The following is a 72,089-nucleotide window of genomic DNA, read 5'->3' on the forward strand; positions in this document are numbered from 1 at the left end:
ATTCATGGTTTTTGATAATTTGTCATTCCCCTCCTTCACACATGTTCTCTCACATGCTGCTGTCAGGGCCTGTAATTGGGAAATCTGTTGCCCAATCAACTAATCTTATCTACCCAATAGCCAATCACCTTTCTGCTCTCTCTTTCTAAATATGATTCTCTTCAGTTCTTAGTTCCCGCATGCTGCTGTTTCACAAGCCCCTCCTCTTGGAGTCGATATTTGCCCCTCTCCCTGAAGTGACTGGTAAAGTTTGGAAGTGAGAAATAAGTTATCAGCAGTTTTTTTTCTTTTGTTTATTTTCTTTTGACATAACGTTTTTTTTCCTCATGGCTGTCACTGAAGCAGGATTAGCAACAGACATACGTTTTCTGTTTAAGTATTGAACACGATTTAATGTTTATGCTGGTGTATGAATCCCTCCCTGCTCTTTGAGGAAGAAAGTGTTAAATGGTTTGCATATTTACATTACTCAGACATTTATTGGGACACTGGAACACACATCACACCGGGGCTGTGACGCATAACATTAAACCGGTACATCTGCTCACCTTTTGTAAGCTAACTAAAGCTAATAAATCAGAGTTGACAAAGTTTAGTCGTTACGTTGCAGCTAATAACTTGACAGAGATACAAATGGACATATTACCTCATCACTCTGCACCCTGATAAAAGCTGTCTGAACAAAGAAAAGTAGAATCAAAAAGATGGTGAATTCATTCATTCGATTCCACAGCAAATGCACGCTTTGGCAAGAGCCACATCTTTACCACAGTGGGTGACGGCGCTTATGGGAAATGGAGTCCTCACCCCAGATAAACACTCCAGATTATGTGGTCAGGACAATCAAAACAACATGAAAAGTCCTCACAGTGCCTTTAAACTGTTGTTACTAATGTCTGACCTCTGAGCCACCAAATCAGGAGAGGTGAAAGGTGCCAAATGGTTCCCCTGTTCTTTCTACGTAATTAGACTTAAAAACAGGTACGTCGGGTTTTGAAGGGTGAAAGAGGGAAACCCTGAGGCTCTTGAAAGAGTCCTGGTGGTCCATGAACCTGACTTTGAGAAACCACTATTTGTAACCAATGAAGTACAGTAATGGAGTGTAGTGGCCTGAAGTGTAGCTATGAAGTCTTCCCTAATGACTCTAACACATGTGTGTCTGGCTCTCAGCCCTCTCATTAACGTCACTGGACACTGTATACTCTGTGACTCTGTGTGCGCGCATACGTGTGTGTGTGTTCTCGTGTGTGTACAAAAGAGAGAGAGAGAGACGCTGCTGTTTGCCAATATAGCCAGGCTTAGAGCTGCGGTGATCTCATATCCGCTTAAGTTTGCTTGCCCTGTGGTTGTGCCTGTGTTTGAGTAAGTGTGTGTGTGTGTGTGTGCAGGTGTCTGTAGGTGTGTTTGTACACACACCTCACTATGTGCTTTATGTGAAAGAGAATACTTTGTATACAGGTGAGGAGAGTCCTTCAGTATCCAGACTATAATAGGTGCCACCTCCTTTGCTTCCTTGTTTCCTCACTTCTTCAGTGAGGAGTAAATGTTTAGTAAATATTTCGATTTAATTTTTTGTTTGTGTTTCAGATGTTTACTCTCTGGTTTATGAATATGTGAGACCTGTGTGTGTGTGTGTGTGTGTGTGTGTGTGTGTGTTTGTGTGTGTATGTGTTGAGGGGGGGGGGGGGGGGGGGGGGGGGTAAACAGGGTGGTTTGCTCAGTGGAAGGAGGAATTTCCCCCAGCAGTCCCCATCAGTAATAGTGCCTGTAATGAGCTGCAGCTGTCAGCGTGGTTTCCACACACACACACACGCACAAAAAACACACACATGTACACAGTGAGGAGGAAGCAGTGACTCACGCAGCAGTGTGCCGTCACACTGTATGCTGATAAACAGTGTAACTCATCAGACTTGCATCAGACACTAGACACAAACATTTCCTCAGAAATACCAACTCCTTCTAAAAATATCGGAGCTTGTGAGATTTACTTTACGCTTTGTGACTTCATATGTGACTGAAGAAAAAACAAACTGTTTGGTCGTCTCTCTCATAAGTGCATTAAAATGTAACGTTATCATAGCCGTCTGCTCTTATAGTATTTGAAATTTGGGTGCAAAAATTTAAAACTTCAACATTTCTATATAAATATTTGCAGAATTTCAATAGTTAATCAGGAATAATATAATTTTAAATTGAAGGTTTGAAAATTCCATTCTTTTCTAATTCAAAAACGTTTTAAGGTTCATAATAACAATATGCAGAAATCCTTAGCAGTGTCTCGATTTGAGAATCAAATCTTGACTTATAGATTTATTATTTTAATAAATGCTGCACAGTGCCGTCTGAAACCATGAGTTAGAGGGAATAGAAAGCTCCAAAGTGCTAATTCTATGAAATATGGGGTTCATTATTATTCTTTATTATTATTTTCTAAGTAGAACACTGTTACACATTAAGGCAAGGCAAGGCGAGGCAGCTTTATTTGTATAGCGCATTTCATACATGAGGGCAACTCAATGTGCTTTACATTAACACATTAAAAGCATTGGAGACATTCAAACAGAAAAGAAAAGGAAAATTAGAAATATATTAAAAATTACATTAAAATTTTAATTTAAAGTGGGTTAAAATAATCTAAGATAGGAAGGCAGTGGCAAATAAAAAAGTCTTAGTCTTTGATTTAAAAGAGGTGAGAGTTGGAGCAGACCTGCAGCTTTCAGGGAGTGTGTTCCAGATATGTGGTGCATAATGACTAAACACTGCTTCACCATGTTTCCTTCTGACTCTAGGGACTGAAAGCAGACCAGTACCTGATGACCTCAGAGGTCGAGGTGGTTCATAAAGTAGTAGCAGATCAGCAATGTATTTTGGGCCTAAACCATTCAGTGCTTTATAAACCATCAGCAGGATTTTAAAGTCTATTCTCTGACAGACAGGAAGCCAGTGTAGAGATCTAAGAACTAAATCAAATGCAGGAGTACATGCACAAAAAGTGCAATCAATTTCAATTCAGTGTGTCGTTATTTTGAGATAATTTTAATAACTAAATGACATCCAGGGATCCCTGGTTAATGCAACAGCATTTGCACCTTCAGGAGTTCCACTTTGATGTTTTTCTCACACGCTCCCAAACACTGCTCTAACTGCTTTTGTGATGCAGCTGCCCGCTGACATCAGTCTGTTTAGCTGCACCTGTATGCTTAGCTCTCAGGTGGTAGATAAAAGTACTTCAGTGGTATTCTCATGCTGTTTGACATGAAGTGCAGATTACTTTTGACTTTTCAACTGTGAGCAGGATGGGAGTTTCTTAAAGTGAAATGTGCCATTCAAAAGCACAGTGTTGGGATTTCTTTTTATCATGACGGCATGAGGAAGGCGCTCCAGCAGCTCAACTAGAAGACAAACGGCAAGTGATTAAAAAAAAATCAACATGTGAATATCTAACCTTATGGTGGCCACATGGCGATTAACTGGTTAATACTGACAGTCGCAGCAAAAAGGCATTCAGTATTTCTTTTTGTATTATTTTGTATGTCTCACTGTGCCATCAGGTTCATCCAATCAAACTGCACTTCAAGAAAACCCTTGACCTTTCCAGTGCTGAAGCAGGAGAAGCCATATCATCAGTCATGGATGTGAATATCAGCATAATAAAAAAAAAAGAACCTTTTTCTTCTTTCATTCTTGAACCTCTTAATTGAGATAAGGAGAGCTAAATTTTCTCTTGCTTTTATTATTTCATCGCATCTTTACAAAGTCCTGCAAACCTTGGATCAAAAGCTATAAATAGTTCAAACTTAATGTTTAATCAGCGTTAAGCTCATGTGCAGAGTTTTAGCAACACAACTGATGATTTCTATGTAGTTATATATCAGGTATCAGAGGGAGTGGTTTACAGCACACAGACCAGCCATGCCCTCACATTAGGACATATTAAAAGCACAGGACTCACCAGATGTGGTATGTTTGACGATTATAAGACAGCAGGAAAGTAATAATTATTACTATTATTATTTGTCCTTTTTTTGCCCACAGTGGTCACCAAGATCGACACTAAATACAAGTTCAGTATAATTTTTAAAACACTGCTTGGTAACATGATTTTGAATTTTTGCTTTAAAAAAGTTTTCTTGAGGATATAAAATATAACCCTGAGACTCCAACAGCTGTGAAAATGTTGAATATATTTTTGTATGCTTTGTGTACGTACGAGCAGTTTTTGTCTCTGAAATCACAAATAATAGCAGCTAACCTTGTATGACATAAAGTATTCACTTATTTGTTGTGATTCATCATTATGTCATATTCATTAAAATGTGGAGGCTCACTTTGTGTCAAATTAATTGTTACTGTTTGTAATTTTGAAACATATCGAGCTGCAAAGAATATATATATTTATTATAATTAGACAATGAATATAAAATGTTTCAATTTGAAATGATTGTTTTTATTTTTGCACATATGACAGAAGGGAAGTCATTTTAAATAGAAAATACAAAAGTTCATATTAACATTTTGCTTCTGATTCAATAAATGCTCAACCTTCCTGTGATTGAAGTGTTATTTGTATATTTCTTTGCAGCACTTGAGTTACATTAGGACTATAGTGCAAGTATGTATGTATGTATGTATGTGGACAAACATTTAGATTTTCTTCATAATATATTTAAGTTGTTGTTGTGAACCAAAGGTTGTTGAGTGTTTGAATAATTTGATTACTTTATCATCTGTACAAACAGAGGTACTGTTTTATATCATCCTATAAACTATAGTACAGTTTTATGTGAAGTGGTTACATGAAGTGCACATAAATCTATAGCTTCTAAAGCATCAGTCAGGATTACAGGCCTGTCCTACATGTTGGCACATATCCAACAGACTTCATTACAGATCATCCCCTAAATTTAAATTTCCCCCCCGAAAACAAAAACTCACAAACAGAGAAAACAGGAACTCTGGAGCAACATAATAAAAAGCAGCACCTCATACCGGCCCAGCTGAGTCACAGCTTTGTGTTGTGACCGGCCGGCCCTCGGTGACCTCTGCCAATTTTTTATCTCATTTCACTCCAACTTTGTAGATCAGACTTTAATTTTGAAGCGCGGACCACGGGACAGTGATGAATAGGCTACATCAAGCAGGGCTTAAATTACCCCTCTCCCTGGTGGCAACACTGACCGCAAGGAGAGGTGTGTGTGTGTGTGTGCGTGCGTGTGTGTATCTGTGTTTGGTTTGTGTGTCTGTGTGTATGTGTGTGTGTGTGTGTGTGTGTGTGTGTGTGTGTGTGTGTGTGTGTGTGTGTGTGTGTGTGTGTGTGTGTGTGTGGTGACCTAGTAACAGCAGACAGAGAAAGAAAGAGGGCTGGTCAGCACTTGCCCTCTCAACCCTGCTAGCTCCGCAGCACACCCAAGGAGGCAGGAAGGGGGAGGACACAGGGGAGAGTGTGTGAGAGAGAGAGAGAGAGAGAGGGAGAGAGAGAGAGAGAGAGAGAGAGAGAGAGAGCATCCACTCCATCTTTTTCAGCTCCTCTTGTCAATGCCTTGTCTTGTTTTTGGTGGGAGTTTGTAAGTTTTCAGGTTATTTGAGGAGAGTCTAACCCTGGCCTCCTTTTTCTTTCCTCTCTCCATGCAAATATGTGCCTGTTCTTTTTTAAGTGAACAGCCCCACCAGCGATTCTGTGTCGGTGAAAGCAACTTTTTGAGGTCATTCAGATATCGATGAAACCTTAACACCACATAATAAAACAGTCTGTCTTAAAGTGAGGTGGGGAAAGCAGGAGGGTTTTGGCCGACAGCCACAGGCAAGGCCTGAGGCTGAGAGGAGGAAAATCCAAAACAGAGTGACACAAAACAGATTTCTGTGAGGGGAAAAAAAAAAAGTTACACAACTAAAGGGATCTCGAAGGAGGCATGGGAACCCACCCAGTGGTCATTGCTTTCTTATTACCAAGTGGGAGAAATTGTCAAGTGGCACTTTTCCGGTGGAATTCATGAACATGTTTTGAGCTTTCGAGTTCTTCTGATGATGAGTTAAAAATACACTCAATATCAGAGTTAATGATTCTTTTCTATGAATACCTTTTATTAAAGCAAAATGTCACTAAAATATGCAAGCTTATTTGTTCATACACACACTACACACACTACATTATTATCTTGCATATATTTATCGGTCATTGTCCCACTTTTCCTCCTGAAGTGTTCAGTCATGCTGGGTACGGATAAAATGATGTGACATAGTTTAGGGTGAAGGAGACATAGAGCATATTATACTATTTCTGTTTTTTTATTATCTACTCCAGCTGCTCCGCGCACTGTCCCTCCCCCCTGGCTCTTTATCCAGTCTACTAGAAACCAGTGTGCCGTGAAGCCGGTGCGCCACGCTGCCTCTCCATGCCAGCGAGAGGACCAGAAAGCAGGAAGGAAGAGGTGGAAAAATGGAGTAAAAACGGGTAAATCATGGGTGGTGTAAATTGGTGGAGCTTAGAGATAAATCACAGTAGTTGTGCTCTAAGGTCCCCGTGTTTCCACTGAACCAAAGGCAAGTATTTGCGATTCGAGGAGAGGTCGGAAATTATCTTAAACCAATCTGGAGTGGGACAAAAAATGGTACATCAAAATCTACATAACTATGGACTATGGAAGTACGCATGCATATATTTTTATTTCATAAATATCGTGAATTTACCTATATTTATTTTCAAGATCATCAGCGAAGCATCTGAAAAGTTCTTTAAAAATATTATGTGACAACGTGCGACATGCCCCAAAAATGTCTCCAAGTTACTTCTGTTAGTTTCTACTTAACCTTTGCCTCTCCCTGATCCAAAATAACTACAATAAAACCAAAGGATTAACTTAGACTCACTCACTCCAACCGTGCCATGCGGTGCGTCCGTGGAGAGGCTTTTGAGCTCCGACTTGTGCGTAAAGGCAGCAGCGGCAGGAGGCAGAGGTTCGACTCCGCCACTGCACCCTTCCACCCTTTACCACACACACACACACACACACACACACACACACGCACGCACGCACACACGCACGCACGCGCACACATTATACGTCATGCTGAAGGGGACCGGCATAAATTACTGACCTTTATTTCGTGAAATAGATACAACACGCACACACCCCTCACCCCTCCCTAAAACACACACAACTCACACACGGATACCTTCCGTGTTAAGTGCGCAGGAGTTAATACTTGTAAGTGTGTGCGCGCGCTCATCTGAAGCTCTGAGCCCCCCCTAACTATTGTTGGAATCAGTGTTAGAATTGTTTATGGTTAACTTTATCACAGGCACACCCGTTTCCCCGCGTCTTTAAATAGAGTCTTTGGCTCAAACTCTCAAATATGAGTCACCCACGATGCTGTCATAATATTTCTATGAGAGTCTGCCTCTATATAGAGTCCGCTGACTGTAATTCTAGTGAACTTTAATATGTCGCCGCAGATTCATTTTCCTAGCTGTGAGATGCACAAGAGGGGAGAATAAATCAGTTCATCAGTAAAACGTGTGTCACACATGCGAGAGACCAAAGTTTAATATCAGAGGAAACATGAACGCAGCCTTATCTGTGATATTTATCCAACAGGCCCGATGGGAAGAATTGACAACATCTGAATTTAATACGTTATATATTTTACAAAGCAGTGGTTTCATTGCATGACACGAGCAGGAAACTAATTAGACATTTTTATATTAAATTAGAATCACAGGCATTTTCCAAAACAACTGGGAAAGGGGAAGCAAGAAAACACGGCGTCATGCGCAAAAAAGTTTTTGGCCAGACACGAACATTTTTGTTGTTTTTCCACAATAATCCCAAAATAATTGATGAATGATTAAGTTATTCATTAGGGTCAACACCCCTACCTACAGACGTAAAATAGCCTACCTCATAACTTAAATTCCAAACTGGTTGATGCACTGATGAGTTTGGAGCGAAAGAGTTATTTTTATTAAATGGCACACACCTCTAGAGTAAAAGAAGAACTTTTGAAAACACGTACCTGTGTTCTTCCTCGCTTTTTAAAGTGTATTTAGGTTTTAAATCCAAAGATCCTAAATGTTTCACTGTTTTTGTTAAGTTTTTTGTAAACGTGAATGAGAGATAGGTGATCGCTGTCCCCTTCTCTCTCACTCTCTCTCTCCCTCTCTCTTCCAGTCGCTCTCTTTCTCTCCCATAGACACACACTTTTGCAGACACGCACGCTGCGAGCTCCCACTTCATACACTCATACTGAGTAAAGGTATAGACTGAGTAAAGACAAATCAAATAACGATGAAGTTGGGAACGATATGCTACATAAGAAAGAAAGGAAAGAAGGATTGAAATATACTTTCATAAAATGCTCAAATGGTAAATGTGTTTTGTGAAATCATGCTGGTAGCTGAAAATATCAGACATTTAAATAAAGCAACTTATTTAGTCACAGGTCGCAAGACAAAAGCACAAACTGGTTTGGCGTCACATGAATCATTCACACTTCAGCGGAGAGTTTTCTTTCACACTTTGTCAGTTGAAAAAGAATAAAACTCCTCAAAGTCGGCATATATCTTAGTTACTCTTTTAGGTATCAAGTTCATCATATTGTATTCACACTCTCTGAACAAATCTGGCATACAACAAAACTTCCAGGTTTTCCACCTGAATCCAGTACTTGACCGGACTGCGGCATTATCTTCAGGGCATGCATCCTGTACATCCCAGAGTGTAACGGTCTACGCTTGAGCTGCTTTCTGTTTTAGGATTAAACGCATTAGAGCAGAGAAAGGCTTCGCTTTGTGTATGTGAGTTTTGTGTTTTAGCGTTTGTCGTCTGTTTAAATCAAAGCATCTTTCCCTCTTCCTCCCTCTCTCTCCAAAGAGTCCTGTGAGTTATGCGTAATGGCTCGTTTCTGTGAGTCTACATCCCCAGTACTCAAAACGGCCAACATGACAGAAGAGTTTAATTTTCAACACACAGGAAGACTAACAGTGCGTCTATCTGCGCTGCACCCAAAAAAAAAAGAGAAGAGGAAAAAAAACATCGAGAGCCAAAATCCAGTTATATTTCTCTACAATAAAAAGTAAATGATAACTTTAAGGATATGTTTTAGATTGAAGTTAACTTCAATCAAGAACATTTAGAACCACTTTTAAAAAAAATTCAACACTTGTAAAGTGACTTCGTAAATTTGAGTTTATAATCATATAAAAAAACTTAATAATAATAATATTAAAATGTTGCAAGATTAAATGCAACACAGACACGTTTGCTAGATCACCACACAATGTCTATTGATTGACCCATAATTAAGTACGGAGCAAACAAAGGTTTTAATCCGAGCGCAAAACACCGAAATCCTTGCAGTCTGGCATGAAGTATTTAAAAACGCGTTATGGTGATGAGGGGAAAGTATTTCCTCTAAAATGCTGCGACATGCGTTCTTGTATATAAATAATGTTGTTTATAAATATTTGGAAATAACAATAAAAAATGATGCCGCCCTGAGAAGCAGAGAACACTCCAACTCCTATCTGAGGGGGAAAATGCGAGACAGTAACGCAGCGCGCTCCCTGACGGGCGTTTCAGAGAGTGGACTGTGTCAATCAGACCGAGAGGAGAGCTCTCCATCGCCCGCGAGCGCGCGCGCGATGCGTGTGTTTGCGCGTGTGAATGAGAGTTATGTTTGAGTGTACGCTGCGGGTGGGAGGGGGTATTGTAGTATCACAAGGAATGTGCGCGCGGCAGCTGTGTGTGGATGTGTGTGTGTGTGACACTGATGGATGCGCCAATGGAAAGACGGACAGATGCTTGGGCGGATCTAACGGCATGCAGTGGAGGAGCGGCGCACACAGTCGCGGCGAGATTAGGAAGAAAACATCCTCGATCGGCGGAGGGTCACAAATCATCAATTCTTTCACCAAGCCCGGTGAAAGGCGGAAGAACGGAGAGACTCCCCGGTGTACCCGAGGAGCGACGTCGTTTGAGGAGATCTGATTCCCTCGGCGGATCCAGAGAAGAAAGCAGTTTCTCTGCTTATTGACGAGCGTGAGAGACGGGGCGCAGCAGCACCACATCTGGCGCAAAGGGAGTCAGGAGGAGAGAGAAAGACAGCCTTTGGCAACTCACCCTTATTGCTCTCCCTCGGTCCTCCTTCCAGAGTCTTATCCTTTGTTTTCGCCTGCTGTGAAGCCGCGCGTCCCAACCTGAGGATTGCCTGAAAATTACAGGAGAATAATTTTATACGTTTCAACAACTCAGCTGAGACAGAACAAACTTTTGCCCCCCACTTTAAAGGGAGGCGCTGCGAGAAGAAAAAGGAACATCGCCCTTTTCAGAAATAGAGAATATCCATCATCTTAACTAAGGAGGACTTTGAACTTACCTGCAAAAAGACAAGTACTTTATTCCATTTAGAGTGCCAATAAGAGGACAGCGCTTTGCGTCTCTCCAGTCGCTTGTAGCGCAGTAAGGAGATCGGAGCGCAGTGTGTGATTCGCTGCGTGGCTGATTTAAATAGTTCCTATCAGGCCACGTAGAGGGGAGAAAAGAACCATCAGCGGCCAACAAAGTGTTTGGCAGAAGGCGCTCGAGCTCGGCTGATCCGTGCGCTCCAGCCAGCCTGCATGCATGGGAGCAGCCTGAGCCCGTCCCTCCTCCTCCTCCTCCTCCTCCTCCTGCTGTACATTATTACAACAAGGGAGACCCAATCAAGCACGTATCTCATCGATTCACGCACACACACACACACACACGCGCAGTAACGGCAACACGCACGTGCGCACACACGCACATACTGAGTGTGTGACTTGCCCTCAACGGATTTTTCAAAGCACTCTCGGACAAATCTCGTAGCCGTGCCAGGCAGACAGGGCAGCGTGTGGGCGACCAGTCCTGGTCGTCACCTCCTTCTCCTCTTCCTCCTCCTCCTCCTCCTCCTCCTTCTCTTTCCTCCTTCGCTGTCGGTCCCAAGAATAACAAACTGAGAAAGCTGCATGTGTTTTTTCTTGCTCACCACTAACTGGACTTGCCAAGGGGCGATTGGATTTTTATGAGATGGTTTCGGGCACGTTTCAGCCGCTTCACCTCTTGGCTTTGAATCGTGCGTGATTAGCAGCAGGGAGAAGCGAAACCTCATGGATCGCGCGGCGGAGGATCACCCCGTAAAGTAAGTATTCATTTCCGTTCAGATCCCACTGTCAGCCTGCGCGTGCTTGTAAACGATACAGTATATGTGTGTATTTTTGTGAGGCTACCATGTGTCTGAAGGATCCATCCGCAACATGACTGACATTACGCACATTTCAAACCGTAACCAGAGCTCCTGATTAGCCCGCTCGTTTGGAATAAACGGCTCTAGAAAGAGGCAGTGAATGACAGAACGAGAGTGAGAGGGGTAAGAGAGGCAGAGAGAGGGGGAGACAGAGAGAGAGAGAGAAAGAGAGAGAGAGGGGGGAGAGAGAGAGAGACAGGGAGCTACGTGACGCCTATCAGCGGCGGAGAGGTTGAGCCGTAGAGGAGGCGCAGGGCTTCAGTTGTGTCAGCTCTTGATGTGTTGTCGCCTTGTTTGCGGACTTTTGACTGACGCGATCATTTGGTTTTATCCCTTCAAGCTTGCCTGTTGCAGCCTCCGACGCCGAGTAAAGAGGATCACACGGAGACACAAGGCGCTTTTCAACCTCCTTTCTGTGTTCTCGTACCGCGGAGCCCCCTCTGTTCCTGCTCCCACCGCGTCCATCCAAGCCGGAGCGGGCGAGACAGCGACCGACGGAGAGAGCAGCAAACCGGGGGTTTTACTCCCCCTTCCTTTTTATTTTATTTTTTTACCCTCCTCGCATCCACTGGCTCAGTCTCTTCTGAATCATTTTTGTGTTCGAAAACTGCACACCCTCCCCTGCTTACACCCACCCACCCCGATCTATGTGGGAGCCCTGAGAGCACACCCAGGGGGGGAAACAGTGTATCAAAGCTCCGAGGATCCCCCAGGCAACCTCGGATCACCGGGGCCAGAGAAGAACTCCCTGCCGGGCCCCCGCAGCCGACATGCCGCGGAGGAAGCAGCAAGCGCCTCGGCGCGCCTCAGGTACGAATTGGCTTTGGTTTACATGGAATTTACCTCTCCCACTCCTCTTCTCTCTTTCCCCCTCTCTCTGTTTGTGCCCCCTCCTCCCGACCTTCTTCATTCACTTACTTTTCATTGATATTTCTCTCACCCTCATTGAAACATTTATGTGACTACAACAGCTTTTGTACTGAGAGCAAACATGTAGCACTCTGTGTGCTTTGCACAGCTCCAGAGCTCCAAACACAACTTTTGTTATCTCATGGAAGTCACATCCTATAACGTGTGTCAAAATCATGCCTGTCATAAGCAGTGCTACAGCACACACCGTACTTCTGTTCTGTTATACCTCAACACTGGAGATGTTTAGAATTTAAAATAACTTTGCCACTTTGTCTTTTATTTGAATATGTCATACAGACACAACAAATTCATTTCTTCATTTTTGGAATCATCAGCAGAACTGAAATGATGAGTCGGTTAGCAGATTAGTCATCCTGATTTATCTGAGTGGATTTTTGAGCAGAATATAAAAAGTTTGCAGTTTTTTGCAGTTAACCATCCACTTTTGTAAATGCGTCTGTATCTCTGCTTTTCTCTGTTGTGTCTCGCTGCAAATTAAACCACTTAAGGGCTTATGTGAAACAACAAACATTAACGAACATGCCCTGAAGCTTTGAACATGTTATATTTTTGGTTTGGAGTTTTCAGGACATGTTTCACAATTTCTTATATTTTTTAGGGACTTCAATTTCTCATAATTCTTTGACAAAATAATTTATAAAGGCAACAATGCACAAATTAATCTGAACAGCAAATGACTGTCATTCCTTTTCACATACAGAAGCGGGTTTGTGTAGTTACAGGTGTAACTGGTTAAAGCAATCACCCCATTGCCTCTTAAAGGGGTCAGAGGTCAGCCGCTGTGCACCAGTGCATGCATCCCTGTAAGAACCCCCCATGAGTATGTTCAGTGTAAAAAAATATACCTTTTTAAATTTACCTCTTGCTGGCGTCAGAGAACTCGATCCTCCATTGGTCTCTCTCTACCTCTTTCCACTCGTTTACGGCGCCTCCTTCCTCCTTCCTCCTTCCATCTTCCTCTGCTGGTGGATATTGACTGTGGAATTAAGGATCTATATTGTGGAGGTTTGGGGGAGCCCTGGGGTCAGCTGTTGTCACAAAGGCCTCTGTTGGTCGCTGATTTCCATTTGAGAAGTCGGATTAACTCAAAAACATCCTGATGGATTAAAGGAACCTCACACTTTTAGCCACGTCAGTCTTAAAGTCATCAGTATCTCTTATTCCACTCTTGTATTTCAACATTTCCAGTACCTCTGCTAGTGTGTGCTTTATTTGCCTGCTTGGGATACAGTTACACTTTAATGTTGTTGATGTATCCTCTACATGAATTGAGAAGCTGTTTTGATACAAAATATTGGTTTTAGTGACCCCATGTTGTTGTCAGAGATATTTAATCCTCCATATTGCCCGTGCTATTCTACAAAAAAAAAACTATTCCTATAATTTCTTCCCCCATCTCACTGCTCATGTATTTCAGACTTTAACACAGAACCGTCTGACTATTTCCCCTTTACCATCTTTGTTTTGTATAAGTCCTCCATCTGTTTTCTTTCCCCTCTTCTTCCTCAGTTTCTGGGAAAGACTTTTCTCTTCTAGTCTAAAGATTATTTCACAGCCCGGGGAGGGAGTGTATACTGGAAGAGAGCTTTAATGGACAATTGCCATCTTTGATTTGATGCCTGATTGATCACCTGTCATCTGGCCGAGCCTTTGATCTGTTCATTCCCGATAAGTGTCAATAAATCACCCCCATCCCCCCCCCTCTCCCTCCCTCTCTCCCGCCTGTCTCTCGCTCATTCTTGTAGCACTGAGGGCCTGCTGAAGTCACGTCTGGCCTCACAAACTTTAAGCCATTAACACCATCATTTAACTGCATCTTTGTTGCTCCTTTTCCTCTCTTCTGTTGAGTTAGATTTCCTTCTTTTTCCATCTTCACCTCAGATGTGATGTAGTTACGAAACAGCTTTTATTTTATGTTCCTACTGAATTGGACGGAGAGTTTTGGTGTTCTCATCGCGCCATGAGACTGCTAACTTCAGTTTATTTTCAAGTAAAAAAAACCCCAGATCCTTTATGGATCTGAACTTTTTGCCACTTAATATATGTCTTGAAACACTAACTGTGTTAAGGTATACTGCTGTAAATTAAAATTTAAGTATTATGCATGACCTTTAAAATTGTATAGTCGACTGTTTGACAAGAGCGCACCCTCGTTTGCCACTTTCTCAAACTCTAGATGTAAAAGATGTAAAGATCTAAAAAGTCTCCAAACAGCCTACCAACACACATACACACACACAAACATACACACACACACACACACACACACACACACACACACACACACACACACACATAATTACATGTGTGCAGTGGTGCATGCACATGCCGCATGCTGCATTGACTTTACAGTTCATATAAACCAGCGTGCAATAGTTTTTTTTTTTATTCCACACAGTGCGGTATGAAAAATGTAACTATTAGCCTAATCGTGAGGCGGAAGACTGGTTTGCTCCATCAGAAGGAGCCGTCAGAGAGACTTTGTTTCATATTTGATTTAATTGTCTGCCCTCTGACAGCCACATTCATCAATGGCCCTAATGGTCAATCAGAGGCTGGCACACAGAGAGAGAGTCTTATGTGTTCTCAGCCCTGGGCCTTACTTGATCAAAATGTTTTAGCCCTAATGGACACAATGGGAGGGGGAAAGAACGGGGGGATGGATGGATGGATGGATGGACGGATGGACGGATGGATGGATGGATGGGCGGATGGATGGATGATAGATGCATAGCAGGATGACTGATAGCCTTTTTATTCAGCTGGAATGAGCGCGTGAGTGTGCTGGGAGAGAAAATTAGGCATTTATTTCTTTGATGAGAGAACGAGAACAAACACGAGGCAGGCAAAGGAGGAGTTTCATTTTAGACTATTGGCAGCTTCCGATTTTTTTCTTACCCCTCCTCCCTCCTTCTCCCTCCCTCCCTTGTTCACAGCTGCAACTTATAAAGCTGAGAAGAACTGCATGGCACACAAAGACTGATGACAAATTGATTGCGCTGTAGTGATGGCAAGAGTTATGGGAGGATGGCAAATGATAGGCCTTGATTAGGAACTTAGGGGGGAGCAGAATACCCCCAGCCCTATTTTTTTTTCTTAAATTTCCACAGTACAATGTCTTCTTCTCCTTTCTCCTTCTCCTGTCTTTTATCTGTCTGATTTAGTCCCTCTACTCTGCACCCAGAAAACAAGCCCCCCCCCCTGATGTGGTTACAAGCAGCAGGTCGTTCATACTGAGCTCCAGTGATTCATTCAACCATCAGATTTGTTCAGATGACATAAACCTGTAAATCTGGTTAAAGGTCAGAGTGTTTATGGAAAGGTTCATTTGGATCTGCTGATTTAGAACCTTTCATGTGTTTTTCATTAGTTATTACTGAAACAGAACACGTGTAGATCTAATTAAGTCCACTCTTCTGTGGAGTTCTGCACAAGCATGAAGAAGTAACCTTTACTTTTACTCAACATAAGGCCACAGTATCTCTGTCCTTTCGCTGATCCTACACACTCTTGTTCCTCCATCTTTCTCACAAACCTCTTCATCACACACACACACACACACACACACTTCAAGCCCAGCGACGGAGCGCACTCAGCTGTCTAAAAAGAGGAGTTGTTTTGCCAGCTTCATTAGCGTTCTCCTAATTAGCCGAGCATCTGATGGATCTCTGACAGGCCTAATGATTGGAGATGACAAGCTCCGCACACTGTCACGCTCGCCAATTAGGTCTGCAGCATAGTTGGATGTAATCAACTTGATCTTACACTGTCCTCATATGCCCCCCCACGCTCCCACCCATCGCTTTGGTTTCTACCCCTATCTTTGGTAGGCAAGTTGGACTGTGGTGGTTTAGTACGAGTAGGAACGGCCCAAGTTGAGTAGAGAGCTAACTGAGGTTGTGATGAATTTTCCTGGTGTATAATGAGTTGTTTCTGTTGCGTGTACCGTAAAAATCTCAGTGCTTATTCATGCACATATGTATACGTGCGCGCATACACCATTTTCCCAGCATGGGTATTTATTTTTGCAGCGCTCCTTCAGGACTTCAGGAAAAGACAAAGCTCAGGCGAGCGGCAGGCTTTTGTCCGTGGGCTTCAAAGCGAGGCTCGACCAAACAGATCATTGTTAAGAGAGAGGAAGCTCAAACATCAAACATCCAGTCTATTATTTTTACTACATGTTTTTATTTTTACGACCCCAAATTTTTCACAAGTGCACATGCACGACTTAAACTCTATTGTTTCAAAGCTCTGCATGTAAGAAAGAAGGATGTTCAGCAGTAAGTAGCAGCTGCATGGGGTTATCATAGCATTGTGTGGATGCGTGCGCTTTTGTGTGTGTTTGTGTGCATGTGTGTGTGTGTGTGCCTTCTTCCTATGAGCCTGCCACAGATTGATGACGTTGACACTGGTCATTATTAGCTACTCAATGACACTTTCCCAGAGTGGAAACACCTATCATCAGCATGGTGTCCAAAGAGGCTAAGCATGATTTATGTAAATATTAACATCAAGACAGATCTGGTTCTGTCCGACAGGAGATAGATGGCAGCCGAGGAGGAAAAGCAGCTGATTTCTGTGATTTCTCTGCCTCCGCCTGTGAGTGTGTGTGTGTGATTGATTGTAGATGAGAGCGAGAGATTAATCATGCTTGATGTGTGTTAACGTTGCACTCGCGGTGGATCTAAGTCGAGATGCAGTGGCCCACTTAGATATACTCACTCACTCACACACACGCACACACACACACACACACTCACTCACAGGAAGGAGTGGGTACACAAACACACACACATAACCACAAAACAGATACACAGGTTTTAAACAAGGATTTGCATGCATAAAAAAACAGGACATTTTCTGAGAAAAGATCTCTGTGTTCTAGCTTATGTTGATCTTGTTAAAAATAAAACATTATAATGCACTCTCTTTTGTTTCATGGCCTATTGTACCGTGCAGCGCATGGCAATAGCATCTAATGAAACATGTCAATATAATGAGGTTAATTAACCTTGTTTAAAAAGAGGCTTGATGATTCTGTTAATGATTTCACAAACAGCACCTTTTCACACAGCCCTTTACTCCACACATTATTAGCTACAGTAACAAAGAAACACCCTTGTTCAGTCGACTAAGGCAGCTGTTGTCAAGAATGGTATAGGTATTGTTGAAGTGCTAATAAAGTGCTTTTAATAAGCACCTGTGACCTGCTAATTGTACCTTTTGCACACATGTTTAGCATTGTGCAGCTATTCGTCTGCAGCTGGGATGATATACAAATCCTATTTTTGTATATATATATTTTAAAATGGCTTTTGGATCAAGTATACCATCTTTGCCTGGCCATTTTTTCATGCACATGCCACCTTTCTTTTTCATCTCTTGCACTCGTGTCCCTCCTCAACGTTTCAAAGCTTTCAGTCTTGAAATGACCTGTAAGACTTTCTCAAAGAATTACTCAAGTCCTTGGCTGGAAGAGGAAACACAGACGTTACTCATCCCTGAAGTCAGAGTAGTCCACTCAAATTTCGAATGAAGTGGATTTATTTGAATATCCGCCCTGAGCTGAGAGTTTGTCATCTGCAGTCCATTCACCTCAAACGTGGTGCATTCATACTTTTAATGCTGCGCTTAAAACCAAAACTAAAGCAGATTAATTGCAATGCTCTGATTAAATGTGGGATGATTCTCAGATGTGACTAAAAACTGCAAAGCGATCAGAGTGAGGAGGAGTTTTCTTTACATTTATGCGTGAGCATTAGAACAAAGTTTCCTGAGCATGAACAGTGTTTTTGTTTTCATGATATGTTATGAAGTGTATTTTGTTGTCCCTTAGAAGACACACTGTTTGGTTCTGGATAAATGATCTTAAGAGCTCTTCTCAGGGAAGAAAAAATAGCACCTGCAAGGTCTTATTTATTAAGATATTCACAAGGTAAACATGCAACTGATTATATTACTTGTATTTATTGCATCAAGTCCCTTGAAACACAGGCTCACATTCAGATTAGTTGTAATAAATACATGAAATCAGTTCATTAGTGTTGTCTTTGTCCGATGCTCAGGGATAGAAACCGGTCACCTTATTTTAAACAAGTTGTTCCCGTGGTGAAATCAGGGTCTTGCAGTATAAAGACGTGGATTGTTGGTGCGGCATGATTGCAAAATATTCCTCTGAAGTCCTTTTTTTTAATGTTTGCTTTCCGGAATTTTTTGACATCATTGAAAATATTTCCATGCTTTAATCAGTTTATTTTGTTCAAATCTTTTCCAATCTTGGGGTAAAGTCCACCACAAGAGGTCGCAGGATGAATTCATTCTGCAGGAAAGATGTAGCAACAAAAATAATATGCAACAAGATCTTTGATTCTCTCATGAAAGAGTCACAGATTCATCTGTTACAGATTAAAAAACATCAACTGCAACAAAACAAGGAAGGGATTCAGTCTTTCCTCACTACATATAGATATAAAGTGATCGGCATTACTTGTTATTATGGGAAAGCAAAAGGCTGCACACCACAGTTGTGTGATACTCAGTTTTAGCAGCTTGCTAACTCACTTAGTTAAATTAGTTAGCTTCTCTTTAGTTTAGTAAAAAGATCCCTTCTGCCTAAAGTACCTCAAGTAGATATGCACACAATTACAAATGTGCCTTCATAAGCCTGTCTCTAACTAAAACGTACCACACACTCTCACTGCATGTACGCTGAGCTGAAAACTCTTTGAGTCTCAGTCCCTGCGTGCCAGTCTCAGTCCTGCTCTCTACATTACTTTGTGTGGAGTGAGTCTTTCCCAGGCAGCTAACTGACATTGTGATTAGTTATGGCCCTCTTCTGCTTTTCTCAGTGCTCCTGCCCCACCACGCTCTGCCACAATGAACCCAGAGACGCAGACAGAGAGCAGATATAAAGTGGGAGAACTGTTGCATAGTTAAATATTCTATCATAGGGAAAGACAGAAAGGTAATGAGATTGTAAAAAAGATTATGTGCACTGGAAAAGAGAGAGTGGGAGCGAATGAAAAAGCAAGCGAGTAGACAAACGACAATCATAGAGAGAGAGACAGAGGAAGAGGGAGAAAGAGACAGGGAGGGAGGGGAGTAGAGCCTCCTCTTCCCCTCCTCCCTCCTTCCCTTCCTTGAGGATAAGTGGCTGATGGTTTATAAACAGTGTTTCTTTCCCTCCCTCTCCAAGAATCTTCCGTCATGGCTCCCATTAGGTTGACAGCTGTCAATTAGAGCTCCCTTGGTCTGGCGCTCTGCACTTTATTGCAGGCAGTTGATGCTGTCATTTTGCTCCCAGTTTCGCCTTGAGCGTTATCACGAGCGCTCAAACAGTCAATAGCTGATGCATCAGCAGTTATTTCTTAAATTGGCTCACAAGGCTGCATCCTTTCCTCATTTTTTTCAACCTCCCAATTCTTCTCTCTCCTCTCTCTCTCTCTGCCTCCTCCCTGTTCTCCTTTTTCTATCCAAAGATTGTTTTTTGTGAGAAGTGAGCAATGTGGTGTGCTCTGGAAGGGTGCATGGGTGCAAAGAGTTGAAGAGAGGATGCACAACAAAGGGCAAAAACGCACATACACGGAAACATGATTTTATGAAGTGAAAGGAGATACAATTTATCCTAAACAGGCACAACATATTTGGTGTTTTGTTCCTGGATTATAATTTCTTATTCTTAATTTTGTCCGTATAATGTTGTGAAAATATCCTAGAACTCAGTGGAATGCAATTCCCAATTCCTGATTGGGATTATGAATAGTACGATGCATGCAAAGCAAAGGTAATCATGTTGATTGTGTTTTTGTCACGTGCTCTTAAAATAAGCCAGGAGGCATTCTGTCACAGTCATTTTGAATTTGGTTCTTAGAAGATTTTTACTGCAGATATGAGACAAAAAAAGTCTATAAAAATGTCAGCATACATATGTGACAGTTATAAGGCAAACAAAACACATGCAGGACCTGCTGAAGATGCAAATATTTGAACAACAGCTTCAATATAGTATAGAGGCTATCAGAGTTCTCTAATGTAATAGACTCTTGTATAGAGGCCAAAGGTTATTGGTAAAATCTCACCATAGACTGTCTAAAACATGGACCTCCCCTCAGTGACGTCACCCATTGTTTTCTAAAGAATTGAAGCCCAAGCATGGCAGTGGCTGGGCTGAATGATGTGTTGTTTGACCATCCACACATCAGAGTGACATCACAGAACATGCAGTGTCAGTCATATGACCTGAGGGTAATGCTGTCCCCAGTTTCTTCTTTCTCATAAATAGTCTGAACATGTATTTGATATCACTCTCTTGCAGCCCTTCACTTAGATACATAGAGAAGCTACCACTGTGGATCCTTTTGGCCTTTCTGTGTGTCACATGACAGTAAAATTCAAACTTGCAAATGATACTGCAGATTTAAAGACAGTGTTGTCCTGCTTGTCCCTGTGCTCTATAATGTTACATACAGACCACTAAAGTCATGCATGTTTAAGTGTCTGTACCTGTAGCATGTGTACAGTGTAGTGTTGTGAAAATGACAAGCAGTGGAAGACGGTGAGTTTTCATTTAAAAGTCACGGGGCAGGTGACGCAGATTATCTGTAACATGTAACATTGTCAGAAACTACCTAAGCAATTCAATTGTGTTTAGTGGTAAAGTTTAGGGAAGGAAGTGTCACTCCACCTGTTCTCTTTCCTCCTCTTCCCTCCATGTTCCCATCCTCCTGAGTATAGATTGGGTGTAAATTCCTGTATTTTTTCATATCACAATTTATACGTCAGAGAGGAAGACATTGTAAGGATTTTTTCAATATCATGCAGCCCTAGCGGTCGCCATATTGGAAGTGCTCTTATTTAATAAAACGCCACAGGGCGGGGTTTGAAGGAAAAGCTTTACTGCAAGGAAATCAGCAACAACACACGTCAGTCAAGTTAGCCACACCCCTAATCATACACACCTCTGAGTTAGAGTGTAATTTTAATGAATGAGTTGATAACAGATTTAACCCTTTCCTTTGCTGTTATATTTCAAGTATGTTACTCCTTTATTTGAAAGGGGATAGAACAGGAGACCGGCAGAGAGAGAGGTTAGTGACATGTAGATAAGGAGCTATTGGAACAAATTGAACCCAAGCTGCCTGATTGAAGAGGATAGCCTCTGTATATAACTAGACCACGAGGCCGAATTGGTGCCACAACAATTTTTTATATGTAAATATACATTTTAACATGGACTCTGATGGAGCGTCTTTGGCTTTTGCAGCCAGCCTCAAGTGGACAATCGAAGAACTGCATTTTTTTTTGCACTTTCGTAATGGCCTCTTTTATTCGAGACCAGATTTTTTATTTTTTTTTGCTTGAATCCAACCAGCAGCCACTTACTGTGAGGTCTGATTCAAAGAGCATCCTGGAAAAACAGCTAAAACAGGAAATGGAGTGACTGGACACACAAACAGAAACACATGCACACTTCCTGTGCTGACATAAAACAGAAATATGTGCATTTAACATTTCAATAAAAGACTAGACTTTCTGTCTTACTTAAGAAAAAAAAAAAATCCCCAGGGCGGTCGGTGTTGTGGCCACAGACGGAGCAGAAAATGTACAAAAACAAAAAGCAACATGCTCATTAAAAAAAAAAAACTGGCTCTAAATTATGAATGACACCAAGCTACGATCTTTTAAAGGCAGCAAACTTTTAATAGTCAGCCAAGTTGTCAGTACTGTTTCCAACATGACAAGCGGCTTCTGTTTATGGTTAGCTTTATTTTTATAGCATGTACAGACTGTTATACTTCCTGTCATGCTCAGGAGACAGAGGGTAATGTGTGTGTGTGTGTGTGTGTGTGAGATAGAGAGTATGTGAGTGTGTGAGTGTGAGAGAAGGATCATGGAGTTTAAGGAGCTGCAAGCTTAGCAGGACGATGAAACAGCGTCAAGACAAGGTGTGTATGTGTGTGTATCTTTTGAGTGTCATCTGGGCTCAGCTCCAGGTCTGGGTTTCTTCTTACCCTCAGTGGGGGTTGCCTTTATGGCTGCACCGTGTGTGTATGTGTGTTTGAGTGCATGCCCCTACAATCAGAGCCCCTCGTTTCCCTTTCCCACGCAGGGTTTGGCTAAACTGAGACACGACTGGCAGCCATCAGTCGTGTGTGTGTATGGTTGTGTATAGATGTGTGTGTGTGTGTGTGGGGTGTGTGTGTGTGTGTGTGTGTGTGTGTGATGGTGGCTGTGATGAAAGGCAGGGGAGCCAGTGAGGACCTGTCTGAGGCCCTGGTAATCAGGGCCAGCCCGAGCTGACATCCTTCTCAAGCTGACAGTGCCTTCCTCTTCTCTCCTCACACACACTCAGACACACACATGCACACACACATATTCACACATGGCTGAACGGTCACTACTCAGTCACTGCCACAAGACGATCCGACATACCTTTGGACCTCCTTCTTGTTGTGTGTTAAACAGTTTCAGATGTTGGGCATTATCCTCACCCTCTACTACACAACAACTCAGTGCACGTCTGTCTGTGTGTGTGTGTGTGTGTGTGTGTGTGTGTGTGTGTGTGTGTGTGTGTGTGTGTGTGTGTGTGTGTGTGTGTGTAATCTAAGTGCTTTATGAGTGGACAAGGGAATGCATGGTTTGATAGGGTCTGTTTGTACAAGGGTGTGGTAGGAAATGTAAGTGTAAACCATCAGCAAACTCACCTCTGTCTGTGTGTTTTTGTCTGTCTTGTGCATGTCTGTGTTCTCGTCTTCATTGTGTGTGTGTGTTCTCAATGAGGGTTAAGACCGAGGAAGCAGGTGAGAGAGAGAGAAAGAGAGAGGGAGAAGGAACCATGCTAAGGAGAGAGGAGAGAGAGAGAGAGAGAGAGAGAGATGAGAGGAGTGAGGAGGAAGGCTGTTTTATTTTATACTGCGAGGGCCTGTTGCTAATTAATGTTTCTTGGTCGGTTTCTGTCGGAGCTGAGTAATGTTTTTGATCTTTATGCCTGATAACTGCATACCTAATGAGATTTCAAAGCTGGTGGAGATGGGAGTTGCTGCTCCCTGCAATTATTGACAGATGCCTTTTCTCCGCCACTGGCTGCCGCGCCATAAATCCTTCCTCAGTAATGAGCTTGAGAAGTGCCACCCTGCCAGTGAGCTAATGAAACCGAGCAAGGGGGGCCGCCCGCTCGTGTGTGTTAGTGTGTGTGTGTGTGTGTGTGTGTGTGTGTGTGTGTGTGCATGCGTGCAAAGGGGTGCATCACACTTCTCTGACACATTTTTTTCTCTTTAAATGCACTCTGCAGATGTCAGCCACCTCGCCTGCGAGCGACAAAGAGAGAAAAGAGGCAGGAGAGATAGTCAACGAAGAAAAAGGGGGAGAAAAAAAGAAATACAAAGCAGAAGCCTTCGCTCTCTGTTTCTCCACTTTATGAGAAGTTTCAGGGAGGTGCTGGGGGGCGCTCATGTTACAGCCCCATGTTAAGGCTATTTGTCTGGGTTTGGCTGTTTTATTTGAAATACTAGTATCTCTGTTGCCAAACGGGACTGTGATTGATATTGTTGCGCCCCTCTCCGCTGCTCGACTGCCCTTATCCAGCAGTGGCTTCTCGCTCCTTTTCTTCCCCTTTTCCTTGATGAACCCTGCCTCTCTGTAACTTGGCCAGAGATGGCAAAAGGGCTTAAAGAGAAAAGGAAAGTGGCACATGAAGAAAGAAAAAGCTCGAGAAAAGAGAGAGGAAATTGAAAAGGAAAAGCAGTGCGACCTTTTCTTTGCCCCAAACACATCCAAGGAGACAGCATATCTGGTGTTGGTTTCCCATATGCATGAGCTTCTATATCAGATTGTGCATTGATGTGGTGTGTTTGCGAGTTAACAGGAACATGTATGTTTGCTGCGTGCTTTTCCAGAAACCAAAGGAGGAGGAAAGCTGCAAGCAGACGAGCGCCGTCTCACTGCCAAACAGTCGATTTCCCCCCTCTCATCGTCCGCACCATACATCACAGACCCACCCTTCTCTCCTGACACAAAGACGTGTGTCATTTATCAAACAGGGCCTTGCCAGGGCCTCACATGTGTGTGTGTGTGTGTGTGGGAGCACATTGTGGTGTGTGTGTGTATACAAGCACATACGTGTGCTTTGGTGTGTAGGGCATTCCTTCCTCTGCAGCCTCTGAGGTCCACTTCTCCAGGGAAAGAGGGAGAGAGTGAGGGATGAAGAGTGAGAGGGAGAGAGAGAAGCAGACAGAGAGAGGGGGATTACTGGTGCTGAATGAGTGAGTGAGTGAGTGTATGAGAAGTTGGAGGAGTGGAGGAAGAAATCATTTGGACTAGTTTCACTAATGTTTTGGCCCGACTTCTTTCCATATCCCCTCTGGGTAATCGGTGAAAAAGCAGTGTCTGCATTTGATATTGATAAAGCAGCTTTAAATAGTATTTTACACACAATTACTCACATTTCACATCATAAATAAGTATAGATTGTAAATCATACCTCCATTAATCTCCTTGATGCATGTGAAGGCATGCACTCGTGTTTGTGTGTCAATAACAATCTGTGTATGTCTCTCTCCCGTGCTCATGTGTCTCGGGGGTTGCTTGCAGGCGTGTATCAGTCACGATGTCTTATCTAACACACACACATAAACTCACAACCAAGTCTCTCCCATGGGCCGGGGCAGTACAGTCTCTCTCTCTCTCTCTCTTCACTTCTCTCTGATTCAAAGGGAGGCCTTATAGAAGATGGATGCTCCTTAAAAAAAATAGCCCGTTGATGGATATGAATCTGGCCCTGCCATTCATCACTGCTGTATTATTTAGACTGGATCGCTACAGAGCTGTAACCTGAGCTACAGCTGCGAGTGGGTTAGCGTGTGTGTGTGTCTGTGTGTGTGTTTGTGTGTGTGAGGACACGGCAGGTGAAGGAGGCGGGAGGGGGTGGGAGGAAAAGGGGACAGTCAGGGTCTCAACAAAGGCAGGGAAAGGAGAAAAGCAGTAAGGAGTGAGTGTATTAAGCAGCAAATAAAACACAGACGGAGGAGATTAAAGGATGTGTGCTGAAAGGTCAAAGGTTAGGGCTGATGACAGATGATAATGCACACCTCGCTTCTATTTGGGAACACCACAGGCATTACATTCAGACATATTTTAAAACTTGAATCACCCACATATTGTCTTTATGGATTCAGGTAAAGGGACACTCCACCAGTTTTTCACATCAGTGTCTGTTTTCAAGTCTTGAGGAGCAGTCACATTTTTTTGGGAGTCCATGAGGAGCTGTGCAAAAGCTTTAACAATGACACTTGAGTTATTGTGAGGTGGGCCTAAATACAAACACAAAGTTAAAGTTTAGTTGCTAGTGTGTTAAGCTAGCAACCTTAGCAGCCAGTTGCATCACACCACTGCATCGCCATCACTATTAACTTTAAGTCTAGCGCTATTTTAGGTGTGCATTGCTACATTTTTTATGCAATATCTCTAGAAAAGTGCATACCAGTATGGTTCACTTTATTCCATTTGAAGTTTGAACACATTCATGCCTAAAGTGTTTGCAGCATTTCTCAGGCTGTATTCACCTTCCACTGAACTCCTGACGATTTCCTGAGGTTATACAGCTGCGTATGTAGGTGATGATGTTCACATTCCATGTGACTGGTGCACAATCATTGGGAGCGTTGTGCATGTTATAAAGCAGCTTCAAAGTCTTCTCTGCTTTTTTTTTATTCTTGCTTATTTGTCTTTAAAGTGAATACGTCAGTTGACACGTAGCATTCATAAAGCATTGGCTCTGCTTCGTCTCCTATCTTGGATGACCTGTAAACATCATATGGTGACTACTGCAGCGCCTTTTTGTGTCTGAAAACGTCATACTGTGAAGGACATTGAGAATAAGCAACTTAGGAAAATTTAGAACAGAACACGTGGTTTATTATCTCTACTTGTGGCTACTTATGAAAATATATGGATCATTTTGGTTACCGTCAAAAAACAGCAGTAACAAGTAGATTAGGACTGGCCTACCATATTTATACACTAATGGAAGAAGCCACTGTCTTGCCCATGGACACCCCAACATGTTGACTGCAGGAGCTTGGTGGCTCATGCACTCAAATCGCTATTGTGTGATTGGCTGTGATTACTTTATAAGAGGAACAGTTTTTTGCAAAGCCATTCTCATGCTTTACAACCACTTTCTCTTGTAGCTATTTGTCTGGCAGTACACAAGAGGCAGTCATGTAGCGATATTGCTAAGAGTGGAAGATAATTACACTGTATGAAAAAAACATGAAGGCCTCACTGCACCAACATCCATGTACATACAGGAGATCCCCTGACAAGAGTTGTAGTGCAGATTGTCCACCCTGCATGTGTATATGGCACGTAACACATGTTTGGTTTAAATGCTCCAGTCAGCGATGGAGTTGTCTAGTAGTTTATTGAGAAAAAATCTAGATTATTTAAGATTCCCTTTGAACAGTTTGTGGTGAAATGAGTCCATGTTTGCACTAGAGATGTAAAAATATGGAGGGTGAAGTATGTAGGAACAGAACAAACTCATTATAGCTCATTTTAAACTCCTTCCACACGCACACATGAAGTTTAACTAAGAACCATCACATTTGGGGGTTTTCGCCATGCTCCCTGCTTCCCTCCTCCTCTCTCCTCTATCTCTCTCACTCTTCCCAGGTTTCTATAGCGCCAAGGCAGACGTGGTGATTTATTGTGGCCATCCATCTCTCGTACTCATCCATCACCGGGCGGTTGCTAGGCGATCATGGCAGCAGCTGTTTGCTTTTGAGTTCAACAGAGGGGCCGTCAGTCAGCGGCGGCAGGTGAAAAGCATTATGAACGCGCCTTGTCACGGCGAATAATTAATCAAAGGTGGGAAAGATAATTAAAAAGATATGACCCTTGTTGGTACTACCTTGTTTGCCCGGAGAGGGAGGGGAAGGAGGAAGGGAGGGGGGGAGGATAACAGAGAAGGTGAAAAGAAGAAGACTCTCTCTTTGTCGTTGTATCAAACTGCGCTGGTTTCTTATGATCCTTCCTTCCTTTAAACACGTCTATCTGATGAGTGCAGACTTTTGCCGTAGCTTCAGACCCCTCCCCTCTCTCAGCCACTCAGAGGAACATGGAGGAGTGTAAGCAGTGAGTGCTGATAAAACAGGCCCTCCTGTTAGTCAGTGGCACTGCTCCATTTAATTAGAGGGAGATGGGCTGGAAAAGGGAGAGAAAGGATGTTTTTTTTCAAAGGTCTGGCTGAGAGAATGAAAGAGCTCTTCAAACTGGTGTGGATTTATCTATCACCTCAGTCTGCACTGGTGCGGCCATAGGCGTGTACCACACAGAGTGACATCTGGCGTTTAGGTATTTATTTACTGGGATGATGAAGGAAAGACGAGCTAGCTAATAATGGCTTTTTGTTTGTATTAATATGTGTGACACCAATAGAGACCCATAACTGTGTGCTCCTTTTGGGCCTTTCATAAATTTCAATATAATTTGATTTTGACTTACAGTGCTTACAAGCTTGAGCCAGCGATTCGTATTTCAGAGACGTGAAGTTTAATGCAGAAAGGGATGACACCAATGCAGCACAAATTCATGCGACCTCTTGTTGTTGCTTTGACCTTTTTGACACTTTAAATAAGTCAGCTTGATATCACCTGCCCCCCTTGTGATTGCATACTTTTTTATTTTGGGACGTCCCAACAGTCTCTTACTTAATGTTGCTCAACCTAAAAGTATTTGTGCCAGCTGATTTGGTTAAACAAAATATTTCATAGAGATGGCAAAGTCATCTATGATAAGATTAAAATTGAGATTAAATGCTTTCTGAATATTTATTTATTTTTTGGTGTGTGTTTATAATTAGTGTGTTCTCCTGTGCAATGAAAGTGTGTGTGTTAATGTTTACACTTTGCCTGTTCACTTCATTTCAATCTTTGTATGTGAATTTAGATCTGTGCTGAAGTATAGGACACAGACTTTTGACTTCCTTCAGTCTTTAAAACCTCTTCTCCCTGTGTTTTCATGTTCCTCTTATCTCTGGTTTATACAAAGTTAGCACATGATGAACCAAAAGTTCTGTTTACACAACCAGCCGGGCTCTGAGATGTAACAACAAGCAGGGGAGAGAACCCGACAGACATGAAGATAGAGTTTTGCTTGTATCAAACAAGTGTCTCAGATGTGCAGTGCAATAACAAGATTTACTAGTTTCTTCAAAATGTAGAATTTATAATGAATTAGTCAAAATCATCAGCTAACAGCAGCTTAAAAGAGGAGCTTTTGTCCACTCACCATAGAAGAGTTCCAGACAAATGTGCCTGTTACTTTAAAACATGTGTTGTATGAAGGGTAGGTCGCTCCTTGATGTCGCCTCGCTTGTGTCTGCCTTTCTGTCTAAAGTTTATTATCATCAAAAGTGTTCAGTAAGTCTAGTTTAATGTACAGTTCCTCTGATCTTGTAGCTAGTGGTGTTAGAATAAAATGAATTAAGTATTTAAAAAATAAACATTGGAGTCCTTTCTGTCAGTGATCTTTTAAATGCCATAGCTTGCTAAATCCTGTAGGACTCTGTAAATCTATGTTCTGGAGGCATACATAATGCACAAAGGTGGAAACATACTGTATGTCCCAATAGCACACATTAAACTATAGTGAGCACGGACAGCAGAATGTATGTTGATTCTCCAACATATCCAAAATATGCACTGCTGCCAAAATCATGACATTGTCGACCTCAGATCCACCCTCAGAGCGACTTTTCTGCCCTCGCTCTGTATATCAGGATGGTGAAGAACAGCTCTAACAGCTTGTGCAGCTATGGCAATAGAGTTTGCATTAATTGTCACTGACACAGATGTAACTGTCAGGCAGTCTTCACTCACAGGTGTCTGAATCACACCTTGAAACATCTCAAGCTGTGTGCGTAAACCGGCAAAATCAAAATCCCTCTCATAGACTTCCACTGCCGAAGACAGGAAACTCACATAATCAGGGGCGTCAGGTCAGCAGCCACATGCAGGTCTCTCTCCTCTAAAGGCTCACGGTCAGTGAGTGGGTCATATAGGTTCTGCTGCCCATGATTGTGAGCTAGATATCTTGCTAACTAAGTTAGCTGAAAGATTTGAAAAGAATCAAACTCCCATCATTCTCTTAAAGATGTTTGATTATTTTTCCAACAGAGGTCTGTCTTATTTGTCTGTCAGAAAAACGAAATGTAATGTTTTCTCATTTTGTTATATTGATTAAACATTCAATTCACAAATTGTTAAAAGAAAAATCTGCATGCTTTGTTTTATGAAGAGTGCTTCATATTTCTTCAAAACTAGTGATTTAATCAGGGTTATTTCACAATGATGCATTACACTGCCTAGAAGGTATTTTCATTCAATACTGCTAAATAAACTACTGAAAGGGCCGCAGTGATTAAAACAACTTTTACTCTCTCATGATTTTATATCAAAAGCTGCTGTCTTTACAACTATAGGTCCAAATGGTGGTCCATCAATGACAGGGAGGACAGTTTGGGGATAGATAGGTAGACTTAATGATACAAACTCATCACAGTAATTCAGAAGTATACACAGAGAGGGAGAAAACACACCTGTAGAAACAGAAATCAGCAGACTGAGAGAAGAAAACAGCGAGCAGCAGAGACTGCAGCAGGAGACGGAGCATCAGTCAGCATTTAACATTTTGCTTTTTACCTTTTCTGCCACTCTTCCAGGAATGATTTAGCCTGCAGCGTTGCCCCAGGTTATAACCAGTCTCAGTGAACTCGCTCTCTTCTCTCACACACTCACACACATTCTGTCTCGTAAACATCACACAAGCCAGCGACACAGAAATAAAAGTCTCTGTTTTGATTGAACTAAATGAAAGAACACAGGCTATTTCAAGGTGCGCTGGTACACAGAAACACACACAACACACAGCTGGGCAGGCATACAGAGGAAAAGAGTGTGTGTGAGTGTGTGTTTGCCTTTCATTAGCACTTATAACCCAGTCAATAGACACTTGATTGGTTAACATGTAGCTATTGATTCATTGACCAGTATAAGCTTTGGTGTTTAACTCCTCCCCATACAGAGCTACAGCTTTAACTGCTACTGTATGAGTGCAAACACTTCACAGTTACATCTACAAGCCACACAGTATAACACATTTACATTGCTGTTTGCCTTTTAGTCCAACTTTTTCCTCTGAAAATGTTGAGAAACTAAATAAAATGTGTTCTTCTTTCACTACCTTCAACTTCCTAAGTGGGTGTTTCTGAGGGATCTATGAATTGTTGAGCATTCCTGAACTCTTATCAGTCAAATATCAACTGTATGAGTTAAATAACTCCCTTGTGTCATATGGGCTTCATTTCACTTGGCTACATTGTCACCACATAGCTTAAGCCAAAGAAACCATTACATATCTCAGCCAAGAATTTCAGATATTAACATCCATAGATCCATGACCTCCATCGAGGGAACTGAAGTAATGTCACTGTGGAATGAAAGCACAGTGAGATACCCGTTATTCAAGGTTCAAAAAGATTGCTTGAATGAGTGTTAAACTCACTGTGACATGCTAAAATGATGCAGCATCTTCAGGTTTTAACACGCACGCTGTAAATAAGTGTGTATTGAAATGAATGAGCGCTGATAATGAGATATTTACATGCTATTGCACATAGCATCACATTTTAAATATTTGCAGTAAAAAATTCAAGCTGAGTAAAAAAAATGTTTCTGGTTTTTAATCTCTAATGAAATTCAGCTCTTGAATGAAGCATCTTGTTCATCAACAACATTACATCCATTCAGTCTTGAGTTTATTGAAAGACAAAAAGTGTCTCTGTAAGACACATTTTTTTCAAAAGCTGTCTGGTCAGATTTATCAGCATCTCCATTTGATAAATGCACCCAATTGTTGTGTTTCTACTGCCCAGGGTGATGGGCTACAAATTTAGTTTAGTGTTGTGTGAGAATGTCTTGATAATGTGGTCAAATCTGAAAACACCCTCATACTTTTCCCATAGTCTTCTCCTTGAGGTATTTTTACTTAAACACCATGTGACTGAGCAGATTTTGATAAAAGAGCTTTCAGCCTGCCACATGAATTTAGTGTCTGTAATTAAAAACACACAAAGAGCTCAGTGTGCTCCTCAGAAACCTGGATATGATCCTTATTTTACAAACAGTTTTTAGCAGCTTTGCCTGGATGTGTCAGAGTCGCAGTGACTGATTGTGTGAATATGTGTGTGTGTTTGTGTGTGTGACAGAAAAGAGAGTCACTGTCCGTCTGAGAGGAAACAAAGTTTGACATAGTCCCGACAAGACTTTGTGGATTCCACAAACCTGATATAAATGCAACACACACAAACACTCACATATGTGCACACATATGCAAACACACACCTCGCTCACAAAGTGTCCACATGTGTGTGTTTGTGTGTACGTGTGTTTAAGACTTACGTTGTAAATCACAGTAATCAATTATGGCCTGTGTCAAGGCATGCCAGACACAGCCAACGGTCTGTTTTACATTGGAGGAGTGTGTGTGTGTGTGTGTGTGTGTGTGTGTGTGTGTGTGTGTGTGTCACATGATGTCCTGCACACAGCTGTCACATATCAGTTATACATCTCCAACGCCACAGTTAGTATCATGTTGGTGTGTGTGTGCGTTTGTGTGTAAGTTATACCTGACATGATGCTGCAGCAGTAAAACGGTTGGAGAACGTGATGGATGTAATTCATCGCTCATTGTTTACATCTTAAAATGAACAACCACTCATGTCATTTAACATGTTACAACCAAGCGGCAACCTCCAGTCAAAAAATATGAGTCCAATGAGGAAGTCCTAAAAACTGCAGTTCATCTAGGATCCCCCTTGTCCCCCTAAGTCCATATTTTATACAGTCTATGGTTACAACTTGCTCAAGGGTTCATTGGCATGGAGGAGTTTTTGACAGTGGAACATGATGAAAGTGACATCTGCCATCCTGTAAGATTTTGCAGTGAGACACATTCACACTGTAGTCTCTTGCATTGGGACCAAAACCAGAGAAGGAAAAAGAAACACAAAGTCACATTTTATTAGATTTTTTATCATTTAGCAGATTTGTCAAGCTCATTTGTGATTTAATTTGGGCTCTTCAAATATTTTTTCTTTAAGTTATTTTAAACAGTATTAGTGTCATATGGAACAATTTAATATGGGACGATACAATGCAATATGATACAACCTGACATGATATGATAGCACATATTGCATAGCATAGTTTAGAATAGCATAGCATATCATACCATATGATACAATAAAATATTGTACAACCTGATATGATATGATATGATGGTACCATACCATACATTTGGTAACGTTACAATAGGTACGACTTAAGCTAAGTAACACATGCGAAAGCAAATCTGTTTAAAGTTTATAAAAGAGAGTAGCAATGTAAAAGAAGTCTCCAGTCTCCATAATCACTTCCTGGGGACAAAAGGGCACAGTTTCATTTGCGCCTCGTCAGTTTCAGTTTGTTCATCCTTATCTCTTTAATCCCTTGTTCTGTGGGCTCAGTCACATATTATTCAGGTCTCCTCACAGACTTACAGGTGGTAAAATTTGAAAACTTCTTTCATGATGTATACACTCATACATACATGTTTATTTATTTATTTATTTATTTATTTATTTATTTATTTATTTATTTATTTATTTATTTATTTATTTATTTATGTATTTATGTATTTATGTATTTATTATTATTATTATTATTATTATTATTATTATTATTATTATTATTGTTATTATTATTATTATTATTATTAATAGCATTTTTACACATGTTTATTAATTTACATGAATTATCATTCTACAGGTATTATTATCATTATTATCATTATTGTTATTATTATTATTATTATTATTATTATTATTATTATTATTATTATTATTATTATTACACATTTACACACACTAGCAGGTGCAAAATAAAGTGTTTTGAAGCTTAACATCTCCCTACCACAGATAGTGAAGGGAAGAAGTTAAAGTCTATGAGTGGACACATAATCAGAGTAAAATGATCAGCTTTGATGCCGAGGGAAACGCAAAAGATCCAGAAGCTCAAAAATCGTCATCAAGCAGAGCCTTAAAAAGACTTTGTTGGATCTCCTTCCATGATATCACCTGATATCTGAATTATTAAATGAAAATGCCGTCACAGGACAGTGGAGGGTCTAAATCATCCTCCTTTTTACCATCTCATTGATGCCTGCATGTGTGTGTTTGTCATGTGTCAGCTAGTCACAGAAACACACTGTCTCTTAGTTGGGACTTGATTATGACTTATTTTGTTTCATTTGAGTATTCAGCTCTTCTTCTCTTTTCAAATCATGCTCTATTCATTGGCATGACATATGGCAGCATTTGTTGCCAAAGCAAAATACACGACTGGAAAGTGTTTCACTAATGTTACATGTGACACATTTGAAAAATAATTGTGGGGTACTAATGAGAGTAAAATGGCTCAAATCAACAGCTGATATCACTGAATGATAAGTGATGAAGACAGACAGTATTTGAAGAGTTTGTGGTTTCTTTGAGTTGACTGAATCAAGTCCCCTCTTTCTTTTCTGGTCATTAAAACTTGTATTTAAAAAAGGGAAAAGAGAATATCTGATTTTAATTGTTCAACAAATGGTAGCACCAAAACATAGCACATGGCTGTTTATTGTTTATTGTTAAACAGGAGACATCCAGTAATCCCAATATGTATATAAAAAAAACCATCATCAAACTCAAAAAAATCTTACTTTCCTAATAAACCAGACTCATGTTAACAGTGTTTTTCTTTTACTTTGTTGTAAAGTACTAATCTTCAAGGACTCAGTAATTTTAATACAACATATCATGCAATGTGTACAGTGGAAATAATACACAGCTGTGACTCCTCACAGCACACAGAGCAGGGATCAGAGACATGACAGTCTTTTTCTATGTTTTTGTCTCTTCATTCCCATTGGCCAGTTAATCCAGTATTCTCTTCTGGACTGTACAGATTCCCTTAAAATATATTCCTTGAGAATGTAATACTGTTGCGTATTGAAACATACATAACCTCATCTTAACCTTTGAAAAGCATCTTCACAGTCAAATAAAAGGATTCCTCCTCCGCCAGTGAGAACATTTGTTTCTAATCAGTATAGAATTACATCTGTAACACGGACAGTCGCCTTACACTCAACTTCATGGAGTCCACATTTTCAAACATGTCAGCGTACATGACAGCGATACCAGAAGTCTTGTAAAAAAAAGTTAAAAATGAAGCCAGTTAAAACAGGTCACGCTCTGTGTGTTTGTATGCCTGCCTGTGTGTGTGTGTGTGTGTGTGTGTGTGTGTGTGTGTGTGTGTGTGTGTGTGTGTGTGTGTGTGTGTGTGTGTGTGTGTATGTGTGTGTGTATGTGTGTGTGTGTGTGCATTAAAGCATGTGTGACTGTGACTCCGAGCCTCATTAAATGAGCCTCATACATGGCTTGGTGCTGTAAACATGCTAATATTTCTTAATGGCATCCTCCTACAGTGATATGCATGTGAACTTGGGGCCGTTAACCCCCTCCTCTCCAACTCAACCCCACCCTGCTGCTCATCAACAAAGACCGACACACACACGCACACACACACACACGATCGCCACCATTACAGGGCCCCCTGGCTCTCTGTTTTTCCATTAATATCAAGTGATTGAGCGTAACATTAGCCGATAAAGTGGAGACTAAGATGACATATATGCTGTGGATGGAGGAATTAAAGCCTAATATAATCAGTCGGCCTTGCATCGGGAAAAAACACCGTTCGTCACTACGCCTGACATTTTGATTTCCGACGTTTCTAGCACAACAAGCGAGCAGCGGCGACAGATGGAGACTGATTTCTCTTTTAAGTAAAGAGATACTTAAGTGATTATTCATAGGGTTCCCACACACACACTTTAACCTGCACACATAAATACACACTTCAAAAATAAACATGCATGCACAGAGTATTGATCCTGTACCTCTTAGGAAGGAGGTGTGTGTAGGTGTGTTTGTGGGTGAGTGTGTCTTTAAGCTCTCAGTCCGGCTGGTTATTTTCAGAGCAAGTGGAGAGCACATCAGTTTTTATTAGCTTAATAAATCACCTTTGTTGTCAATCAAGCAGCAGAGAATAATTGGATATGGTTGAAGCCTTGCGTGATGGATTATAAATCATTCAAGATTAAATTAAAAGATAATGCACAAACTTAATGGTTTGTGTTTTGCAGTCTAAATTGCCTCGGAGCAGTGCTGTTTTCCAGCTTTATTGCCAGCCGTTTTTCTTTGCTCTAAAACCCCTCACATTTTACACCTTTTATTGCAAAGACACGGCTTCACCAACACTGGTTGTACATCTGTGCTCTGTTTGTAATACTGTATCCTTTTTGAGAACTCTCCTTCCTTTGGGTGCAGGATGTTGCAGATGTGCGTCTGCATGTAGGTGTGTGTGTGTGTGTTTGGGTGACAATTTGGCACACATTGTTTTATTTACATTCAAAAGCCTGAATCTGTCTTTGAGTGGCATTTGCTTTCAATCAGCTTACAGCAGATGCACCTCAGGCCTGTAGCAGTGATAACCAAAGAGGCAAAAAAAAAAAAAAAGGAATTACTGCACAAGAGAGGGTGAAAAAAAGAAGGCGATACACAGAGAGGCAGGCAGGAAGAGACAGAGAAAAGAGCTATATCATGTACATTACGCTCCGGCCGGTGAATTTAAGTGTGTCCGTTTGCGTTGGAACAGAGCGGGCGTTATCATAATCGCCTCCTGCCTACTTGACAGGACCTTAAAGTGATCCTGTCATTTTATTTACACCCAGACCACTGCGTGATTTACCCAGAAGCACACACACACACACACACATGCACACACACACGTACACAAACGTTCCCCTTTCCTAACTTCCCCAGCGTGCCCAGTGGAGTAGGTCGGATGACATCTTTTGATCAGACCTGTCCAAAGAGATCAGAGCAGACTGGCAGGTAATAGATACCCAGCGACTAACCAGACTGCACTGCAGAGAGTGTGTGATTTCTGACAGGGTGCATGTGTGCATGAGGAGGCAGAAAACACAGATATCTCTACTCTATATTTCAGCCAATCCTGCTGAAATTGCAAAAGCACCAGAATTACTGCACCAGCACACAGCTGCGTTTTCTTAGGATTGTCTTAAATTGTATCATTTGAGTCACTATAACGAGCATCACAGTGTTGCATTGTGTATTGTCGTGGGTGTGTGCGCCCCATGCCCACTTGCACACACACACTCACCTACTTGCGGGTTACATCTTTTCCTTTTATGACTGATGATGGTATGGGACAAATACTGAGGAATTAAAGGAGCAGCAAAGCAGCTAATTAGAGAGTGTGTGTGTGTGTGTGTGTGTGTGTGTGTGTGTGTGTGTGTGTGTGTGTGTGTGTGTGTGTGTGTGTGTGTGTGTGTGGTGAACTGGAGAAGGTGAAACCGAAAGGGTAGAGGATAGTGATACTAAAAAAAAAGAGAGAGAGAGAGAGGGAGAGAGAGAGAGAGAGTGGGAGCAGATGAGTGGGAGGTAAGGAAGTTCAAAGAGGAGAAACAAATAGGAGCTGGTGGAAATGATTGATCTCGCGTGGCCCTGTTGGCTAACTCTGCACATCATGCTGTCCTTTTTTCTTTCTTTTATATTCTTTCAGCGCACACACACACACACGCACTCACACACGCACACACACACACACACACACGCAGTACTGTTATATACATCAAACTTCTGCACGCAGTAGGCCCTATGTTAAGATTTATATGTTGTTTAAAGCTGCATTTGAACCTGTCCTCTAACCTTAAAGAACCACACATACTAACTCCGACCAACTTAACAGTTCGTGAAGTGAATACGCAATATTTATTGAATGATGTCACAAATAGCTCAAACAGGCTGTAAGGAGGGAAACTACAGAGCTGTGTGCTGGAAACCAACTGTTTAACCAACATGTTCTTAATAAAGCAACTCCCTCATGATCTAGGGTGTTTTTTTTTTTATTTGCTGAGACAAAGTGACATGAATTAGTATTTTATTAGAATATAAAACATGACATATTTGATGCGAAATGCTGCATTCACATGTTGGATTCTGGTAAAGAGGGCTGGAACCTTTACTCCCAGTCAAGCACTGAATTTTGTCTGGCATAGAGCTTTCCCATATTAGGGGTAAAAAAATGGAATCTCTTAGAGTGATTTATTTTTTTATTCATTCATTTGATTAGAATAGGGTTGTTGTTTTTTTTTTTTTACTTTCACAGTTAAGATTGATTCTCTTTGTGGCTTGGAGTTCGGTGGATAAATATCACTGTTGTATTATTGGGTATTTATCCACACCCCTCCTAATGTTGCCAGTTCATGCGGTATATTTACACCCCTGTAACGTCTCCCCTTCAGTATGAATGTCTCTGAGGCGTGATGGTGGGACCGAGTCATTTCACAGCTGTGCTGGCATCAGAAGTAGTAGCAGAGGCGTTACAGGAGCAAGACGGGGTGGCTGTGAACTGACAGTGGCAGGGAGGGAGGGACAGCACGCTTTCTGTGTGTGCATGTGGGTGTGTGTGTGTGTGTGTGTGTAAAGCTTGTGTGGTTACTTGTTGTGCTTCCACAACCCTGTAATGCAATGTAAAATCACACACTGGGCAGCTGAGGGATCAATATAGAAGTACAAAGGCGTGATGATGGAGGGGCTGTTGCAGACTCTTGATATAAAAAGGGGCCGATGATGCACCCACACATTTATTGTAATGTTATTCAGTTATGTATGAAATAATACAAAAAAATGATAAGTGCTCATCTGGTTTTATTTCACCTTTCATGTTTAGTTGGATTTTTGGAATCTAAAAAATATGAACTGAATTATCTGTTGTATTGTCATGACTCAGTCCTACTTATCAACCTTCAAACCCTTCATCCTTTTTCTCTAAAGCTCATGTTTGTCTCTTCCATCCGTCTGACAGAGAAGTTATCTTTGTTTCTTATACCTCATTTATTATTCCTTTACAGCTCCTCCATAATTAACCAGCAGCTTTACAGTCAGAGTGGGGTCACATAGAGACTGCTGACAAGCGCGTGTGTTTGTATGTGTGTATGTGTGTGCATGAGGTTGTAAAATATTCACCTCTCTCATGTGTGTTTAGGATGCCAAGAGTCAGACGACGCTGGAAATACTGACTAGATAATTAGTTGGCACACAGTTTTATTTCCATTTTTATATAAATAACACAATTGTGCTGCTTCAAGACTACACTACACTTACAACACAAACACAATCATACGCTCACACACACATACACACACATCAGTGAGTGTCAGTAGTTTTCTAGCCCAGGCGTACACCCTTGTATTGGCAGTGTAACAGCAGCATGTAAATACACTGTCAGCAGCTCCCCAGCTGAGTGGCATGGGGAGATGATTAGCCAGGCTAACATTGTTCACACACACACACACAAACACACACAACTAACAAACACAAACATTTACGGACGTATACAAGTGTGCTACAACAGTCTTGGTGTTTCTGAATAATCGCAGTATTTCAGTCTGCAGACAGACACACTAACTGTTGCCACTCCAAATCTAATCTCCCCTCTCTCACCCCTTTTCTCATTCTCTCTTTCTCTCTCTCTCTCTCTCTCTCTCTCTCACTGTAACAGCCGCCACTATGTGCTGTATATGCAAATATTATCTCAGCTTTTTTGAAAGGCATTTTGCATATTTTGGACTATCTGGCTGCTCATTATCCCTTATCAGCATGGAGCTAGTTCCATATGAAAATAATTCATATACAGTACAAACAGATACAGGCAAAAGAAAATATGCAGAAAGTGCATTTAAAAGGGAAACAGCAAACAAAAAAACATCTCTCTGCCATTATGAAATATGATACAAAATTAAATCCAGCAAACACACAAATGAAGAAACTTGAATTCCATTTCTTGGATATATTTTAACGCTACAGGATTGATTTCCAACATGAAACCTACGGCTTTGTCAACAACTTAAATTTGACCCACAGTGTATTTTTGTATTGGGAATGAATGTAGAGGACACAGCTGTAAGTAATCAGTCAAAGCATTTTGATTTAGGTTACTTCTCTATTACTACATCACATTATCTTCTAGGCAAACATTCACTGCCCCTCTATTTTTAAATGTGTGAGCAAGTTGTGTAGTTGTATGCCTGAAAACGGATATTGTGTGACAGTGAAGCACATTGAAATGTAAGGTTTGCAGGTATAATCATTGTCATCATGTTAATTTAAAAAATCAAGGTGCTGCTGACGTGCCTATCACTTTTATATCTTTGCTGGTATGTCCTGCAAATAAATAAGCAAGAACGTTTTTGTCATTTGTCATCAGTGTAGACAAGACTATCAGGGTTTTTTTATTAAATTATTATTTTCAGATATTTTAGAAATTACAGAAGAAAATGCATTGTGTAATTATAAAAACATATATATATATGTATATATATATTGTAAAATAATTTTACTCCTGTGATTTAGCCGATTGCTAGCTAGTCTTGAACTCACTTTCACATTTTGTCCTTCTTTATAATAATCAAATGAAAAAAACATAAAACTAAAAACAGTAAAATCTAAAAGCTTCAACTTAGTTCTGACAGCTAGTTTACTGTTTTTTGAAAAAACTAAAAAGCCTCAAGCTGTTTTAAAAAAAGGGCTCATGCTAATTCAATATTGTTTTATCATTATACCTGGTCATAGTTGTAACAGCACTATAGCATTACTTTAATTTTTCAGGTTTGTTCTAATCTGCTCACATTAGATACTCCTAAACAACTACCAAGTGGTTTCATTCTTTAAATGATGTGAAGAAAAATGTAACTTTTGTTTTAAAGTTATTGTTGTCTGTTGTCTGTATTGATATGACAGCTGAAGAGAGACAGGAAGTGTGGGGAGTTGAGGGAGGGGTAAGACATGTAGCAAGAGGTCGTGGAGTCAAACCAGCGTCTACTGCAACGAGGAACATCCGTTTCTGAAGTGGTGACATTGCACCTCCAGATAAAACTATTTCTGTTTCAAGCCACTAACGCACATTGTATTTTCAATATGCTGCAGTGCTGTGTTCCTTGCTTTTTTAAGAGATCTGGAGTTAGCAAATATGTGCGAGTCACTGATGTATCACTGATATGGGTGATGTTTGACGTCGTAAACAATGATCAAGGCTATACATTTTAACATAACTTTACATAACAGCTGCAGTAAGATACATAGGTAGTTGTGTGAATGATCAAAGATTATACACAGCCTGTACTCAGTTCTTCCTCTGCTGATGTGATTCACTGCATGCAGGAAGGGATAAATAGCAAATGAACAAGTCTTTTTGACCTGTATGTGGATTATGCATCATGAGCAACGTCAAACTAAACAAAAAGATAGCCTCTGTTTGAAGGGATTAAAGCACTGGACCCACCGGTCCCCCCCTTTTTAAAAAGTTGAGTTGACTCATATTGCAGACATTTTTAGAAGGTATAACTTTAAATCGATAAAGTAGAGTGAGTGAAATGTTACTTTAAATAACCACAGACATAATCTAGGTTTCTACAGGACTGCTGAAGTGATTTGTTCATGACTCATTTCTCAGTTTGTGCAGTGGTGTTTCCAGCAACATGGAGAAGTGGTTAGTGCATCATATTTCAGTGATACTGTAAATATGTTACAAGGCTGGGAAGTCATGTTGGCTGGTTTGAGGAACAGCTCCATTCGTCAGGCGTCTGGTCGATCGAACACCTCCCGGGATCGATGGCACGCCTCGCCAGTCCCGAGGCACTCACTGCAGACAGCCATGCCCCTTTAACCACCCTCGCTGCACACACACACACACACTCTACAAATCTGACCGTGTACGTCAAATCACAATAATTAAGCATTATCGATCTCAGATTCAATTAACTTCATTAATGTGGGTTGCACTGCTGATTGGAGAGGGATGGAAACGGCGGAGGGAGGGAGGTGAGGCTGAAGATTATAGGATCTCATCAAGTGAGAAATGGTGCAGGGGTGGATTTAAGTAACACACACACACGTGAAAGGCAACACACACACACACACACACACACACTCACACACACACACAGATAATCACACCTAAGGTATATGAAAGCAAATTCAGATGGGGATTGCTTTCATCTTAGCATAAAACATGTCTCATGCGTTGTCTTAAAAATGTTGGTTTGCTAGAGACTGATGTGGACAGTGTGTCTCTTTATGTCACACACACTCACACACATTCCACCAATGAAACTGCACGGTCCAAGCAGAAGTGTAAACAGACAGTGCTGACGTGCCTGTGTGTCTGATAGGGCTGTTAAGTGGTTATATAAGCATGATAAACTGTTTCCTAACATCATAACATCTGCAGAGTGCAGAAGCATTTCCTCACTTTCCACACAGACAAGAACACACACACACACACACACACACACATACTGCAGCTACAAATCACAGCTTCATAATCAAGTTTTTTTTTTAAGTCAAAATGTTCCATTCAGTCACATCTTCGTGGTTTCAAATCAGGATTATTTACTTTAAAAGCAGGGATTTGTAGTTTTATACAGATGTCATGAATCATTTCCTCTCCCAGAAACAACTGTGGTGTTTGCTCGTTCTCCTCAGTTTCAAAATCAGCAATCTCCCCCAGCCAGTTCCTCTGAAAATGAGATCAAACCCTCTCTTCCACCCTGCTGACAATTCATCTGGAACTCTGTCTGTCTCTCGCTTCTAATTAAAAGAGCACCTGTATACCTGTTGTGTTTGGCCATGGCTTATTTTACCCCAGTGTGTTTCTGTGCATGAGTGTGTTCCTCTATATTTACCTCAGGATCCTGGGTCATTGTGTTGTCACCCTCGGTGCCTGGATCCAAGCCAGAGGCCTTGGGGTTCATCTCTGCATGTTCGTGTTTGTGCATTTGTGTGTGTGTGTGTGTATGGGCCCAGTCCTGACTTCCTTCCAAGCTCTACCTCCCTTCTCCTCCTCCGCCTCCTTTTAGCCCCTCAGTCCCCTCTCGTCTATCACATGTATCTGGGTGTCGTCTCTTTGGTTTGCTCTATAACTTCTGCTTTTGATTATACAGCTGCAACAATACAAACATTAAAGTATAGGATATAGAGTGACCCTTATGTCACATAAAGATTAAAACTGTGCTGTGCCAAAAATTTGAATGGAGTGTGGGACAATGGAAAGCCACTCTCTTGAGTTAAACTGGTCCTGACATAAAGTGACCAGGGAGTGTGTGACAGGATCAAAATGACAAAACGTGTATTGGGGAAAAGTCATCAATGTTCCAAAAAGGATTACAAAGAAGTGTGAGTCCTTTTAGTATATTCAATAGCCAAAAGATTACCTGGCAATTGCAGTATTGCTCTTAATTGCACATTAACTTCATATCTTTGCTATTTACAATTAATTTGATTTGATCAAAATGGATAGCATGAGGAAATAACATCTGATACTTGTGATAATGTAACAGTTCAATCAGGAACATCATGTACAAATCATATCGGTTGCAATTGTTTGCAAAGTTTTGCAGAAGGTGATCTGACTAAGTGAGCAAATTTCACACCAAACAAGCCAGTTCACCAATTTAAGAACTATAAGTAGTTAAAAATAATAAAGAAATATGAATTAAGTGATATCAATGCAATACTAATTTATAAAAATGTATTGACTATCAGTTAAATCAATAGAGCAGGTTGAGCAGGAAAACGTAACTCCAGATTGCTCCCAATAGTAGTAACTTGGAGAATGTTTGTTTGTATGTGTGTAGTAAGTGTGTAGTAGGGTGAGTTCAAGGTGCTGTCCATTCAACATTTTATTGTACCACTGCACCCACTTAATGTCAAAATGTCTCAATATTTCAACATCCTCTGCCTCAAACAAATCCAGAAATCAGCCGTGCGCTTCATGCTCCATGTAGGTAGCTGTATCCTCCACACCAAGGTTTCACCGCTCTTGCTGGCACACGCTGTTTTCGCTCTGATCCTCTGCATGTGTCTGTATACATATCACACACTTTCAGGTACACAGATGGACACACACAAATACACGCACACACAAATACACACCATGTTCTTATCACACAAAGGCAGCTAATTTGAAGTGGAGTGTGTACGTTGTGTTTTAAAGGAGATTTCACATTGATGTTTGGCCTTGATGAGAGCGCCGGGCTGCTGTGTTCGGCTGTTTCCTCAGCCAGAGCATTGTTCTCTTAAACAGCTGTCGTTTTGGCTGATTCAGAACAGATGGCATGTACATGTGGGTTTGCTCGGCTGCACATATGTGCGGGCGGGTGGATGTGTCTCTGAGAGAGTGGGGGAGAAAGACAGAGACAGAAGGGGAAGCTCTGAGAGGGAGGGACTGCAGGTATGTTTTTGTGAGCGTGCGTGCGTGCATGCCTGTTTGATACACATACATTTTAAACCATGCAGCTGAAAGATCATCAAGGTTATAAATAGTGACTCCATTAAATTACGAACAACACTAACTCATACAGTGTGGATAGGGGTCATGTGACCCTGCAGTCTTTCAGCGTGCATAACAGCCTCAGCATCTCATGTAAGATATCATGTTTGAAGTGTTTCAAATGGATCCTTTTTGTTAACCTAAATGCTGGAGCAGACTGCATGTTCCAGGGAGAAGCTCCTGAGATCGCCTGGAGGCAAAGAGCTGTTAGGCTACAGCAGTTACAGTACAACTTGTGTGTGTGTGTGTGAGTGTGTGTGTGTGCGTGTGCCAGTTTGTGCGTGTGGTTTGTAATGGGCTCTGGGATATCTGTGTCTCGGTGCATATGTTTGTCCCACGGTGGTGTCGTATCATTGCCGATGGCAAACCAGTGGCCTGACAATGATAGAGACTCCTGTGTGTTACTGCAGATGCAGAAATAGCACATACAAAAAAAAATGCAATCTCACGTGTAGTTTACTGTTAGAGATCAGAGCTGATGTGCTGTATGATGTGTCTAGATAGTTAGCTTATAAGCTAATATTTGCTCATGCTTTAAGCCTGTATTGCCTAAACTGTATGCATTACTTACAGTTTTAAACTAGATATCATATAATATAATTAAATCACACCAGTATTTCAGATGCAGTCAGTTTTGTTGGGCTCCAAACATTTAAGCCATGTTCCCATGCAGTTTGTATGCAGATGTGTAGCTCTTTCTTGTGCCATCTGTCATTGCCACCCTGCCAACTCTTAGGGGAGCTCAGCACAGCCTAAGGTAATGTTGATTGTTGTGAGGTACGGCCTCACTGCCCACGACAAAGTCACAGAGACTCCTACAAAACCCGCCGCTGGTCACTTGTCGTCTCACTTTTAGGGGTCTTTCCAATCAAACATGCATTCCACAGGGTTTTCTACTTCATAGTAAACCACTGTTTTCTGTAGTTGCATGATTACGACCTAGTGAGGGAGGAAAGCTGTTAAAAAGTGGCGCCTTTAGACTGGTTGGCCTTGCCATGTATTATATTTGCATTGGGCACTGAAGCCGCTATTGGTTCTTGAAGCAGCATTTATAACACAATGAAATACCTCTATGTGTTTTGTACTAGTGTACTGGTTGCACTTGAGTATAGGATGCAGCCTAATTTTTTGCTGCATATACTTACTCCCTTTGTGTTTGTTTTTAATACTCTTAATGCATAGTCCATAGATGTTACATTGTTTTGCCATTTATTTAACCTTATACGTTGAGTGGTAGCTTCTGATTAAGTATGTGCTTCTGTGCCACACCCATCCGGCTGACCAGCCTACACTGTGTTTACATACCAGCTAGGATGAGTGATGGCCTGTTACAGACAGGAATGCTGGGCACAAGGCCGCTGACGTTCACACACACACACACACTCATCCTCTTTGATAGGAGTTTTGTGTTTGCATGTGTCTCTGTGAGCTTGAACTGTTATTTAGAAACCCAGCTTTAATCACAAAGTCTGAGCACGCAGCATTTCTCATCTTAATGTTGTTTTATCTTTTTGATAGACTTATTAACAAAATAAAACATTCATAGATGTACGAAGAAGCAAAACTGTGATTTGTCAGGATACATATTTTCTCTGTATGATTTCCATTGTATTATACTTAAACTAGAGGGATTTGAATATAAATTGAAAGCCTCAAGCCCACTCCCCGAAGCTAAACTGTAAATAATAACTCTAAACTTTTTCTAATCTTTGGTAATTGAAGCAAATGGGTTTTGTGGGGAGAGATTTGTTGCAGGCAAACGTACATACATTCATTTTTATTTACGAGGAGGCGAGGGCTGAGCAGTGTAATGAGTGAAAATGCATGCTTAATTTAAATGGCGAGTGTGTCTGTTAGGGAATGCATTAGAGTCTGCAGAAGAAGCGTAAGACATATTAATTGACAGACAGGAACCGCTGTCTCCGAGGTTGATACAAGTAATTTATTACTTCAGAAACGAATGCCACCGCCAGAATGTGCTTCATTAATTTCAAATTTAGTTTTAATTTCAAGCTGTTGCCCCTTGAGAAGAATAAGGTGGCAAGTTCTGTTTGAAGAGACATTTTTCCCCTCTCCCTCCCTCCATATTTCTCTCTCCATTCTCCATCTCTCTCTCTGACTGTCTCTGATTTTCTGCAGTACAGAACAAAGACCTGGGGGTGGGTAGAGATAAGGAGGGGGTGGTGACTTAATTCCAATTTGAAAACAATGTCAGTGTAAAAGGGGGGAGTTGGAACAGAATTACTGCAACAGTTTATGATTGGAAATACTTTGTCTTTGCATGTCATTGGATGGTTGCTCTGTTTCCTGGGGAGAAAGTGTGAATGTCAGTATTGTGTGTTGCTATCAGTTCCCTGCTAGGTGAAGTAACAGGAATACAGAGTTGAGAATCTCCATCATCAGATATACTGTCAGTGTGTATCTAACAAATCTGTCTCTGTCTCTCTTTGTCTTTTCTTCTCTCTGCCGGAGCAGCATATGTCCCTGAAGATGAGAAGGAAGCAGCCCTGCTGGATGAGGACCTGGATGGAGATGACTCGGGTCAGGAAGGGGAGGAACCCGCTGCCAAGTTCCTCATTCAGGACAAGGACTTCATCCTCAAGGACAGGCCAGGATCCACTGGCTTTCATGACTCCCCAAATGCTGCTGACTTTTCTGGACAAGAGATGGACAGTGAGTCTCACCTCAGTGAATCCAGTGACAGAATGTCAGATTTCGAGAGCTCCTCTCTTAAAAACGAGGATGAGGTCCTCCTCCTCTCAAAAGATGCCGCCAATGTCCTCTCCCTGTCTTCCACCTCTGCAATGATGGTTGCTGGCAATGCTGCTGCCCCAGGCAGTGGAGATGAGGCCATATCAGCCACAACAGGGTCTGTGGCTGACAGCCTGGAGAAGATGAAGGCCATCTACACCTCTTTCTTGACCAACTCCTATTGGTCCACACTGAATCTGAACCTGAGCCAGCCCCCTGCTGAAAAACCACCTCGTAGTCACAGCAGCAGCAGTAGCAGCAGCAGTAGCAGTAGCTGTGGAAGTGGAGGCTATGACTGGCACCAGACAGCGATGGCTAAAACCCTCCAGCAGGCCTCACATAACCATCAAAACAGACTGAGCCTGGTGCAACATCCCACAGTGGCTGTATCCACAGCATCTACAGAACCACACCTCTTTAGTACTGTCCAACTTTACCGGCAGAGCTCCAAGCTGTACGGCTCTATATTCACTGGTGCCAGCAAATTCCGCTGTAAGGACTGCAGTGGGGCCTACGATACTCTGGTGGAGCTTACAGTGCACATGAACGAGACAGGGCACTATCGTGATGACAACCACGAGACAGATGGTGAGGGAGCTAAACGCTGGTCAAAGCCTAGAAAGCGTTCCTTGCTAGAGATGGAGGGGAAGGAGGATGCGCAGAAAGTTCTGAAATGCATGTACTGTGGGCACTCCTTTGAATCCCTTCAGGATCTGAGTGTTCACATGATCAAGACAAAACACTATCAGAAAGTGCCTCTGAAAGAGCCTGTTACACCAGTGGCAGCTAAGATTATCTCGTCTGCTCGAAAGAGAGCCCCTATTGATCTAGACATCCCCAGCTCTCCCGACTCCAATGGAGGGGCCACACCTAAGCCCAACGCCCTCAGTGACACTAATGACATGCTTCAGAAGGTCAGCAACCCTTACATCACACCCAACAACCGCTACGGACACCAGAATGGTGCCAGCTATGCCTGGCAGTTTGAATCCAGGAAGTCTCAGATCCTCAAATGCATGGAGTGCGGCAGCTCTCATGACACACTGCAGGAGCTGACTGCTCACATGATGGTGACAGGACACTTTATTAAAGTTACCAACTCTGCTATTAAGAAAGGCAAGCCCATTATTGAGCCACCCACCCCAGCCCCAATACCACTCACAACAGTTGAAGAAAAGTTCCAGTCTGTACCCCTGGCTGCCACAACCTTCTCCCCTCCACCTGCTCCAGTGCCCCCTCCAACCAGCCTCTCCCCCATTGCTATGGTTGTTGAGATAAAAAAAGAGGAGAAGGAAGAAGAATGTACTAAAGAGTCAATCATCAACAACGGTAATAATCTTAACAAGGAGAAGAGGGCAGGAGGTGATGACGAGGCAGAGGAGAAGTTTGATATTTCTTCAAAGTACTCTTATCTGACTGAAGAAGATCTGGAAGAAAGTCCAAAAGGTGGTCTTGACATCCTAAAGTCCTTGGAGAACACAGTGACATCAGCCATCAACAAAGCCCAAAATGGAGCTCCAAGCTGGGGCGGTTATCCCAGTATTCACGCAGCCTACCAGCTCCCAAACATAATGAAACTCTCTCTAGGCAACTCTGGAAAGAGCTCCCCTCTTAAATACATCTTCCCTGGAGGGGAGATCCTCTCTCCCACGAGTAAGAACCTGCCCCTGATCTCCCCGTCCGGCTGCCAGACCTCCCCGCTGGCCAAAAACAACTTCCATGCTATGGAGGAGCTAGTCAAGAAAGTGACAGAAAAAGTGGCCAAGGTTGAGGAGAAAATGAGAGAACCAAGCGGTGCTGTGAGAGGATCTCCTCTGAGACGTACCACTCCCTCACCCTGCAACAGCGAAGCAGGGGACTCCATGCGAGGAGAGTCCCCAAAAGAAAATAGAGCAAGGAGCTGTAAAACTCCAGAGAGTTCAAGTAGAGTGGAAAAAGTAGTAGATGATGGAAGTGGAGCCAATCACAGAGATTCAAACGGTGACATTCCCACAAAAGAGTCTATGGAGAATGGTGTGGAGTCCAATGCTGTGACATCACCTTTACCTGCCTCCCTATGCGGCAGTACAGCCATCATCACAGATCATCCACCTCCAGAACAGCCATTCGTCAACCCTCTCAGTGCACTGCAGTCAGTAATGAACGTCCACCTGGGGAAGGCTGCTAAGCCTGCCCTGCCCTCCCTTGACCCCATGAGCATGCTGTTCAAGATGAGCAATAGCCTGGCAGAAAAAGCAGCAGTGGCCGCTTCTACCCCACCAGCACAGACCAAAAAGCCCAGTAATGACCACTTAGACCGCTACTTCTACCAGCAACATCCGAGCAATGACCAACCCATAGATCTCACCAAAGGCAAACATGCTGACAAAAACAGCAGCACTGGTTCTTTGGGTTCAGCAGCTCTGTCTTCTACCACATCCACCCCCTCCTCAATTTCTCCCTCTGCCACCATGACAATGACCAAAGCCTCAGCTGCAGTAGCTTCCTTTATGTCTTCATCTCCTTTGCGAGAAAATGCGCTGTCCGATATATCTGACATGTTGAGGAACCTGACTGAGAGTCAGGCTGTCTCCAAATCCTCCACACCTACCAGCCTCTCTGAGCGCTCTGACATTGAAGGACTGACACAAGAAGATACAGAGGATATTTCACCGGCCCAGAAACGTAAAGGACGTCAGTCAAACTGGAACCCTCAACACCTCCTCATCCTACAAGCCCAGTTTGCTTCCAGTCTGAGACAAACAAGTGATGGCAAGTACATGATGTCAGACCTGAGCCCACAGGAGAGAATGCACATCTCCCGCTTCACTGGCCTCTCAATGACTACAATATCACATTGGTTGGCCAATGTCAAGTACCAGCTGAGGAGAACCGGTGGCACCAAGTTCTTGAAAAACTTGGATTCAGGTCACCCAGTGTTCTTCTGCAGTGACTGTGCATCTCAGATCCGTTCACCATCCACCTATGTCAGCCACTTGGAATCCCACCTGGGTTTCCGTCTGCGAGATCTGGCAAAGCTCTCTGGAGAGCAGCTGCTCAGCCAGATTTCACACCATCACCAACAACAACGCCACACCAAAGGACTATCTGAAAAACTGCTCTCAAATCTTCACCCATCCAGCCATCCTTTGCCCTCGTCTTTGCCCACATCCCTACCTGCCTCCTTACCCATCTCCCTGACCTCATCCTTAATCAACTCTCTGCCCTCAAACGAATCCCCGTCACCCACCCCTGACAATGACGATGACATTGGGGCCGTATACCAGTGCAAGCTCTGTAACCGGACTTTTGCGAGCAAGCACGCGGTCAAACTTCACCTGAGCAAAACTCATGGGAAGTCCCCCGAGGACCACCTCATGTACGTGAGTGAGCTGGAGAAACAGTAGCACTGGCAAAGGACAATGCTGCACTCTTTTGTAACAGCTCACTTTCTTGCTCTCTTTTTGCATTTCACAGACATTTCTTTAAAAAAAAAAGGAAAGGATTATTAATGTGATGGAACTGCACAAAGATGCCATACAACTACTGCTTTGAGTTTTGGCACATGGTTTAAAATTTTGTGTTGTAGTTGTTTAACTTTTGTTTATATGTGAGGTAGACTCACTCCTGCCCGAGACACTTGATTTAAGTGATCACCTTTGACATGATAGAGACTTTTGTCAAAGTGTGCAGACTGGGACTGGTGTCATGGAAAAGATAAAGTATATGAAGGTTTAAAAAATGAGATTATAATATGAAGTGGTGTGTATTTTGAAACGTGTGTAAATGGAATTAAGGTCCTTTATATTTTGGCATCATTGGGGTGTGAAAAGAAGCATGCATAAATGAATCCGTTTGGTTAAACATTTTATAACTAAACTGGTGCACTTTCCTTTTTTATTATTTTATTTTATCCCCTTGTCTCTATCTTTTTCCTTTTTTGCGCTGGAGTCAGCATTTAAATTTAACCCTCTGAGTACGTAAAAGCACTTCTTCACCTACGATCCAAACAGTTAAGGACTTCAGATTTGTGATTGGGAACTCTTGGAGCTGATGTGAGAATTAGACGGACATATATCGAGTCTAATTGTAGACATGAAAGCATTTTTCAAAAGACAGATTCTCTTTTCACTGCAAGGTTTTCATTCTGGTCTCAATGTTTGTCTGAGCGATGCTTGCAAGATTTGACACAAGCACTGAAGCTTTGTGATAGAAAAGAAAAAAAATCTTTACTTTGGTCGATCAGGGACCTAAATTAATTCAGGTCTGTGTAAGATATGTACATAAAATGTAATAACTAATTCCTGTCTAAATTATGCATCATTTCTATATTTTTAATTTAAATGGATTATGACTATCTGCTGGTGCACAGTATATGAAGACATGAAATAAATTGTTTTGCACAATAGTTTTATAAATGTGTTATTTAATCAAAGGACACCACACAAAGAAAAGTAGCAAAAGGATGACAACAGGTGATTCTTTTCCTCCCCAACTCGTGCTCAAAGGGTTAAAGACTGTTTCTACCAGACACTGCTCTACATGTGCCACTGTATGAACACTAAAAAGATATTGAAGGTTGTACAAAAAGATGTGACTTTATGAAGATATTTCACATGTAAACTGTTATTTATAAGCACTCTTGGTTGTTTCATATTGTTGAATGCCTTTTTCAATTGGTCCTACTTTTTTTATTTTTGTTCTGCCTAATTACTCTGCCATGATTCCACACTGCAGCTTTATCTTTTTGGGATATGAAAGGTAACCATGGTTACACTAACCTCTTGAGTGACAAGTTCTGCTACATTTTTGGCAGTTAATTTGCTGAAGTAACTGACAGCTGCCAGTGTAGTGAAACAAAAAAAAAGAATCCTTATGTGTAAAATATCGGCATGTAAACAGCACAGATACTGTAATGCATTCTGTGCCGTTTGTCTTTTTCATTTCCTTCTCTCGTTTTCTGTTGTTGTTGTTCTTGACAATGATCCCCCCCATTATATGACTTCATATAACCTTGTTTTCTACTGCAGCATTAAAAAAAGGAAACTGTTTTTTGCAATAATGTGTGTGCATCATGTGTCATGGCTATCAATTATGTGTGTGCTGTGCAGTCCCTAATGAGCGCATTAGACTAGGAGTGTGTCAACGTCTGTCGGTGACGAGCCGCAGACTAGTTTACAGTGAGTGGCAGCAACGGGGCCGTGTGGGAGACAAAAACACACACACACACATGCACATATGCAAACTGATGCCATCATTTTTGAGCTTTCCCTTGTAGCTTCCTCTGTTGTCCTATAGTGGCTTAGGCAAGAAAAAGAAGTGCAAGTTGAAGACTAAGCCTGCACAAAACAAAAACAAAAAAACACCTTTCTTATCTGTGGAAAGGAGACAAAGGGCCAGTGGAGTAACCAGACACCCAGAGAGCAACTGGGCTGCACACTTACCTTGGTTCCATGCAGGATATGAAAGTATAAACACACAGAGTAACAAGCTCTTCATCCATGTCTCAAGCTCTATCATTAAAGCTGAAGTCCATTTCATGACGACTCTCTGCAAGATAAGAAATCAGGCAGAAATTGTTGTTCAGGCTTCATGGGATATGACAACAATGCTGACAAGATGAGCATGTCCTTTCAGGTGTTTATTTATTCATAACTTCTCCATCAGACTGTGGTTAAATGGGAATTATATCACTATCAGTTTCATGTTATGTGCTGCACAATAGTAAGGTACTGGAAGAGCAGATGGGACAAAGAATGAAAGCTTCCAGGAAGATGAGATCGATGAGAGACTGAAGATGTGTGCAAGAATCAAGATGTGAAGTGCAGATTAAGGAAGGAGAAACAAAGGTAGGTCAAACAATATGTCGAAGTACTAAGTCATACTTTAACAAGACACACAAATGCTCTTACAAACATACATATGCATTATGTTAACCTAACCCACACATGATAAAGTGACCCAGTGCTTATTCACCATGCTGTAAAAATGCATTCCTTACAACAGCAGAGACCAGTGTATCAAATTATCTTTTTTTCACACACACACACACACACACACATTCACATGCACCTCTCAACAGCCACGTATAAGGACTTCATCTGCAGTGACAAGGTGCCACAGTGTGTGAAAATGTCAGCCTTCAGCAGTGCAGCCTGAAGTCTGGCACCGTATTTAAGGCTCTCATTAGCCTCAAAGAAAATATGCGTGAAATTGAAGTGTAAGAAAACCTTTCTCTCTTTCTTTCTTCACATCCGGTGAGCAGAGTAGAGGGCTTATTAAGGTTCAAAACTAGCATGCAGGAGACAATGGGTACCACCACTGGGACACACACACACACCGACACACACACACTCACACACACACTGGTGAATATTTCCACATTTATGCACTTACTACATATCATAAAGGGTTGTATCTATAACGTACTAGCTCTCATTACAGTTAGTCAAGTGAAAAACTCAAAATAAGAATACAAGCTGTGCTCTGGACTCTGGTCATCCTCAGTAAAACAACATTAATGACTTTTCATTTTTCTTTACAACACCATGTAGTAAAACAAGTTGTGATAAGCACAACCATGTCACAGATAATGTACAATTCTTATGTAAATCATAATGACTGACAGAAAACTTGTTGCAGCAGGCGTGGGTTTGACTCCAGGCCTCGGTCATTTTGCTGAGTTTTAGCCAGCTCTTAGTAGCAGCGTAGTGCATTGCTAAGGATATGGCACCAAATCAGTCTCCAGCAGACTAACTGTAATCATATCAATGCTCAAAAAGCAGTCTGGTTAATTTGACTTAGTTTGTTTTACAGTGGGAAAACCAAGAAGAGATAAAGACAGCTGAGAAATGTAAGCAAAGAGACAAAAACTGTAAGCTCTGACAGAGAAATCGGCAAAAGATGATGCATGAAGTAAACACTTAACAAAACCTGTTTCAGGACTGATACATGGAAAAGAAAATGTGACAGACTCTGACAGTAGATATGTTTACATGTGCAGTTTTTTCTCAACCCAAATCACTCTGATTGGATTCAAATTTCCATGTTTACGTGGATGCTAAGTAGAATGATCCAGTCATGAAATGCATGTGCATGCATCAAGCTTTTCATCAGAATAAAACCATTTTGACGCGTACGCTATTGTTCTGCCAGTCTTTAAGCCAAAACTGCAGAAGGAGAAACTGTTCCTCCAGCCTGTTCCTGACACCACTGTCACTGTCATTGTACATACTGTAGTGTGTTCAGTGTCGCTGCATGCCTCCTCCTATTGCTCCTCCACTCGCCCCTTGCTGCAGGCCAGATATTTAATTCTTCCCTTCTCTTACGTTTGTGACTAATGAGATGTTCAACAACCCTGACTTATTTTGATGTCTCCTGCAGAATAAGTTGTATCAGCTTCAGACAACTTCGTACTTCCCACAATGTTTTTATCTATTCCAGTTGTAACAAAGAAGAAACTCCTTGCCTCACATGGGACAGACATGAACAGCTAAACATTTTGCTCCAACTAGAAAGAAGCAACCATACAAAGAGTTTACACACAAGAGCATACACCACCCTCCTCGACTGGGATGACATTTCTTCCTGAATGGGCCGCACTGTACCAGTTTCTCCTGGTTGAAGGGTTAAAGCTGGTTTACTCTCATCAAGCTGTCCTTTGAATTGTAATCAATGACTCATGACCTTGAGAGGAAGAGGACTCCATAAAGGAGGCTCCAAGAGTAACCCTGAAGTCCTCAGCAATGACATCCAGGGAATCTCCAAGCCTGCTATCCGCTGACTGGATCCCCATGGCGGAGTTGGGCGCAGGTCAAACTGTAAGTGTTTTTTTAATCAATGAAATCATGTCCAAATCAATTGTACAATTGATTTGGACATGTTATCAGCAGGATAATGTGTAGTGAGCAGGAGGAACCCCTCCAAGGTGAGACAAGACTTCATATCTCGTCAAGTCCTGCTCACCCTGTCGGATTCTAATCCGCTATAACATCCTGATCACCGTACATTATCAGTGATGTAAATTCACTTTTTTAATGCAAGTCTCTGAGCTCATCTTATGTGATTTCTTGCTCAGTTACTCGGCCTACCAAACTATTAAATTCCTCCAAAGACTGTTGACACTTCCGTCACCTCCAGCTTTTCTTATTAACCAGTGCAAATGATCAAATGCCAGCATGCTAGCATATCTAACTTAACACCTTCAAAAAAATATCTAAACACCGTCATTAAGTAATGTAGCATGGTGGGTTTGCATTTCTCTCAAAGATCTTTTCTGCCAATCTAGAGCCACACAAAACCACAAGATGTGGACAGTATTGCAGGGCCTACTTTTTTCATACTGAGGCATGAAATTAAGACTAAAAAATGAATAGCTTTATGAAATATAACAGTAATCTGTAGCCAAGTTCTGCATCTGTCTTTAGGTATACTATATTTACATTTGCCCCTCATGTAACTGTCTGATAATGGACAACAATTTCACATATGGGCCTTTTTTGTGGTCTACATAAAAATGTTCAACGGGAGGCTCCCTGAAATGTAATAGGACTGCACCGCCTGCAGCCGGTTCTGCCACTGAACATTAACATCTTAATAGTGGTTTTGGAGATGGTGCTATGTGCCAACACACCACACCCTCATTGTAGCCCACACAATGCAACCGTCACAATCCTCCAGGAACATACAGAGAGAGAGCCTCCACAACAGTAAGCTGCTCACAGCGCTTGAGAAAGGTGTGCTGCAGATCCAGATAGCTTTATCTAAAGCAGGGGGCTGGTGGGAGGGTGGGAATACACGCTCAGTGGATCTACTCCACACAATGGAATCACACTACATAACACAAATAAAAGCCAGGGTACAAGCAAACACAATCCTTACACAAAGACACGCAGGGACAGCGCCCTGTCCATCTCACTTTCTCTTGATTTCTTTTTCTGTTCCCATTTCTCCTCTCCACTGATCTTTACTTTACTTCAAAACACACACACACACACACACACACACACACATACACACACACACACACACGCGCGCACACACTGACACAATGCTACCTTTAGGCAGAGCAGGTAGCTGCATGACAAACCTTGTGTTGGTGTTCTATTAAATGCAGCTTAATTTAGATCTTACTGATGATGCTTTCTGACAATTATAATAATGGACAGCCCATGAAACTGGTAAGCCTTGTCTTGAGTATGAAAGAGTATGACTACAGTTTATGAATGAAGCTTGTGAAGCTTTAACTATGTTAGTACATTATTGTATTCCTCTGTCCCGTGTTGTAACCTGCTGTAACAAAAGAATTTCCCCCAATGGGGGACCAATAAAGTATATTTCATCTTACCTTATCTTATCAGTTTCTTCAGGATTGAATCAGCACCTTTCAAAAAAGTGAAAAGAGTGAGGGACAAATGAAAAATCCTTTCTAAAGTCCTTAATAGCCAAACTTGTTTGATCTTTGTGGGACTGTGAATTTGACTTGGACCACATTTTTGCAAGAAAGGTCACGTTAAACTCTGGCTCTGTTCTTACCTTTCAGTCAAAGTAGTTGGCGAACCACCAATTAGAGAGCAGGTCGGCCAGTGGCCATACAAAATGCAAATATCAAATTGTTGGGTTTTTTGCATTTGGTTAAAATACAACAATTTAAAAACAATATCAATCAATCAAGCTTTATTTACAAAGCAAAAACAATTGTATCTCAAGACACTTTTACAAACAGAACAGGTCTAGACGCAACATCAAGACAGGATACTAATCTTATCTTAATCCACCACTCAGCATTGAGCAAGTTACAGTGGCAAGGAAAAACTTCCTTTTAACAGGTAGAAACCTCGAGCAGAACCAGACTCATGTTAGACACACATCTGCCTCAGTATTCCATTCACATAACAATCTGATAACCAAGGTCATCTTAGCCAGGGAAATGTTTTAGATCGATTTTTGATTAATTGATGGAAAAAAAAATAGTTAATAGAACATGACTGATATTTATGTCAGAAGCAACATTAACCTGTACGATTATATATATTATATACACAACAGAACATATATTAAACTCAAACTCAGATTTTTATTTTGCTTGGCAAAAAGTACATGTTACTTTTGACTTGTCAACTGAGCCATCTGGGCCATATCATCACAGCAACAGCAGGAAGATGCTCCAGCTGCTTAACTATGATGTGCAAATAGTAGAGAATTAAAAGAAAAATAACTTTTTAATTTCTGACCTAATCGCACCACAATTAACCTGTAACAGGGATTTACAGCACGTACAACACGGAACAGTGACTTTTGCAATGAACTCAACCTGATGCTACACTTTCAATGGTCTGTAATACTAGACAGGAGCAAATCAAATAAATAATGACTGCATGCATCACTAAAACTCTTCAGAATACAAAGAAGGCATACACTAACAATATGACATCATGGGCATTAATGTTGTGTTCATTCATATCTAAAAATTCACGTTGGCATGCCAAACTGAGAGAGAAGAGTTCACATCACTCCCCTACTGATAATTAAAAGGACAACATATGGAAATACTTGGTGGTCACTGGTCTCTCCCACATGCATCCTGAAATACAGAAGTTTGTCAACACAGGCAGCAAATGCAGCAGCAACAACATAACCTTTCCACTACTCTGAAGTGAATGCAGCACGGGCATTTGCATTACAGTAACAAACCAAATTGAACTCATTCAGCTGTAAAACATCAAAGAAAGGTTCTCTGAGACCCAAAGATCGCTCTCTGATTATCTGTCTTCAAGTCTCTCTGTCGTTAACTCATCAGAGCAACTCTTCTTGGTAACATTATCAGTGCCTTGATTTGCTAATGTCTTGCTTTGGGAGAGAGTTATTCATTTGTACAACCACTGATGTCTCTGATCACAGGGCTGGCGTATGTAAATTCTGTCTGCGCAGGTTCCTGGGCTAGATCCCTTAAGAAGACCATGGGAAGTGTGCCAAGAGACCGGGAAGTCGAACATCAAAGTCGTGGATCAGAAGCAGCTGGAAGGTAGAATCATGACATTTACTTGCTTCTATTAATAAAATATTTAAAGAATCTTTACAAGGGTTAACTTTAAGGCTTCACACTCTTGTGCTGCTGTGAATTTTTGAGTAAAAACTGACACTATTTTTAAATAAGCTTAGATCAAGTTAATATATATTATTTCAGTACACAAACAGAAGACAGCTTATCTAAAATAGTTTCCCCTGTTCAAAAAATAAGTTCACAATCTATTAAAAGGCAATCTGAGATACCAAATGTAATAATTTGTCTGTACTGGTGCAATTATGACATGCAATAAGAGACATTCTAAGATTTTGAGAACCATAAGTAAAGACAGTGACTATATCACTTAAGTCTTTTGTTTAACTTCAAACCTTCAAATTGAACTCATGGCAGGTCATATTTTCTGACTCCAGCTTCAGTGTGTGGGAGATTTAAAATGTCTGCAAACAATGCAAAAACAAACAGGCTTTCTGGTGTCACAGTGAAGCGCTGAATAAAATCACAAGTGGATCGTACACCTAAACCGAGATGAGTGCTCGAATCAGATCTTTGAAAATGAGCTGACAGGACTGACTCGGTCTTCAGAAACTGTAGCCTAGCTTGCTGCTGTGTCTCCTAGATTTTCTCATTACAGGGGCCGAGCTGAGCGACATCTGTTGTTGCTAGTACAAATGCTACTGGCATAAAACTCATACAACCCCTGTAAGATTCCTATCTCAGAAATAAAACTCTGAGAGGAGGAGATGTGGATTAATCATATTAGACACTCCGCTGTCCCTGGGGAGGGAACAAAACAACAAGTCCACACACCTTTGAAATAACATTTCAGTCATGGTAAATTGAAGTAAACACAGAGTATTGTAATCATTGTATGAACCAAGTTGATGTAGTACTCCTGACATCATTGCAGTGCATGGACTGGTGTAAACAACTCCGGTGCTAACATGTCGACACCGCTAACGCTAGCTTAGTAATAACAGCTGTTTTCACAGCTGGACACTTTTATCCTGCCAGTCTGGTGATGAAGTGTTCTTGGTTAAGTTAAGAAGGTTCATATTTAGTGTCGAGGCTTGACGGTGACCTTTCAGTAAGGAAGAGACGGTTTTCCACGTCTGAATGAATGGAAAAAGTCATGCCACTTCGGTCTTTTTTGCTCTCTAGGCTTCTGCAATGGTCATGTGACTGAAAATTATGCAAATGATTTGTAAATCAAGGCCTCATGGCCCCTCCCCTCAAACCCTCCCCTCCACGCCAACAGTGACAAAAAGTTTTGGTAACACTTTATATTAACTACACACTTTTAAGCATTAATTAAGCATTAATTAAGCATTAATTAAGCATTAATTAATACTTAACTCATCATCTGTAAAGCATTGTTCATACATTAATACTCATTTATATATCATGTACAAACACAGTTATAAATGTTTTAGTATTCATGAATATGACTCTCTATAATGTGTTAACTAACTCTTTGTTCATACTTTATAAATGATGGATTCACCAATTACAAATGAGCTATTATGGTCATTATAAACCAGTTATAAACACATTTACAGGTTATGATTCTAACATTTAGTAAGGGTTAGTGAACACCTTATTACATAGCAAATTATGATTAATCAAGGTAGTCACAAAGGACTTATAAGCTGCTTGTTCATGGTTTTGTGAGCTGATCTAAAGTGAGGACTTTTTATGCTTTACAAAGCATTCATTAATGAGATTTAAGACCAGCAGCACCTTAAAACACAGAAGTCACAGATATTGATTCAACAGAATAAGGAAACAGACTCAACACATGGACTTAAACTTGTATTTATTAAAAGGAAACAACCTCTGTATAATAATAACCACGTTTATCAAAATAACTCTTCATATGAACTTAAGATACTCTGCAACTGAAAAAGAAAATCTCTCAAACTTAAAGTGCTCACAGTGGAAAAACTCAAATAAAATATGACATATCAAATATTAAAAGACACAGTAACATTTAAACTCTGGCTGTATGAAACCATTTGTAAACACAAGTTAAAATGCAGCTGCAAAACTGAACAATAACTTGGATTCTGTGTTTTAAGGTGCTGCTGGTCTTAAATCTCATTAATGAATGCTTTGTAAAGCATAAAAAGTCCTCACTTTAGATCAGCTCACAAAACCATGAACAAGCAGCTTATAAGTCCTTTGTGACTACCTTGATTAATCATAATTTGCCATGTAATAAGGTGTTCACTAACCCTTACTGAATGTTAGAATCATAACCTGTAAATGTGTTTATAACTGGTTTATAATGACCATAATAGCTCATTTGTAATTGGTGAATCCATCATTTATAAAGTATGAACAAAGAGTTAGTTAACACATTATAGAGAGTCATATTCATGGATAATAAAACATTTATAACTGTGTTTGTACATGATATATAAATGAGTATTAATGTATGAACAATGCTTTACAGATGATGAGTTAAGTATTAATTAATGCTTAATTGATGCTTAAAAGTGTGTAGTTAATATAAAGTGTTACCAAAGTTTTAACTGAAAAAAACAAACATTGAAAAAAAAATGCATTCGAAAAAAAAGAAAAGCGTCGTTGAAAAAAAATTCTGTCATTGATAAAACAGTGACCTCAAATAAATATAATATGATTGTCATTCAAAAACTTAGTAGAATGTAAAAAATTATAGAAATTAAATAATGTAACATTTGATGTGTGTGATTTTAACTTCAGTGAAACGTTTTCAATGCCAAAACCTGTTTTGATGCCGTTACAATTTTTTACAATATAAGTGTTTCAAAGCCAATGTTTTTTTTTTCAGTTTCAGTGTGTGTTTTCAGTGCCAAATTTTATTTTTAATACCAAACATTAAGCTACATTCAAATTCATGCTACCAGCTACCAACCCTAGCTTTAAGGTGCTGTTGACTAACTGATCACCTCACAGTGCCACTCTGGCATGAGCTGCTCCACCAAAGAGATGAGTCATGGTTTGCAGTGTGTAAGAAACTGCTTCTGATAAAACAAATCTCTTGGATTAACTGTATTTACTGTTTTGCCTATGTAAACTAGCTACATGATGAAACTTGCAGCAGCACCTCTTGGATTACACTTGGCTTTAAATCATAGGACCTACTTGCATGGCTGCGTTAGATGTGTAACTGAGTGTACATTAACCATGCAGTGACCATATGTTTACCTGCTGTCATGTTCTTCTTTGATAATTTCATTATAAGACAAGTCATGTCTTTTTGAGATTAGAAAGCATTGAATTCCAATAATCTAATGTTAACCCTCCTGTTACCCTTAAATTTACTAACATATTTTATCCTTGGGGTCAATTTGACCCCAGCAATTTAAACCTCCAGAAACTGATTGTTACCCAGGTTTATGTGTCAGGTTCTTTATGTTTCTTTGTTGTCTACCTAAAGAGCCTTTAAATAAAATATATTTTAATCATAAACACAATTTAAACATTCAGAAGGACTTTATTTGTAAAACAGAACATCAAACTGCTGTGAGTTTGTCATGCTCTCGTCAGCCCTGCTTTGTTTCTATGTTATCAGAACGTATGACACAGGACTCATCATTGAATGTCTTTCGAGTATGGTGGCTGGAAATATTATATTTCAATCTAAAGGTTGGCGGTTCGATCCCAGCTCCTGCAGTCACATGTGGAAGTGTCCTTGGTTATAGTGACCTCAATATCATCCAAAACAACCGAAACAAATGTGTGTAAAATGTTGATATTTCTTATGTTATATACAGCTAAAACAGCCTGGGGTCAAATTGACCCCAAGGAACACTGTTGCGTAATTTTTTTTACATGAAATTGGAACATCACATTTAAATTTTATGTTTTCCCAGTTGTCCCCATTAAATTAGGAAAATTCATGAAATGTGAAGCCAAAAAAAAAGATGTTAGTCATTCATTTAGAGACGTCAAACATTGAATGGGGTCCAATTGACCCCAAGGATAATAGGAGGGTTAAGCATGTGACCTCATTGTTTGCTCAACATCTGAAAGGAAAATGTCTTGTGTTCATTCTTGTGATGCTGTCGCCGTAAAAAAAAGTCAGTCAGTCAGTCAGCCAGTTGTTGTGTATGTTTGTTACCTGAAACACTGTAGATCTACTCAGGCCACACGCATTTCCAAAGTATCTTAAAATAACGCATGTGATGAATGTGCAATTTCCCTAATTTACGGCTGGCTGCTGTACTCAGGGCTGGATGGAAATCTTAAATGGGGCTTGAACAGCACTCCTCACAACAAGAAATCAATATGCCATGCAGCCTAGAGAGGCGACCCGCTATCTGCTGTGGCCGAGGTAACGCTTGTGGGGTAATTTCCTCTAAACGCTACAAACACAGCTCAGCCACTTCACGACACAAATAGAATCCCAGTCACACACTCTGACACACACACACACTCTGACACACACATACACACACACACACACACACACTCAACGAGATGTATGCTGAATGTGTTCACCAGTCTTTGTGTGTGCATGGCTGGGAAATAATAAATGAACAGACAATAAGACAAATGGTGTAATTCACCCACTCTCTCATCTACGAGTACAATTAATGAAAAAGGTTGCTTTAAATATTAAGGCAGCTGAGGAAGCAGAATTATTGTTTCTATCATGTTGATACATTACTAATGATTGTTAAGTTATGAGTAGATTGATTGACTGTATATTGGAGAAATCACATTTTAACAAATAAACTATTTGATTATGTGTTATTTCACAATGCAATTTTTTTCCCCAGCTATAAGACGGACAAGACGGCATGAAAAATCAATCAGTTGTTGCAGTGCCTAGCAGTGTACATTAGGGGTGTAACGATTCTTTTTAACAACGAGTCGATTCGTATCATGATTCGTGGTTGCCGATTCGATTAAAGGATGATATTGGTTCATTTAGAACGATACGATCCGAAACAATTCAGTGACTTGAAATCTATTCAGTAACTTTTTAGCCAAAAAATCAACCAGTGTGACTGTGAAATAAACACCTTGATACTGGACAGTCCTAGATCCCTGTTGTTTCTTGTAAGAGAATCAGATATACAATGAGGCTTCTGCAGAGCTGATGTTACCTTGATGAACGCTGCAAGAGGTGCCTGGACGGTCGGCGTTGTGTGAAATCCCATGGCGCCTTAGTATGTGGTTGGATAGATTTGTGGTGTTGCCGTGGTAACTTAACTTGACCTTACATATCCTACAAACAGAGAGCGACTTATTTAGAACATCATCGTCTTTGTAAAAGCCAAAGTGTTTCCACACGCTGGACCGCAATGGTGGCGATGACGTCACAGACAGGCAGCCTGAATTGAGTATCGTTTAATGTCTTTATCATTAAAAGTGTAAATAAAACACATCCATATAAAGTCTGCCGTGCTTAAATCCAATGTCTTATTTCCTAGTATGGATACAATCGATTTATTACCTTTTAAAACAATGTTAGATCCATATATGTCGTCTGGAAGGCCAACTTGCCGAGCACAGATCGATGTAGTCGGATCATAGGTGTTATGGTCCTGATTTGTTGTGTGATTTGCCCTAACCCTCTCTCTCTCTGCCTGCAGGTTGCATGGGTAGGGGCGGGGCCGGTCTCCTCAGCAGTGAGGCTCATCAGGCACACCTGTCCCTGATCTGCTCATCAGCACTGGCTTCTTAAGCCACCACCAAACACTCCTCCAGTGCCAGATTATTCCTCTAGCCGCATGCTCCATGTCCCGTTGTAGCCTTGCTCCTGAGGAGATTCAAGCCACGCTTTTCTGTTTACTTATCTCGAGTTGTTTCCAGAGGATTGATTCCTAGTTTTTGTTTGTGAGTTTTTGATAGAACCTTTTTCCCCTTTTGGGTGATTTTGTGTTACTCCTAGTTTTGTACTTTTTCTCAGTTGTTTTTACCCGCAAGGCGCTTTTTGTTGAACCTTGGTTTTTGCTTAATAAATACTTTTTCCCTGTACTCTGCATTTGGGTCCTAGTCCTTTGCTCAAGCCGTAACAATAGGAATATAAATTGATACACCGATGTAGTGGATGAATCGTTACACCCCTAGTGTACATAGTTACTTTTCAAATTCAATCAAGCCGTCTCTTCAATCTGCTAAATACATCCCATCAAAACAACTCCAAAACTATCATCCTCTCACTAGACGCAGAGAAAGCATTCGACAAAGTAAACATTTTTAATTAAATCATTACAAAAATTTGGATTTGGACAGTCTTTTATTCAGCGGATCAACACGTTCTACAACACACCAAAGGCAGCACTCATCAAGATTCAAGATTCAAAGGTTTTTATTGTCAATTTTCACTGTATATACCAGACATACAGGAAAAAAAAGATGCTGTTTCTCTCTTCCAGCTTTTAAATATCTAAAATTTTAATATAAAATATAATAAAATACAGTTTTATAAAAACAGCCTATGTGCACAGTGCAGGTACTGCAGTGACAGTTTAAAAATGAAAATGAAAATAGATAACAGTGCAAACTAGCAACCCAATCTCACAAAAATTCACACTCCACCGAGGCACAAGACAAGGATGTCCACTCTCGCCCTTACTGTTTGCACTTTTTATTGAACCATTAGCTGCAGCAATACGCCAAAACAATATCACAGGCATACGGATCAATAAAATAGCACATAAAATCAGCTAATATGCAGACGATGTACTTCTATTCTTACAAAATCCAAATAACTCAGTCAAAGAACTTATCAAAGTTATCAATACATACTCCAACATTTCGGATTACACAATAAACTGGAATAAATCTACTATCTTATCACTATCTGGAGACAGCTCACATGCTACACCACGAATCCCTCATCTACCTCATCCACCTCTCACTTCAGGCAACATTACATATTTAGGTATAAAGTTTTCCACCAGGCTGTCAGAGTTGTTCAATCTTAATTTTACTCCACTTTTAAAAATAATAGAAGATGACCTAAACCGATGGATGACCCTACCACTATCTATTATAGGATGTTTTGCCACAGTTAAAATGATGATACTACCAATAATTAACTATTTATTCACAATGATCCCAACACAACCCACTCAGAAATGGCTCTATAAACTGGAATCACTTCTCACAAAATTCTATTGGAAAAACAACAACCCCAGAATAAAATTAACCATCCTGCAACAATCAAAACAACAAGGAGGCCAAGAAGCACCACATTTTCAATATTACTACCTAGCAAATCAGATACAATACCTTATGAAATGAATCCATGCAACCCCTCACCACCACCCCTGGATTGACGTTGAACAGATAGAATGCAAAGATATAGCAATTACAGACTGACCATTCCTAAGCAACTCAATTAAACACCACAACTGCTTCAAATAAAACATTGCAATTGCCACAACTCTATCAGCCTGGGGGAAAATCAACAAACTAAAAAAATGTACAAAGCCTTATACCACACCAACACCTATTTGGCATAATCTGGACTTCACTGCACATAAACTACCACTAACAGGCACAGAATGGAGAAAAAAAAAGGGATCACACACCTCCATCACATTTTTCACCACAACACTTTGTTAACATTCCAACAGCTTATGGACATGTATGGCATCCCAAAACAACAATATTTACAATACATCCAGTTAAAACACTCAATAAGTCAAAAATAGATGTTTCTAATGAACACCTGGAACCACACCCACTACTGGACAACATCAATACAATTGCAAAATCAAATAAACCACTATCCAAACTGTACAAACTCATATCATCCACTGACTCCACCAATTCACCTCATATTCCAATAAACAAAAGGGGAAAAAGACCTCAACAAAACCTGTAATAACATATTCAGCATGTCCACCAGTACTAACCTAAGACTAATACAATACAAGATCATCCACAGAACACACATCACACAGCACAAAATGCACATAATGGAACATACCGGATCAGACATATGCACTGAATGCACACTCATTAAACCCGATGACTACCTCCATGCACTCTGGCTCTGCCCACCCATACAACATTTCTGGAGAGAAGTAACCACTAGATTAACTCAATTCCTTGGCTGTAGCGTCCCACTATCCCCTTCTGTGTGCATACTTGGCAATTTGGATATACTCAGAACAGACTCAACACAAATCACAACACCCCTTCTAGCGGCTCTAACTATTGCCAAGAAAACAATATTACTAAACTGGAAAAGCAGAAAAAAAATCAAAATCTCACAATGGTTGGACCTCCTAACACAACACATATCAATGGAGCAACAATCAGCCCAGCAGAACTATCAAATCGAAGAATTCTATAAAACATACTCTATAGTTCTCAAATCTGTCTTGTTGCAGGTGAAATAACGCCACAAAACAAATCAAATCAAGTCCAGACAAAAACAGAACTATATTACACCAAACCCATTCTGCAAGAATTTCCTGAAATGCACCCAAGCAGTCCCAACCCTTTATGTATTTATGGGGTTTTTTGGGGGGGGGTTTTGTGTGTGTTGTTGTTTTATTTTATATTTTCTTGTTTTTGTCTTGTTTTGGGTTCCTTTTTCTCCCCTCTCTTCTCCTCTGTTTTCTCTCTCTTCACAAGCGTATAAATGTGTCCTGCCAAGTCTTGTAATGTTTGTACTTGTTAGTATGTCTGTGTCGACTACGTGTTTATACACTAATTGGTTAATTATAAAATAAAAAAAATAAAAAAAATATTCCAAAACCAACCGAATCTAACCAAACAACAAGCTTCTGCTAGCTGCCATAGAGCCTGCAAACGCTGACCTAGGTGCAGCTCATGTTTGCTTGGCAGACCAAGAAAGAGCCACTCCATCCAAACAGCTTAGACTTGATTTTAAATCACAGACAGCTCTACAATCTGTGAGCCAGGAAGGGCTAAACAAACTGATTGTTGTTGAAGACACCCTGCCCATGTCAGCTGTAGAGTAATGTACCATCTCATAACCCATTAGCAAAGTACACACTACAAGATATTCAGGACGATTTTGGACCCGATTCCCCTCTTCCAGCAAAAGTCAGCAAAGGCCTGATTTTCTTAAGGTTCTATAGATTATCTTTTCAGATTTTTTTGTGGTATGAGGATCCTCTGATCTGCTTGGAAGACGACTCATATCTCTTTGTTTTCTTCTATTAAAGAAACATACCGCTCAAAATCTGTCATTAGAGGATCAGACATAGTGATAGGAGGCTCCTTTTAAAGGGACAGCAGTGTTATTCATCACATTCAGATTGTTAAGTCTGCTCCATGATCTAGGATCTAGGCTGCCTCAATTTGAAATCATTTTAAACATAACCAAAATTTACCATCAGAAATCATGTTGTGAGGAGGGAATCCAGAGGATAGCCGAGAACGCACTCAGTGGATTTTTAGGAGGAACAAATAGTTAATCTGGCACGAATGCAGCCATGGTGACAATATTAAACGCAAATCATAATCTAAATCCAAAATAGAGAATCAACTTGTTAATTTGTTACAACAAAATTTGAACGTGTCATGCAAAATATGTTGCTATTGAACAACAAGTAGCTAAGCAACTGTCAACGTTCAGCTTTACATCCCTCTCATTGTTCACCATCTGTGTTTGCTTTCAAGTCACGATTGAGCATGAGACATTTTGTGAGACTTTCACTTTTGAGAGTTGGGACTGGTTGTTTGGGAAAATAATCTGTTAGTGTGATATGACCAACACAGAACACCACACGGCTATATGAACACAACTGTAAAATCTGTCATTATCTGTTAAAATCTGTTATTATATTGTATATCATATGTTCAGGGTCACTCACATTTTCAACATCAGTTAAGAGTTAAACGTATTTAATGTGTGCCTGGCTTCAAGTTGTATCTTGCATATCTGTTTCCTACAATGTCTTCTTGACATTATTTGTTGAGCCCACAATTATTAATGAATTTAAACTCCAGCTGTCGATGCAACAAAGATTGAAATAGTCAGCTTTTTTTCTGGATGTATAAGCATTACAGTTTCGGTCTAAACTGTGAGACTTCATTTAAAGCAGTGTTAGTAGTTCCACACATTTTACCCTCTCTGTCAGCCTGAACCTGTTCTGCAGACCTTCACTTGAAAAAGGAGTTTAAAAGTGACAGGCAAGCAGAAACAACCGTGGTGTTATTTCATTCTTCTCACTGATGTTGACATTATCTCTGCTACCACAGCAGCACATGTTTGAATCTGTAACCCTGATGAAGAAGTTTCAAAAAGGGTCGAAGGTGAAACAAGCTGATCCTGGTGATAAGAGAAAGTGCTTAGTGTCATTATAAGTGACCATCAATAACGTTACATCAGTGGCCACATCTGCCCCCCAACCATGCACCCAGGGTTACATGTATGTGTACGTGTTTGCAAATGCATATGTGTGTGTGTGTGTGTGTGTGTGTGTGTGTCTATCTTTTAGGACGTTGACCTCCCCCGAGCAGAGCCTTGAGCACTGATGGTGAAGCTGCATTATGAGGTCAAATGTGTGACCCCATTCAAAGGGCTGAGCTGTGTTTTCATTTAATAGACACAACGGAGACCGGCTTGGTGCTTACAATGGTTTTCTGCTTTATCAGCAGATTAATCTAAATGAGATTATCTTAAATTTTCAAATTTAATTCACCAATCTAGCTGTCTGTCATTAAAGGAAATCCACATGTTGAGATTAAAACAGAATATGCATGTCTTAATTGCTTCTTCAGCCGTTCATTTAAAAAGGTGGGGTGAGATTCAAGAGGCTATCGATTGATTTTGTGATCACTCTATTAGTCGGTAGCCATGAAGTGGAAAAAACATAAAACACAGGTTTGAGCTTGTTTCGTGTGATCAGCAAATGATCGGAGGTTGGTTCAGTCATCAGAGGTTGGTGGTGTTGACTGGGGGAGGCAGGTGAAGGTGCAAACTTATGCTTGATGTTTCATGTTTACATCCTGCAAAAGTGTGGCCTGTGGTTTATTATTGTTATGTACATTTGGATCTTAAAATATAACCTTAAAAAAGAAAATAAGCAAGGATATGTAGACTTTTTATTTCAGCATTAAAACACTGAAGAAGGGGGATTAGTGATCAGGGACAAATTTTGATAATAAAAGCCAAAGCTAATGAGAACATTTTCCCTCTGTGATCAATAAATGCAAAACAGTGTTATATATGGTTAGATTGGACATATTCAAACACTGATGGCAGAGGACACTAGGCAAAGCACATCAGTAATCTCATTCATATGCATTCACACACCGCTGGCTATGTCTTGGGAGCATTTGGGGGTTCGGTGTGTTAGCCAAGGACACTTCAACATGTGGACTACAGGAGCAGGGGGCTGAATCTTCAACCTTTGGACCCAGAGACAACTAACCCCACAATTAAGCCACGGCCACTCCTTAAGAATTTGCAAACTGCGACCAGAATCTTAATATTAAAATGGTTATGTGGGTGTTATCAACAAGGAAACAGACATTTAAACTCCAGGGATAATTGTGGAGCAAAACTGACAAACATACCTCATGTAACCTGAAGATTTGTTGAGAAAAAGGTCCCGTTACTCAGTCTGCAGCCGTGCATCATTTTTATCCTAAGTATGGCTAGATGACATCGCTCAAATACACCACTGTCTCTTTCTGGGCAAGTCAAGAGAACAGACTGTCTATAGAGTTTAACTGTCTCTTCTTATTCTCATGTCGATGAATGAACAACACATCACCTTGATACATAGACCAAGGTTCGAGCCCTGTGTGAATCAAAAAACAGAACTTTAATGTTACAACCTTCACCATGATGATTTTTTTTTCTCTGAACTTGCCATTGTATTTTCTTATTTTACCTAAAGCTAACCAAAAAACAACAACAATGTGTTCAACAGGAAGGAAAATGATATGACCTTGTGAGTCAGTTTGATTTGCAAAAAGAGATCCAAAACAGAGTGCATAAAGATCTGTGTCCTGCATGTTGGGTAACAAACTTCAACACATACGATGAACCTGACCATTCACTCATCTCCAAGTGAGCATGAATTGGGAATTCAACCATTTTTTCAACTGGCCGAAGTACAGCTAGGTGTCACAATTTTGCGGCCTGATTTTAGGGGTGAAAAGAGGACATAAATAATTACTGTGATGGTATTTCTTTAAGGTAATTTGCCATTTGAAATCCACCCTATGCAAAGACATAAATTCAACGTGCCTTATTTATAATAGCTTTTGCGGATTATGGGCTACATGATGTCTAAAGTAACTTTCAGGGAGAAGTTTTTCTTACATAATGCCACATCAAGGTGGGACAGGGAATGGTGGAGCAAAGTTGGCAGAGCCTCTGAGGGAGTAACAGAGGGGTAATGGGGGGTAGATGGTGGCAATGTGTAGCATCAGAGCCAGCATGACAGAACAGAACAGCACTGTGTGTGTGTGTGTGTGTGTATGAATGAGTGTGAGCATGTGGCATTCCCGCTGTGTTTACAACACAAGTGTATTGCTATGTGAAATCCCACACTGGGACACCAATATTACATGATTTTGGATGCAATGTTTTAAGTAGCTAGGCGTAGTGATGGTGGGACTTGGTTCCAGCACTGATGCGGAATAGTTACGTGTTATTCTGTGTTCACACCAGTCACAGATAAAATCATTCTTGCAAGTGAATTACATTAAGTCAATGTAAAGACAGGATTAGACACAACTTCTTGTTGTTCCTGCTCAATCTGCTCTGTTGAGATTGATGCGTCGTGCTCCGGCATCCAGCAAAAATAGGAGTCTTAGGTATCTGATCCGGAGGGCTCCAGCGTGCCGGATCAGAGACGCAGCGGGAACACAATGGAGAGGAAACAGTGGAAGTTAAAACATTTACTAGAATAGAAACCCATCAGCTCTGGTGCCGTGAAGGATCAGAGACAGACCAGAACAGGATCAGATGGAATTTGGCCATAATAGTGAACAGTGGGAGGGGATCAGCCTAAATGCTGAAGGTAGTGGGACTGTATCCAGCTCCAGTCATTTCAGTGACACACACAACACTGTAATGCAATCATTTTGGCTGCAAAATTTACAATATATAAGTATGCAAAATAAAATGTACAAGGAAGTCAAATGTAAAGTGTACTTGAAAAACTGCGGTTAATATGTCTGTGTGAATGTGCTTTGAGCTGTTTTGCAGAAGCTATTGAAGCTACCTGTTACAGAACAATACTCACTGGGTTTAAAACACAATCCCACCTCCACATTAGATCTATGCATTTTCTCCTTAAACCAAAGCGGATTGACTCTTTCATGGCTCAGTCCTTGTAGGGCTTACATAGGGAATCTTGTTTTTTGAAAACACAGTAATAACCGATGTAACATCCTTACTAATGATGTTCTTAGTTTATTTTATTAGTGGTCATTTTTTAAACTCACCTTTTGAACTCTTCCTGATCAGCTGAAGTAACGAGAATGGGAGTTTGGGGCTCTCCTGATTCTGTTTGCCTGATATTCTAGAGATCACACCCCTCTCACTTCTCCTCTTCAAGCTCATTATTGCGGTTAAATTATTTCCTCCCACAAGAACGTTAATTAACACACACGTCCAGACCACGTCTGGCACAAATTGATTACAACATCAGAGTCGGTGAGTATGTGTGGCCGGCCTCAGCAGGAACAAAAGGCGAATGGCCCTCAGTGGAGCCTGCAGGCCTTTAATGGCAGCAGATTCATATTACATGTGCCACAAAATGTATAGCATGTTACCTGCAGTGTATGTGTGTGTAATTGTGTGTGTGTGTGAGTTTGTGAATTCAAAAAAGAGAACATGTCTTCCATGCACATGCTAATGAGAGAGGGGAGGTAATGAATGCATGTTGCTTTAACAAAGGGATAGCGGTAATCAAGAGGTATCAGATGCAAACACAAAAAGACAAGCGCCTGTGTGGGGGCACAAACACACACATACACAGACACACACTTCAAACTGAGGATGTGAATTTTGTCATTACGACGGAGCAGGGTGGGTAATTTCAGGCTTGGCCTCAATCACCAGTGTTAAGCATAATTTCAGTCCTGAAGGGGTTAATTAGGGGCTGTGAGGAGAGGCCTGAATTAATTGCCTCGTGCCTGAAAAGACAGAGAAAATAATAGAGGGGAAGAGAGAAGGGTAGTGACGTTTTTGTGCATCAGAATCAGTTGACATTGTTGACTCACTCTAGCTGTAACTATATGTATGATAATTATCAGAAGTGTTTGATAGAAAGTAAACGCCGAACAGATGTTTAAGGATGAGGCGGGTTTTCTGTATTGTTCCTACGTGTCGACAAATTCAATGAAAAGACTTTAACCAGAAGTAGATTGATCATATAAGGGATTGTTGTTCCAAAGCCTCACATCTCTTGGTTCACCATTTCCAAAACATTTAGCGACACTTTGTATTTTGGACACCAGCACTGGGTTGCACCAGCTAGCCAAAGGTCAAAATGTAGCCTAGCTTAAATATAATTTCTGATTTAAAACAGAGTTTATTGGTAACAATTTACAATAAGGGTCCCTTAATTAGCGTTAGTTAATGCATTGATAAGCATTAATTAACAGTTTAATAATAGTTTAATAATCGTTATAAT

The 72,089-nt window shown here is 40.9% G+C and overlaps 1 protein-coding gene across 1 annotated transcript; it reads left to right on the forward strand.

Annotated features, from left to right (window-relative positions):
* Positions 1-9,797: 9,797 nt before the first annotated feature.
* Positions 9,798-51,546, forward strand: tshz3b (teashirt zinc finger homeobox 3b). The gene is made up of 3 exons (XM_034679578.1): positions 9,798-11,160; positions 11,606-12,075; positions 46,230-51,546. The coding sequence occupies exons 2-3, from the start codon at positions 12,036-12,038 to the stop codon at positions 49,889-49,891; spliced, it is 3,702 nt and encodes a 1,233-aa protein (XP_034535469.1). The 5' UTR covers positions 9,798-11,160; positions 11,606-12,035; the 3' UTR covers positions 49,892-51,546.
* The last annotated feature ends 20,543 nt before the right edge of the window (positions 51,547-72,089 follow it).

This window comes from Notolabrus celidotus, chromosome 3 (assembly GCF_009762535.1).
Source record: "Notolabrus celidotus isolate fNotCel1 chromosome 3, fNotCel1.pri, whole genome shotgun sequence".
NCBI lineage: Eukaryota > Metazoa > Chordata > Actinopteri > Labriformes > Labridae > Notolabrus > Notolabrus celidotus.

Excerpts from the sequence above, each read along its gene's own strand:
- tshz3b (XM_034679578.1), top strand. The coding sequence starts at position 12,036 with ATGCCGCGGAGGAAGCAGCAAGCGCCTCGGCGCGCCTCAG. Across the intron at positions 12,076-46,229 it reads AGCGCCTCGGCGCGCCTCAG|CATATGTCCCTGAAGATGAG; the intron begins GTACGAATTGGC and ends CTGCCGGAGCAG.